Raw genomic sequence first — 72,089 nt, forward strand, 5'->3', positions numbered from 1 at the left:
GAGGGGTGGGGGGGAGATCGGCGATAGACTGCCGCTGCAGCTGGAGGCTCGAAGAAAGGGCCGGGCAAGGGAGCGGCCGAAGACGGCTCGCGGAGCCCTGAGTCGCAAGAGTGGGGAGGGAGATCGGGCCGGGCCGGCCGGTCTCGGGGAAGCCAAGGGGGCGTGATTCATACTTCGGGATAGACTGCTGCTGAAGCTGGAGGCTCGAAGGAAGAGCCGGGCAGGGGGCGGTCGAGGACAGCTCGCCCAAGCGACGCCAGCCCATCGCCCCCCCCCCCCCATCCCACTAGAGCAGTGTTTCTCAACCTTGTCAACTTGAAGATGTCTGGACTTCAACTCCCAGAATTCCCCAGCCAGCGAATGCTGGCTGGGGAATTCTGGGAGTTGAAGTCCAGACATCTTCAAGTTGACAAGGTTGAGAAACACTGCGCTAGAGACCTGCCCCCAGTGTCGTAGAGCGGGGAGGGAGATCGGTTTGGCCAGCCCAGCCTCGGGGAAGACAAGCGGGCAATCTTCGTACTCCGGGATAGACTGCTGCTGGAGCTGGAGGCTCGAAGCAGGAAGGAAGGCTCAACCAAGCTTCGGCAGCCCCCCCCCCCCCCAATCCCTGAGCCGCTAGAGAGGGGAGGGAGACCGGCTCGCTCAGCCCAGCCTCGGCGGGGAGAAGGGTCCTCCATCCTCCATTTCTAGCTTCCCTGATAGACTGCAGCTGCACCTGGAGGCTCTTAAGGATGGGCCGGGCAGGGCTCGCCCAAACCACCCTTACCCCCATTAGAGAGGGAGGGAAATCGGCCAGGGTAAGCCTCGGGGAAGGCAAGCGGCCGTTTCTCCACCCTCCGTCTACTTCGAGAGCTTCTCCGATAGACTGCTGGTGCAGCTGGAGGCTCGACGAACGCAGGACGCCGCGCACTCGCCTCTCCAGCCCTGCCATAATGCCCAGCCTTGCCCTGCTTAGAGGGGCGGGGGGGGGGGAGATCGGCTGGGAAGGCATGATGCGAGCGATCTTTACACTCTTTTTACGCTTGCGGGGTAGACTCCTGCTGGAGCTGGAGGCTTAAAGGAAGGGCTCCCCCCCAAGCCTCTCCAGCAAAACAGGTATCTGGGAGTCATTTGTTTGAGGGGGGGATGCAGCGGGGTGGGTGGGTGGAAGGAATCCTAATTGAAGGCAGCCTGGATAAGGGAGGGGGGAAAGGGAGCAAGTTTCCCCTCTACCTCCCTTCTCCCCATCACTTCTGGGCATCCGATAAAAGCCGAAGCGGAGGCCACAGAGAGATGCACATTCACACATAATCCCAAAAAACCACAAACATTATTCTCTTATTTGTTCCTATAAATCAGGGTGGGGGTCTCCCGACTTGGCAGCTTTAAGACTGGTGGACTTCAACTCCCAGAATTAGTATGGCTGGCGGGGGAATTCTGGGGAAAGTCCTCCAGTCTTCAAGTTGAAAAGCTGTTACAATTAGAATCAGAATAACTGAGATGGAAGGGACCTTGGAGGTCTTCTAGTCCAACCCCCTGCTTAGGCAGGAGACCCTACACCAGACAAATGGTTATCCAACATCTTCTTGAAAACGTCCAGTGTTGGAGCATTCACAACTTCTGGAGGCAACTTCTGTTCCACGGATCAATTGTTCTCACGCAAGAATGCTTTAAGGTGGGTGGGCTTCCTCTCCCAGAATCCCCCAGTGAGCAGGCTTTAAGATGGGCGAGCTTCCACTCCCAGAATCCCCCAGCCAGAATGCTTTAAGATGGGTGGATGTCACCTCTGTCAATAAAGGTTGTAAAACAGGGCAAGCCTCCCTTAACAAAAACGTGCGGCTCAATTGTGGTCATAAGTCAAGGACTAACCGTAATTACTCCAAGTGTGGGTTGCTCGGAGATTTGCAGTGGGACCGATGATAACAGACATCTGGATTTTATTTGAATTTCAGCCCACTCAGCAGGCAGAGAAGTTGGGTCAGCATAGTTTATGAATAAAGTCCTGGACCAAGTCTGGGGATTCGGATTCAAATCTCACCATGAGAATTTTCCTTGGGGTGACAACAGATAGTCCTCAACATCAACTTCTTTTAATGATCCCATAATCCCTTTGGGGAGAGGAATCTGGGCAATTGAAGGGAGCTGAGTATTTACTGGCCGGATGCTCCTCCTGTTGCCAATACGGAGTTTTGTTCGCCAGATATATTCTCATCGTGCCCAGAGAGAGAGAGAAATATCTGCCTCTACCTGGGACTGAACTCACAGCCTCCTGATTGTAAGGCCAGAACTCCACCTCTAGACCACTGTATCACTACAGAGTCCTCGACGTACGACCATAATTGAGCCCAAAATATATGTTACTCAGGGAGACATTTGTGAAACTGATTTTGCCCCATTTTTCGATCTCTCTTGCCACGGTTGTTAAATGAATCTCTACAGTTGTTAAGTTAATCTCACGGTTGTTCAGTGAATCCAGCTCCCCCCCCCCTTGACTTTGTGCGTCAGAAGGTCGCAAAAAGAGAATCGCGTGACCCGGGGACACTGCCACCGTCATAAATATGGAGTGTCCAAATTTTGTTCAGGTAATTGTGATAAGACCATGGCTTGTAAGCATGAAAAATGGCTGTAAGTTGATTTTATTTTTAGTGCGATTGTAACTTTGAGCGGTTGTTAAGCGAATGAGACGGGAGTGGTTTAAGATGCCAAGATTTGCAGAGCTGGCAAAATTAACTCGCCGGATTGGAGGAAAAACAACTTGGCACCTTTTGGCCCTGACGGAAAAAACGGTTACCGACGTTTTGCTGAAATGGAGGAAAAATGAATGTGTGATTGACGGCTTTGGCGATGAGAAAGGCTGAAATATGGAAAGCAGGGAACTAAACTGGCATTAAAGAAAAGGATAAAAAATATAAATGCATTTATAAGCGCGGCTGAGAAAAAGTCGGGAGCCGTTTGTTTATATCTTCCCCAACGGGGAAGCCAGATTCACTTAAGAGCCGAGGTGGCACAGTGGTTAAATGCAGCACTGCAGGCTACTTCAGCTGACTGCAGTTCAGCAGTTCGGCGGTTCAAATCTCACCGGCTCAGGGTTGACTCAGCCTTCCGTCCTTCCGAGGTGGGTAAAATGAGGACCCGGATTGTTGGGGGCGATATGCTGACTCTGTAAACCGCTTAGAGAGGGCTGAAAGCCCTATGAAGCGGTATATAAGTCTAACTGCTATTGCTATTGCTATTAACGACCGTTTTAACAGCTGCAGTGATTCACTTAACCAACACAGAGAGAAAAGTCGTACAAAACGGGGCAATTAACAACTGTGTGACAGGCTTAACCACTGCAGGACTTCATTTGACCACAGTGGCAAGACAGGTCGTTAAAATGGAGCAAAACTCACTTAAGGACTGCCTCGCTTATCAACAGTGATTTTGGGCTACATTATGGTCGTAAGTCGAGGATTACCCATAGTACAACTCCTAGGCTGAGTTTTAGAGTTTAAGGCTGGGAAGAGGTGTCAAGTTCTGCGTTTTTTGTCAGCTTCTCATCTTTTGAGTACGTGTCAAAATTCTGTACTTTTTTTCCCAGTTCGGCAAATCTGTCAAGTCCTGTTTGCTGAACTTGAGAGTTTATTTCATTTAAAGCAAAGTTTGCCATACGCATAAGGGTGTCTTTTCGTGTTCCTTTCTCCCAACGTACATCTTTTTGTCGTCGGTGCGTGTACCGTTTTTTTTTTAAAATCCCGGTGTACTTTATCATTATCGGCACATCGTTATTCGTGAACGTGTGAGTTTTCGGTACCAAGCCTTTGTCGCCAAGATGCATTTTTTTGTGTTGACAACATTGCGAAAAGAACTGTGAACGCGGAATGAGAACTCGGTTCTATTTATGTTGCTGGTTTGAAAATCTGGAATTTGGGCTGACGCTGCATTCATATGCAAACGAGTATTATTATTATTATTTTTGGTCCGATTGCTATTCTGCGTTTGTGTTGCAAACCGTTCCTGCCTCTGCGTTTCCTTTGTTGCTTGAGGTTCAAATTAATCCTTCCCTATGCGCATTTATCTATTTATTTCTCTCTCTATTTATTCCTCTTGCAGGCGAGGTATGTTTGTAAGTTTTTCTCGTACTGTTCGATAAAAAAAACCTCAAGAAAATTATGTTATTAACTGCAAGAAAACAACCCAGCTCAGAGAGCAGCAATAACCACTCAGTTCTTCTCTTTTCCTTTTTCCTTCCTTCCTTTCTTTCTCTTTCTCCTTCTCTTTCTCCTCTTTCTTCTCCTTCTCCTCCTCCTTTCATTCCACAACCTCCACTCCTTTGCAGACTTGATGATGTTACCTAGTTGGGTGCTGAAATGTCTGGAAGAAAACAATCCAGCTCAGAGAGCACCAAGGACCTCCAATCCTCCTCTTTCCCTTTCTCCTTCCTTCCTTCCTTCCTTTCTATAAGAGCCGAGGTGGCGCAGTGGTTAAATGCAGCACTGCAGGCTACTTCAGCTGACTGCAGTTCTGCAGTTCTGCTGTTCAAATCTCACCGGCTCAGGGTTGACTCAGCCTTCCATCCTTCCGAGGTGGGTAAAATGAGGACCCGGATTGTTGTTGGGGGCAATATGCTGACTCTGTAAACCGCTTAGAGAGGGCTGAAAGCCCTATGAAGCGGTATATAAGTCTAACTGCTATTGCTATTGCTATTTTTCTTTCTTTCTTCCTGCCTTTCTTCCTTCTTTCCTTCATCCTCCTCTTCCTTCTCTTCCTTCTCCCCCCATTCTCTTTCATTCCACAAGCTCCACTCCTTTCCAGACTTGATGACGTTACCAAGTTGGGTACTGAAATGTCTGCAAGGAAACAACCCAATTCAGAGAGCACCAAAGACCTCCCTCTATCCTCCTCTTTCTCTTTCCCTTCTTTTTCTTTCTTTCTTTCTTTCCTTTCTTTCTTCCTTCCTACCTTCTCTTTGTTTCTCTCTTTCTCTTTCTTCCTTCTTTCCTTTCTTCCCTTCCTTTCTCTTTCTTCCTTCCTTTCCTCTTTCCTTCCTTTCTCTCTTCCTTCCTCCCCTTCCTTCCTTTATTTATTTATTTCTGTCTGTCTTTCTTTCTTTTTCTCTTTCTTTCGTTCTTCCAGTCCTCCTACTTCCCTTTCATTCCACAAACTCCATTCCTTTCCAGCCTTGATGACATTACGTAGTAGGGTTCTGAAACGTCTGGAAGAAAACTGCCATGCTCAGAGCACCCAGGACCCCACAGTTCAACCCTGAGCTACAAATATTCTCTTCTATTAGCTATATTTATTTATTTTTAAATTGATCCATCCTTACGACCGAAACTGAGCCCGAAATCTCTGTTGCGAAGGGAAACATTTCTGAAGTGAGTTTTGCTTCATTTTGCAACCTTCCTTGCCACCGTTGTTAAGTAAATCACTGCAGTTGTTCACTTAGTAACACAGCTGTTAAGGGAATCTGGTTTCCCCATTGACTTTGTTTGTCAGAAGTGTCGTCGTAACTTCGAACGGTCACTAAACGAACTGTTGTTAAGTAGAGGACTATCTCTAATGCAGGGAATTTTATTTTATTTTTTTAAAAAGAAAGAGGCGATGAAGAAAGGCTTGAGAGAAAAGAGTCTGTAGCTGCCTTTCTGCAGCTCAAATGCAAAACTCGATTAAGGCGTGTTCTGTGCAGGAAATCAGGGGTGGCTGGGGAGGGACTGGCTTCCATCAACCCTTATTAGATCAGTTCCATCTAATTGTGATGCATCACCCAGCAGTAACTGTCCTTTGGGGAGATTATTGTGAGTGTCTTGTTTTTTTCAGAAACACAAGGATAGAATGGGATGGGATGGGATAAGATAAATAGAATAGAATATTTAGAATAGAATAGAATTCAGAATAGAATAGAATATTTAGAGTACAATAGAGTAGATTAGAGCAGTGTTTTTCAACCTTTTTTGTGCAAAGGCACACTTTTTTCATGAAAAAAATCACGAGGCACACCACCATTAGAAAATGTTTAAAAAATTTAACTCTGTGCCTATATTGACTATATATAAAGTAATTCTCCCACGGCACACCTTACACTATGTCACGGCACACTAGTGTGCCACGGCACAGTGGTTGAAAAACACTGGATTAGAGGATAGGATGGGATATTTAGAATAGAATATTTAGAATAGAATATTTAGAATGGAATATTTAGAATGGAATATTTAGAATAGAATATTTAGAATAGAATATTTAGAATAGAATAGAATGGAATAGAATAGAATTCAAAAGAATAGAATATTTAGAATAGAATAGAATATTTAGAATAGATTAGAATAATAGAATAGAATATTTAGAATAGAATAGAGTTCAGAATTGAATATTTAGAATAGAATATTTAGAATAGAATAGAATATTTAGAATAGAATAGAAAAAATAAAATAATAGAATAGAGTTCAGAATATTTATAATAGAGTTCAGAATAGAATAGAACAGAATGCAGAATAGAATATAGAATATTTAGAATAGAATTCAGAATAGAATAGAATATTTAGAATAGAATAATAGAATAATAGAATAGAATAGAATATTTACAATAGAATAGAATAGAGTTCAGAATAGAATATTTACAATAGAATATTTAGAATAGAATAGAATAGAATAATAGAATTGTTCAGAATAGAATAGAGTTCAGAATAGAATAGAACAGTATTTGGAATAGAATAGAATATTTAGAATAGAATAATAGAATAGAATAGTTCTGAATACAATAGAGTTCAGTATATTTAGAATAGAATATTTAGAATAGAATAGAAAAAATAGAATAGAATAGAGTTCAGAATTGAATAGAATAGAATGCAGAATAGAATATAGAATTCAGAATAGAATATTTAGAATAGAATAATAGAATAGCATAGAATAGAGTTCAGAATAGAATAGAGTTCAGAATAGAATAGAATAGAATAGAATAGAAGCTGGAAGGGACCTTGGAGGTCTTCTAGTCAAGAAAAAGACCAGTGGTGGGTTATGACCAGTACATCCACCCTCCCGCCTGAGTTCCTTACCGCTATTTGAGCTCTTCGGCACTTCCGTGCACACGCATGGAGCGTATGGCCCCTGCGTGACACTCACCCAAGCTGCTTGAGCGTCACAGACCATCACAGGAAGTAAGGAGGCATGCACGCGCTATGCGTGTGTGCTGCGCGCGTTCATGTGGTGGAACGCCGGGCCCCGCTGCACCGTGTCAGTTGCAGTGGGATACGGTACCTGCCACTGGAAGAGATCCTACATCATTCCAGACAAGTGGCTGTCCAGTCTCTTCTTAAAAACCTCCAACATTGGGACATCCATAACTTCTTGAGGCAAGTCGTTCCACTTATTGTTCTCACTTGTCAGGAAATTTCTCCTTAGTTTAGGAATTCTGGGAGCTGAAGTCCACTCATCTAAAAGCATTGAATTCTGGCTGAGGAATTCTGGGAGTGGAAGTCCACCCCTCCTAAATCATGGCTGGCTGGGGAATTCTGGGAGTGGAAGTCCACCCTTCTCAAAGCCGGCTGGCTGGGGAGTTCTGGGAATAATTTCTACACACCTTAAAGTTGCCAAGTGGGAGAAAACAGTGTGTTAAGGAACTGACAAGAAATATTTTGCCCACAACAGCAAGGAAAGGGAATTAATTCTACCTTCCCATCTTTTTTCAGGGTGTGTGTGTGTGTGTCCGTTTTCCTTCACTCCATCGCATTTCTTGGGAGTTTATTCTCCTCCTCAACACAACGGCATTAAGTGAGATTTCAGCCAGTCTCTGACAACTCCAAAACGTCCATCCCAAACCCACATGAGAATTCATAGTTGGGATGGAGACGTTCAAAGCAAAAAAAAAAAAGAGATATTTAAATGTATTTTCTTTCTCGCGTTGAGAGATGGAGCGAAAATGTGACTCAACATGTGAGAACGAGAGGGAATTAGAGAGGAGGTGTTGGGGGGCGGGAAAGGAATAAACGAGGGTGTCAGACATGAGATATCAAAGAAGAAGGGGAAGAAAATAAGGTTCTGAAAAGAAATAGAAAAAAAGAAGTGAGGATAGTAAGAGTCTGATTGGCAGAATTTTCCCCCCTAAGCTTTTCCTATAAAAGCAGAATCTACATATATAAAAATGGCTGTGTGTGTGTGCGTGTGTGTGTTCCAGCATAACTCTGGAACGCCTCAAGCAATTTCAACCAAACTTGGTACACAGATGACTTACTGTCTGGAAACAAATACTGTGGGGGTAAGACACCCTTAATAACCCTTGGCGTGTGTGTTCCGCTATGATACAGCCTGTTGTGCCTTCAAATGACTTCTACTGTACTGCTGTAAAATGGATTCTACTGTGCCGCACAGTGGAGAAATTACATTTGATCTGGACATTTCCCCCCTACAAATATATACCTGGGCAACGGCAGGTTATCGGCACATTAAAAAGGGAATCGGGATGGCCCTTGGCTTACGACCAGAATTTCCACTGCTAAGCAAAGCAGTCGCTCAGTGAGTCGCACCCAATGACTTTCTTTGCCACAGTCGTTAAGCGAAACATTGGAGGTGAATCAAATCCAACTTTGCTGGTCAGAAGGGAAAATCACAAAAGGCTTGACCCCGGGACTCTGCAAGTACCATAAAACACCCGGATTTTGATCACAAGACCATGGGGGCCTGTTGCAACCGTCTTAAGTGCGGGGACCGGTCAAGAATCCCTTTTTTTTTCAGTGCCAGTGCAACTCAAAGCGGTCGCTAGATGAACAATGCTAAGTCAAGAACTACATGCAATTTTCAATTGCATGGTTTTGGCTGTCGTCTTGCTTTTTTTTCATTTTCCACCCCCCAAAAAACATGCTTGTTCCTGACTCCCCCAATCTATTCCCTTCCCAGCCCACCTTCCCCAAAAAATAACCCAAAAAAGTAGATTGGATATTCTTGCCACCAAAATGTGGAGATTAGCAAAACTTCTCTCCGTTCTGCAACCAAGATGATGAGGGGACTGGAGGCTCAAACATACAATGAACGGTTGCAGGAACTGGGCATGGCTGGTCTAGGGAAGAGAAGGAGCAGGGGAGACAGGATAGCAGCCTTCCAATATTTATGGGGCTGCCCCAGAGAGGAGGAAGGGGGTCAAGCTATTCTCCAAGGCACCCAAAGACCAGAGAAGGAATAATGGATGGAAACTGATCAAGGAGAGATTCAACCTGTAAATAAGGAGACATTTTCTCATAAGGAGAACAATCAACCCATGGAACAGAAGTTGCCTTCGGAAGTTGTGGGAGCTTCATCACTGGAGGCTTTCAAAGAGAGACTGGACTCCCATCTCTCAGAAATGGTGTAGGGTCTTCTGCTTGGGCTGGGGGTTGGACTAGATGACCTAAACGGTCCCTTTCAACTCTGTTCATCTGAATCTATCTAAGATGATCAAAAGCCTGGAGACTAAAACATGAAGAACAGTTGCAGGAACTGGGCATGGCTAGTCTAGTGAAGAGAAGGACCAGGGGAGACATGATAGCAGCCTTCCAATATTTGAGGGGCTGCCACAGAGAGGAGAAAGGGGTCAAGCTATTTTCCAAAGCACCTTTGAAGGCCAGACAAGGAATAATGGATGGAAACTAACCAAGGAGAGATTCAACCTGGAAATAAGGAGGAATTTCCTGACAGTGAGAACAATCAACCCAAGGAACAGAAGTTGCCTTCAGACGTTGTGGGAGCTTCATCCCTGGAGGCTTTCAAGAAGAGACTGGATTGCCATCAGTCAGAAATGGTGTAATAGGGTATTCTGCTTGGGCTGGGGGTTGGACTAGATGACCTGTCCTAAACGGTCCCTTCCAAAACTGTTCATCTGTTAAGTCTTGTCCATCACATAAGCTATGAAACAGGGATGGGATGAGATTGAAAATAGAATATGGAATGGAATGGAACAAAATTGACCTCTGATGGCGAACCTGTAACACGCGTGCCGTATCAGCTCCAGCGCTTATGCGTGTATCGGCTGGCTGATTTTCGGCCTTCCAGAGGGTCAGGGGAAGCTGTTTTCACCTTCCCCAGGTTTCAGGAAACTCTCCAGAGCTGGGGGAAGGCGAAAAACAGACACAACAGGCCTACCGAACATCTGGAGGCCCTCCAAAAGTCAGAAATGCATCGTTTCTAAACTTACGGTAAGCCTATTGAGCCCGGAGGCTTTCCTGGAGTTGGAAGGGAGACCTTAGAGGTCTTCTAGTCCAACCCCCTGCTTTAGGCAGGAAACCCTACACCGCTTCAGACAAATGGTTATCCAACATCTTCTTTAAAACTCCCAGTGTTGGGAGTGTCCCGTCTTATATAAAATAATGATATAATATAAAATAATGAAGAATATCAAATACAGCTAGCCCTCAACTTACAAAAGCAATTTTATAAAGTATGGGACTTGTTTTACCAATGGTTAGATAAAAAAACCGGGGAATGAAACTACTTATGTAGTAATAAAAAGTTATAGTTATTGTTATGAAAGTTTTTCTTGTTATGATATAGAGCACTATTCACACGATATATAAAGGACAATAATTGATTTGATTTGATTTAATGAATTTATAGGCCGCCCAATCCTGAAAGACTCCGGGCGGCTTAATAATGATCCAAATGTATAAGAGTGGGATGATTTGAATATTTTGGTATAATTGTATGTAGTGACCATTTTATATTAGAAAGATCTCTCTATATTAAATGGATCAATGATGATGTAATGAACAATTGATACATATATGAATTGAAATACTTAATCACTATATGGATTAATAATTAATAATGGAAAATTATTCTTGGAGCTCTGGATGATTGGTGACATTATGGTCAATTGAAAATATGATTGCATATCATAAATTAATGCGAATTTTTTGTTCCAATCTCTGCTTTTCCTCTTTAGAGATAGGCGGTATTATATTACTTTAAAGACTTATTGTTACTTGATAGATAATTGTTGGATTCAAGGAAATAAGGGTTGTTACAAATGAAGGAATATTAATGGTAATTTGAACACATAATGCTCAACCACAGTGAAATATTTAGTTATGTTTAATGGATAACCAGTGATGTTATTTTTAATCTTAAGAATTGATGCATGAAAACTTGTAACCAAACAACACGCTTGATGAAATGGAGGAAAGTTGTTGTTGTTTTTTCTTCTTGCTTTTGTTTTGTATGTGTTGTTTTGTTTTCTTTCAAGAAAAAGAATATATATGTTGTATTTGTGCTGATAAATAAATAAAGGGAGACTAGCATAGATCTATTTCAAGCTATTTAGCTCTCATCAGCTAGCCACACCCTTACTGGGATTCGAACCTGTGCTGTATTACATCTTAGACAGATATGTTAACCACTAAGCCACAAGGTTCTCCTCCTTTATCAGCTGAGCCAGGGAAATAGGTATGTATTTAGTGTCACAACCGCTGGTATGCCCAAATAAGCAGTAGGCTTCCTCCCATATTTGGGCATACCAGGGGTTGTGACACTAAATACATACATACACACACACACACACACACACACACACACACACACTCTTTTGCACTTGTGTCTTCGAACGGTCACTGAATGAATGGCTTGTAAGCTGAGAGCTACCTGTAGTTTATTCAGATGTGATGCAGAAGACTGAATAGGAATGGATAAGAAGGGAAAGCGAGGACCTGTTTGAAACCTTTATCAGATTAACAGAGTTGGAAGGGACCTTGTAGGTCATCTAGTCCAACCCCCTGCTTAGGCAGGAAACCCTACACCACTTCAGAAAAAGAGTTATCCAACCTCTTCCTAAAAACTTCCAGCGTGGGAGCAATTCACAACTTCTGGAGGCAATTTCTGTTCCACTGGTTAATTTTTCTACATTTCTCCTTAGTTCTAGATTGCTTCTCTCCTTGAGTAGTTTCCACCCATTGCTTCTTGTCCTACATAGACATTGTTTACATCTATGTGCCTGTCGATGGCAGATGTTTGCCACAAACACGGTTGGCGATTCCCGAGCGAAAACCAATTGCAAATGTAATTTTTGCACAGAGCTTTTTAAGAAGACGATACGTACGCTTGCGGGCGGGTGAAAGGGGGAAGCGGAAAGCCAATTATTTAAAAAACCTTGAATGCAGATCAAAAGGTGCAGATATATATAGAGAGACAGAGCTTGCCGGATGAGGCGTACAAACAATGCCGAGATATTTCTTCGCCGGCGCAGTGAAGAAGCGGGCTTTCAATACCAGACACCAATGACAAGCTACAAGCCACAAAAGACAACTTTGCGGGCGTGATTAAGTACCGCATTATCCTGGATGGGTTTTTCTACCCAACAGTGGGAAGGGGTGGAGAGAAACACTTAACAAAAGCAGCATTGACGGAGAAGTGGAAGAAGGATGAGACATTTAACGCCGGTGGCATTGAAGTGGAAGGAGACGAGAGGCAAAGAGAGGGGGAAAGGGACCTTGAAATCCATCATCCTGGCCGGGTGGGCTCCTCAGCAGCTTCTCCAAGTTCTGGTGGAGGGGTTCCAGCCTCGTCTTCCTTTGTGTGACGAGATCAACCTTTGTGCGAAGAATAACAATCGAGTGGGAAGATGGCAACTGGAGAAACACGGGCACCTTTCTCAGACTGTGACTCACTCACTCACTCACTCAATCCATCCATCAATTAGAATAGAGCTGGAAGGGAGCTTGGAGGTCTTCTAGTCCAGCCCCCTGCTCAAGCAGGAGACCCTAGACCATTTCAACCAATCAGTCAATCAATCAATCAGAATAGAACTGGAAGGGGCCTTGGAGGTCTTCTAGTCCAGCCCCCTGCTCAAGCAGGAGACCCTAGACCATTTCAATCAATCACTCAACCAATCAATCAGAATAGAGCTGGAAGGGACCTTGGAGGTCTTCTAGTCCAGTCCCCTGCTCAAGCAGGAGACCCTAGACCATTTCAATCAATCAGTCAACCAATCAATCAGAATAGAGAATAGAGCTGGAAGGGACCTTGGAGGTCTTCTAGTCCAGCCCCCTGCTCAATGGACCCTTGACCATTTCAGGTAGGTGGTCGGTTCATCTTCTCTGAAAAACTTCCAGGATTGAAGCATCTACATCTTCCTGAGGCAAGGTGTTCCACTGGCTAATTGTGCTCACTGCTAGGAAGTTTCTCTTTAGTTCTAAGTCAGATGTAGGCTAGCGTGGTCGCTCAACAGCGAGACCCTGGTAAGCAGGTACAGCCGCACCTGCATTTTCTATGTTTGCATGAGGAAAGTACCGTATTTTTCGGAGTATAAGGCCCACCTTTTTCCCTCAAAAAAAGAGGCTGAAAACCTGGGTGCGTCTTATACACTGAATACAGCATTTTTTTGCCTCCAGAAACCCCGCCCTTTCACCAAAGTGGCTGTGCATATCCTTTAGGAGGCTTTCAGAGTGCTCCTGGGGGATGAAGAGGGCAGAAATGAGCAAAAAACGGGCTGTTTTTTGCTCATTTTTGCCAGTCCCCCAGCTCCCAAGAGCACTCTATAAGCCTCCTAAAGGCTATTTATTTTATTTATTAAATCGATTTATAGGCTGCCCAATCCCGGAGGATTCCGGGCGGCTTACATCGAAAGAAAGAATAATAATAAAAAATGACAATAAAAACATGTTAAAAACAACACACATACATTCGTTCTGATCGGGGCTGGACCTCAACAGTGAGGTCAACAGCCCCAGGCCTGCCGGAATAGCCAGGTTTTAACAGCTTTTCTGAAGGCCATGAGAGTGGGCAAGGTCCGGATTTCTGGGGGTACTTCGTTCCAAAGGAGCAGCCACAGAGAAGGCTCTCCTCCGGGGAGCCGCCAGCCAGCATTGTCTGGCTGACGGCATCTGAAGGAGGCCCACCCTGTGGGATCTCACCTGATGTTGGGAGGAATGTGGCAGTAGGCGGTCTCGGAGGTCTGCTGGCCCTAAGCCATGTAGGGCTTTAAAGGTAATAACCAACACCTTGAATTGCATCCGGAGACCAATGGGTAGCCAGTGCAGCTCGCGGAGGATCGGTGTGACGTGGGTGTACCTAGGTACACCCAATATCGCTCGCGCGGCTGCATTCTGGACTAGTTGCAGTCTCCGAATGCTTTTCAAGTGTAGCCCCATGTAGAGCCCATGCCATTTTGGGGGGGGGGGAGGGGGAACAGGCCCACATTTGCGAAAAATGGGCCGGTTTTTGCTCCCCCAGGAGCACTCTACAAGCCTCCTAAAGATTATTCATACCTTTTGGGGGGGAAAGGGGGGGGCGTTTTTGGGAGGTCTGCAGAGTGCAAAAATTTTTTAACAAAAATTTGCCTCTTCAAAATCTTGGTGCATCTTATACTCCGAAAAATACGGCTGCGTCTTACTTCCCCTGTCCTCACCACTTTCTGTAGAGCAGGGATGTCACACTCAATTTTATTGAGGGCCGCATCAGGGTTGTGTTTGACCTTGGGGGGGAGGGTGCATGGCCAGCTCAACATCACTCGTGTCAGGGGTGCCTGTGGTGGCCCCAGCGCTCTGCCAGCAGAAACGGGCTCCCGAGCTCCGTTTTCGCCTGTGACGGCCTCTTGCAACCCTCTGCCAGTGAAAATGGAGTTCCCTGTAGCTATTCATTCCTCCCTCCCTCCCTCCTGAAGCAATCACACTTATATACCACTTCCCAGTGCTTTTACAGCCCTCTCTAAGCGGTTTACAGAGTCAGCCTCTTGCCCCCAATCTGGCTCCTCATTTTACCAACTTTGGCAGGACAGAAGGCTGAATCAACCATGAACCAATCAGGATCAAACTGCTGGCAGTGGGCAGAGTTAACCTGCAATAGCAAAAGCACTTAGACTTATATACCGCTTTGCAGTGCTTTTACAGCCCCCTCTAAGCGGTTTACAGAATCAACCTCTTGCCCACAACAATCTGGTTCCTCATTTTACCCACCTCGGAAGGATGGGAGGCTGAGTCAACCTTGAGCCGGTCAGGATCGAACTCCTGGCTGTGGGCAGAGTCAGCTTACAATACTGCCTTCTAACCACTGCCCGCCACTGTTCTGGTTGCTAGCCGGATGCCCTCGTGAAAGAGGTCTTGGCAAGTAAAAGGATATACCCATTTTTTTCCGCATCCGGTGCAATTGTAGCCAATCTCGGCTATTAAAATAAGAATATTCCTGAGAGCAAGCTCCATGTATAATAAAAATACTTTATATGAAACCGACAAGATACAACATAAGATATGCCGAAAGATGCTTAAGAAATCTCTGTTGCAACAACAGGTTTTGTTTTTTTTAAAAAGGTCGTACTCCGGAATCCATATTAATTAGAACAGGGGTTCTCACCCTGAACTATTTTAAAAGGGGTGGATTTCAATTCCCAGAATTCCTAGCCAGTATGAGGAATTCTGGGAGTTGGATGTATGGCTAACTCCAGGATCATTATCATCATTCAACGACCTCATAATCCCTTGCGGGGTGGAGTCTGGGCAACTGAATGAAGCTAAGTGTTTTATTGGCCGGATGCCCTTCATGTCGCCAGTTCGGAGTTTTGTTTCACCTGATACATTCTCATTGTGCCCAGAAAGATATATCTACCCCTACCTAGGATCGAACTCACAGAAGCCTCCTGATTGTGAGCCAAGAGCTCCAACTCTAGGCCACCGCCACACCACCTCCTGTGTTTTATGCTCACTCCAGTATGGCTTCCCATAATTCCACCAGCCATAATTCCACCAGCCATAATGGGAATTCTGGGAGTTGAAGTCCACCCCTCTTAAAGGAAAATCCAACTTCTACCTTTATGACCTAAAAGAAGCTAATTTATATAAATCGGATGTAATCCAGCGGCTGAATTGTTTCTGAAATCCAACTCCAGCCCCTAACGGACCACCACCACCCCGGTCTCTCTCTCTCTCTCTCTTCCTGCCAGATGTTCTCGATCCCACCCATCTCCTAATGAGGAACATCTGCCTTTTCTTCATCCTCCCAGCTGCAGGTTGTGATTGTGGGGACACCTTCAACCCTCCCTCCCTGCATTACGGAGGAACCCACAAGGCAAGAAAAATCCACCCGGGACGAAAACCAGCGTGGTGTTTCGTGGTGTGCAGATGTGAGACGATATTGTGGAAGGACCCGAATTCCAAGTCTCTCTTCCCTGTGCAGTTTAAATATTTTGGGGGAACATGCAGGAATCTCCTCCTCTGTGGTCTAAATCCACGTTTCCCCCCCACACACACACACACAACACCGCACAACACAACACCACCCTAGTTGGAAAACCCAATTGCAAGAATTTTTAAGGCTCCTTTTTTTTTGGCTATTCCTGGGTGTCCAAAAGACCGATCAGCTGGCAACCAATGAAGGCAGAGGAGTGACCGAAGTGGCAGGGTAGTTGTCGGCCACGTGGGCAACGGTCTGTGTTCTTCCTCCGATTCCTCGGTGGAGCAACGCGGGAAGTGAGTAAGGATAAAGGCGGCAAGCTCTGGAGATCCGTCATCGCCAGCGGCATTTCAAGACACGTCTTCTCGCTTTTTAAGAGGAGGAAAACAGGAAACTGTCAAGAGTATCAATATTCATAGACTGGAATAGACATGGCAACAGGTCAGCCAATGGGGATGGTTTGGGTAGACATGGCAACAGGACAGCCAAGGAGGGCTGTTTGGAAACGGAAACAGTGTTTGCTGGAGACAGCAAGGAGCCTGGGCGTGGCTTAACTCTGTAGCCCTGAGTCTGTGCTGAGCTCTAAACTAACCTGCTACTCTGAAAGTGAAACTAAAACTCCCCTCTTCTGCTTGTGTTTTGCTTGCCGCATTGGAAAAACCTGTTTTGGTGTTTTATATTTACTTCATGTGTTATATTATATTATATATAAAGAGAGGTTAATGAATCCTGCTGAATTAGTTACCCGCGTGTGCTTTCTGGATGTGATTGAAACCATATCAGGGCACAGAAAAAGTTTGGGAAGGACAGAGACCGTGTTTGGGTATTGGACGGCGGGAAGAGGTTTTAGCTGGGATCTTGCCCTGCAAATCCCTTGCAAACATTGATCGGCCCAAAATGTTATGAGCTGTTTTTTCAGCTGGCAATTGCATACAAAACTTTTGCTCCAAGCCCTGATGCCTTCTGATGAGCTTCCAGAACACGTTTGGTCCAGTGATGAAGGCACCAGACTAGAAAATTGGGTGACTGTGAGTTATAGTGCTGCTTTTTAGGTATGGAAGCTGGCTGGGTGACTTTGGGCCAATCACTAGGAGACAGTGAGTTCTAGTCTCTCCACAAGCATGAAAGCTGGCTGAGAGACTCTGAGCTAATTACTGGGAGACTGTGAGTTCTAGTCCTGCCTTAGGTATGAAAGCCGGCTAGATGACTTTGGGCCAATTACTAGGAGACTGTGAGTTCTAGTCCTGCCTTGGGCATGGAAACCGGCAAGGTGACTTTGGGCCAATTACTAGGAGATGGAGAGTTCTAGTGCTGCCTTAGGCATGAAAGCCGAATGGGTGACTTTGAGCCAATCACCAGAAGACGGTGAGTTCTAGTCTCTCCTTGGGCATGAAATCTGGCTGGGTGACTTTGGGCCAATTACTAGGAGATGGTGAGTTCTAGTCCTGCCTTAGGTATGAAAGCCAGCTAAATGACTTTGGGCCAATCACCAGGAGATGGTGAGTTCTAGTCTCTCCTTGGGCATGAAATCTGGGAGACTGAGAGCTCTAGTCCTGCCTTCGGTATGAAAGCCGGCTAGATGACTTTGGGCCAATTACTAGGAGACGGTGAGTTCTAGTCCTGCCTTGGGCATGGAAACTGGCTGGGTGACTTTGGGCCAATTACTAGGAGATGCTGAGTTCTAATCCTGCCTTAGGCATGAAAGGGTGACTTTGGGCCAATCACCAGGAGATGGTGAGTTCTAGTCCCCTCCTCAGGCACAAAAAGCTAGCCATAATACGGCCGCAAAGTCCTTCTAACAAGCTTGGTTAAAAACCTTTACGTTGTGTTCCTTGCGTGGATCAACTGCAGAGAATCTAGCACTAGGTGCTGGGGGGGAAAAGTCACCCTGTGAATATCTCTGCTGTTCGTTATCCTCTCGCCCCCGAGACTTTTTATCTCCTGCTTTTTATCTCTGTTTGCTTGAGGTCACAATAAAGCTTAAAATCCTTTTAATTGATCAGAAGGCTCGCAGTCTCTGGACCTAGAGAATTAGTTGCCTGGGCGCCCGGTCACTGCCCCGACACTTGACAAAGCAGTATGTTTGTGTATGCAATTTCACAGGTCAAAGCACCCATATGCTCACACCCCAGCAAGAGGGCTCGATGATTTCCAAGAACGGATGAAGCCTGGCAGGATTTTATTCCAGCCTGTCTTCAATGCAGCTGCTGTGTTTTCCCCAAAAATAAGACCGGGTCTTATATTAACTTTTGCTCCAAAAGATGCGTTAGGGCAGCGAATTCACTGGCTGGGGAATTCTGGGAGTTGAAGTCCAGTCATCTTCAAGTTGCCAAGGTTGAGAAACACTGCGTTAGGGCTTATATTCTGGTTACCATTACTTTTTCGGAGTATAAGACGCACTGGAGAATAAGACGCACCAAGGTTTCATGAAAACGCCTCCCCCCTTTTTTTTTCTCTCAAAAAAACAGCATGAATAGCCTTTAGGAGGCTTGTAGTGTGCTCCTAGGAGGTGCCCCACCCAAAAAAACGATAAAAAACCTGGCATGGATAGGTTTAGAGTGCTCCTGCGGGCTGGGAGGGCAAAATTGAACAAAAAATGGGCTGTTTTTCGCTAATTTCTGCCGTCCCCAGCCCCCAGGAGCTCTCTGGAAGCCTTCTAAAGGCTCTGTATGGCCATTTTGGTGAAGGGGGTGGGGTTTCAGGAGGAAAAAAAGGCTGTATTCAGTGTATAACACGCACCCAGAGTTTCAGCCTGTTTTTTGAGGGGAAAAGGTGCATCTTATACAAAAGAAAATACGGTAGGTCTTATTTTGGGGGAAATACGGTACTGGATGCCTCCATCTGGCTGATAATCTTAACTGGGGCTTATTTGGGGGGGGGTAGTTGAGCTCATATTACAAGCATCCTGGAAAATCACACTAGGGCTTATTTTACGGTTGGGCTTTATGTTCCGGGAAATACAGTAGCCCTCAACTTACGACCACTCATTTAATGACAGTTTGAAGTTACAACGGCATTCAAAAAAATGAGTTATGTCCGTTTTTCACACTTTTTGCAACATCCCCAGAGTCATAAGATCAAACTTCCCAGCCGGCTTCTGACAAGCCAAGTCAACAGGGGAAGCCAAACTCGGTTTATGACCAAATCATTCTTTCGACACCACCTTTCAGACCTCAGGGACCACTAAATTAATAATTTTAAATCCCGCGGACCACTGGTATGGTCTGCCTAATGACTGGCGGGGTGGGCGTGGCTAGGCGGTCATGTGACTGGGTGGGCGTGGCCAACTAAGTGTCACTCATGTTCTGGGGGCTTGTAGTTTGAAGACCCCTGATTTAGTGCAATGTAAAAAATGCAAATCATTCTCCTGCGGACCACCAAAATTTTCTCTGGGACCACCAATGGTCCACGGACCACCAGTTGGTGACGGTTCCACCACAAATCCGCGAAGCCCTTATCCGCGGAGACATAAGCGCGAAGACTAATTCGCGCCGTTCGAAGCGCTAAGGAAAAACGCGACCCTACCGCGATGACATAATCGCGGAGGGCAAAATCGCGCATTCCCAAGCACTCAGTACCCTAAACCTAACCCTAAACCTAACCCTAAACCTAACGCTAAACCTAACCCTAAACCTAACCCTAAACCTAACCCTAAACCTAACCCTAAACCTAACCCTAAACCTAACCCTAAAACAAACCCCTAAACCTAATCCTAACGCTTACCTTAAATGAAGTCGGCTTTCTGCCGCGGCGCCGTTTTAAAGCGCCCTTCTGTTGCCGTGCTGTTGTCGCGGCGGTGATGACGTTGCGGCTTTAGCGCCACGATTTTATCGCCGCGATTTTGACCAGCGCGGTTTAGTCGTGCCACGGTTGGTGACCGCTGATTTAACGTGTGCCGTGGATTGACTTAGAAAGCACATAAAATGGGTCAAAACTCAGTCAATTGGGCTCAATTGTGGTCGTAAGTCAAGGACAACCTCTAATAACCGACTTTTCTCCCAAACAAATCTCGTCCGTTTTTCTCCTGTCCCTAGCCAGGAAAAAAAAAGGTGATTTTCTTTGCCCTACTTACCAGGAGCGCTTCGGACGGTATCGCTATCCCCATCTTCGCGGTCACTCTGGTAGCCTTCTGGGGCACTGTATCGCTCGCTGCCCAAACTGCTTTGGCTTTCCGATTTGGCGCTTCCCAGAGTCCGCCCGGTGCTCCCGCTTGGCGATCGGGCAGCCTCGCCGCTGGAAACTGGAGGAAGCAGAAATGAATTTTAAACACTTTTAAACGTGATCTCGAGCATGAAAACCAGCCTTATCGCTGGACAGGAAGCTGGTAGTGCAAAAATCCCAGCGAATAACAACATTAAATTGAATACCACTAGCGCTTAAGACTTATATTCCACTTCATGGAGCTTTACCGCCCTCTCTAAGCGGTTTACAGAGTCAGCCTCTTGCCCCCAACAATCTGGGTCCTCATTTTACACATCTCGGAAGGATGGAAGGCTGAGTTGATTTTGAGACGGTCAGGATCGAACTCCTGGCAGTGAGCAGAATTATCCTGCAATGCTGCATTCTAACCACTGTGCTACCGTCCACGATGAATGAATGAATGAATGAATGAATGAATGAACAAACCAACCAACCAAAATCCATCTCCACATTCAAAGCAAACAACAACAACAACCAGAGGTTTTGGGCTCAATTGCGGTGATAAGTAAAGAAAATGTATATTTGATTATCTGTTGTGACTCAGCAGATGTCTGCTGTGAGTCTTTTCGGGATACAAGATTCATTATGCAGCTGGGGCTTGTTAGAGGCAGGTTTGGAGATAAAAGGACGGATGCTGGTCGCAGGAGTCAACGTTCCTTCGTGTGTACAACATTGCTCGATACACTTGGATAAGTGCTTTGGTGTTTCCTGTAACCCTGATTCAAGGCTACACTTGGAGAAGTGCATTGCTTGTAAGAGTTGTGCTGTTTTTCATTCCGTTATCAAGAGACTGTATTTATGTTATTTTGGGGCTAGAAGCCAGTCTGAGCCGAGAACTGATAAAAAGACTTCCTTTTAAGTTTGTCTGCTTGCCGTTTGTTAAGAGCCATGAAGGGGGGGACAGAACAATCATCCATGTAATAACAGCAACCAGGGATTTATATTTGCCCAAGAATGGAAAAGTGAAGAGATTCCTATGGAGGAGAATGTGATCAGGAAAATATTAGAATGTGCAGAGATGAATAGATTAACACTTGCAAAAAAAAGAAGAAGAAGAATATGGGAATTATTCTATGGATGGTTAGAGAACAAATATGAAAGTTAGAAATGAAAGATTTGTGAAATATAGAAAATATATTAATAGAATTAAATAATTTAAGAAGAGGATTGTTATAGTATCAGATATGTTACGTACATCAGAACGTAACATGAGCAGATAAATAATGAGTATGGTTGTACGTTGTAATTGTTATTGCACAAGATATTTGTACCCAGTGGACAAACTGTTTAATGGAAGATGGTCATAGTCTTCTGTAAACTCGCCCAATGGATTAATTCAGAAACCGCAAGAAGTGTGGGGTCACAATTACGCATATTTGCACATTCTCTAACAGTGCGTTCACTCACCGGAGTCTGCTGGGTGCTTCCTGATCTGGTAACCCTTTGATCCCATGGACAAGGACCGATCGTCAAAACTGGAGGAGCTGATCTCAGAATCGGAGTCGCTGTCGCTGGAGACCACTGCGGGAAAACAAACAAAATGGCGGGAAGGGAAGGCCGTCATTCGTCTCACTTAATTGCACCTCTTAGTGACAAAATTGTGGACTTATGTTAGTGTTAATAGTAGTAGTGTCAACTTGTGAAGCTTCTCCAGGTCTCTTATCAAGTTGACATTGGAGGAGAGGGGGGGAAGAGAATTCCACACATATCTTCGGCAAGAGTCGGATCACAGATTACTACAGCGGACTTGTGAGGGTGAAATGTTACAACCTGCTGTAGCACCTTGTTGGTGAATGTGATTTATGACCCAGACTGAAGGGAGGGGAGAAACAGGGGTAAAGTTTAGCCATAATTTAACTGAGGTTAGATCTGGCTCCACACGGTCGGAAATGTTGTTTCTAATAAATGACTGGATTTCTTTTCAAACTTGGCTCGAGGCTTCTTAAGTTAATTAGGGCATTCTTTCGGGAACCTGATCAGTAGTTAATAGTACAGCCAGTCGTCCCTTTCAAACCACAGTTTCCATTGCTAAGCGAGACAGTTATTACGTGAGTTTTGCCCCATTTTACAACCTGGCTTGGTTAAGTGGAATCTCTGCGGTTAAGCTAGTCGCACGGTCGTTAAGTGAATCCAGCTTCCTCGTTGATCCTGTTTGTCAGGCGATCGCAAAAGAGGGTCGCTCGCCCTCAGGACATTGCAACCGTCATAAATATGAGTCAGCTGCCAAGCATTTGAATTTTGATCTCGTGACCACGGGGGTGCTGCAAGGGCCGTGTGAAAAATGGTTATGAGTCACTTTTTGGGGGGTTGTGGTAACTTCAAATGGTCACTAAACAAATTAAGTCATGGATTACCTGTATTAGAACTAGAGGGACGTGACTTGAAATTTGGATAGCACAGCTATTTATTCTATATATCTAAAAATGGCTCTGTGTGTGAGTATATTTCTGTGTGTGAGTGTGTGTGTGTTTGTATTTGTGTTGGTGTATGTTCCAGCATAACTCTGGAACACCTTGAGCAATTTCAACCAAACTTGGTACACAGATGACTGACTCTCTGGAAAGAAATATTGTTTCCAAAGTATTTTTATATACAAAGTATACAAAGACACCCCTAACACCCCTCCGGGGGGGGGTGTTCTGTTAAGATACAGCCTGTTGTGCCTTAAAGTGGCTTCTACTGTACAGCACAGTGGAGTTGCCATGGTAACAGCTTCACAGTACTCCACAAGGGAGCTCCCTCTGGTAAGTGGAAAAATCCAACATTAGAAATTACGTTTGGTCCGGACATTTTCCCCCTATAAATAAATATCCGAGCAATCCCAGGTTTATCAACTAGTGGTATAATAAAGTTAAGATGAATGTAAAATTTAAGTAGTGCTTTTTGAGAATTTGGAATAGACATAAACCCAAACCACAGAAGTTTTCTTCTCTTCAGGAGAAAAATGATAATTAGACCAATTTGGTTGACTTATGCCAAGCGATTAACATTCCTTCAAAGAGAAACTGTCTGAAAAAACAAGGGAAAATCTCACAAAGGAAGGTTTTACTTGTCAATTTTTTTATGTATGCTCAATTGTTTGGAAGATTTTAAAATAGATTTAAAAAAGAATTCTGTTTTGACAGATGAATGGCACAGATTTTGAAAAAGACGTACGCGCTGTTGATGAACATCTTATTGCTAAGGTATATACAGTAAATTGACGATAAGAAGATGAATATGTGTCCAGATTTTATGCTTAAATGGGAAAGAGGTTTTGGATATAAAGGCACAATAGTCCTCCACTTACAATGACAATTGAGCCCAGTATTCCTGTTGCGAGACAGTTGTTAAGTGAGCTTGGCTCAATTTTACAACCTTTCTCGCTACACTTGTTAAGTGAATCAGTTCAGTTGTTAAATTAGTCACACGGTTGTTAAGTGAATCTCGCTTCCCCATGTCAGAAGTTCACAAAAGGAGATCTCGTTTCCCTGGGACACTGCAAGCGTCATGAATATGAGTCGGTTGCCAAGTGTCTGAATTTTGGTCGTAAGTGTGAAAAATGCTCATGAGTCGGGTTTTTTTCAGTCATTTTTGATGGTCACTGAATGAACTGTTGTAGGGGGAAGAATATTCCACTATGGAATATTCAAGCAGAATGTTTCAAGCAATATTCTGCTTGAAAATTGGGGAAATGGGTGGAGAAATAGACAGAAATTTACACCGAATTATAATTCAAACGGAAATGTTTATAAAATGATGTACAGATAGTCTCCACTTGCAACCAATTGTTTAGTGACTTGTTCTGGCCCCTCTCCGTCCGGTAATGAACGCAGACGCAGGCTTAGCTGTTTGCCACTCTTTATTGACAGCAGTTATAATCCTGTTGGCTGAAAGCCCAGACACGACTCACTGGCAAGACGTTGGCAGCAACCCAGACTCCAACAGACATGGGAACACAAGGCAGACCAGACAAGGAATTCTCCAGATTACTACAAACGGTTGTGTCCTCCTCCCAGAGTCTCTTCTTGACCTTGAATGAAGCGGATTATCTGGATTCCTTTCAGTCTGGTTTCAGGCCTGGGTACAGCACTGAAACCGCTTTGGTCGCACTGATCGATGATCTCTGGCGGGCCAGGGATAGAGGGCATTCCTCTATCCTGGTGCTTCTTGACCTCTCAGCGGCTTTCGATACCATCGACCATGGTATCCTTCTGCGACATCTGGAGGAGGTGGGAGTGAGAGGCACCGTTCTACGGTGGTTCTCCTCTTACCTCTCCGGTAGGTCGCAGTCGGTGTTGGTCGGGGGACAGAGGTCGACCTCCAGGCCCCTCAAATGTGGGATGCCTCAGGGTTCGGTCCTGTCCCCCCTCCTATTCAACATCTACATGAAGCCGCTGGGTGAGATCATACGACGGCACGGGATAAAGTATTATCAATATGCAGATGATACTCAATTGTATCTATCTGCCCCGTGCGACCTCAGTGTAGCGGCGGACGTGATGTGCCGATGCCTGGAAGCTGTCAGGATCTGGATGGGGATGAACAAATTGGTACTCAATCCCGACAAGACCGAGTGGCTTTGGATGTTGCCCCCGAGGGACAGTTCAGACAGTCCGTCCTTGATCCTGGGGGGGTGAAAATTTACACCCCTCAGAGAAGGCTCGCAATTTGGGGGTCCTCCTGGATTCGCAGCTGACACTTGAACACCATCTGTCGGCTGTGACCAGGGGGGCCTTTGCCCAGGTTCGCCTGGTACACCAATTGCGGCCCTACTTGGACAGGGGGGCACTTCAGACGGTCACTCAGGCCCTTGTCACCACAAGGCTCGATTATTGCAATGCGCTCTACATGGGGCTACCCCTGAAAAGCGTTCAGAGACTACAGCTAGTCCAGAATGCAGCCGCGTGAGCGATATTGGGTGTACCGAGATACACCCATATTACACCTGTCCTCCACGAGCTGCACTGGCTGCCAATTGGTCTCCGGACGCAATTCAAGGTGTTGGTTATTACCTTTAAAGCCCTACATGGCTTAGGACCAGCCTATCTGCGAGACCGCCTACTGCCATATACCTCCCAACGGCCGATAAGATCCCACAGGGTGGGCCTCCTTCGGATACTGTCAGACGGACAGTGTCGGCTGGCGGGCCCCCGGAGGAGAGCCTTCTCTGTGGCTGCTCCGACCCTGTGGAATCAGCTACCCCCAGAGGTCCGGACCTTACCCACTCTCATGGCCTTCAGGAAAGCCGTTAAAACCTGGCTGTTCCGGCAGGCCTGGGGCTGTTGACCTTAGTGTTAAGGTCCAGCCCCGATTAGAATGTATGTGTGTTGTGAATTTTAAACTATTTTTTACTTATTTTGCTTTTCTTTTTTCTTTTTTTTTCTTCTTTCGTTGTAAGCCGCCCGGAGTCCTCCGGGATTGGGCGGCCTATAAATTTAATAAATGAAATGAAATGAAATATACTCTCTTGGGAGGGGCCAAGCCACAACCACCTGGGCTTGATTATCTCTTATGAGTCCGTCTCCATAACTGCTGCCCCCGTTTCTCCACCCCTCATCAGAGTTGGGTCAGGACAAACTCCCTTTGATCTTCCCCACTGCTCCATGCCTCAGCGCCTCCTGGTGGCCAACCAGCCTCTCTGGTCCCTGCTCTGAATCTGAACCCTGCCCAGGGTCCTCCACATCTTCCATAGCCGACTCATAGGGGTCCTCGCTATCGGAGTCTATCGGCAGCTCCAACGGCTCTGCTGGGCCACAACAGCGACTGTTTGAAGTTACAACGGCACTGAAAAATGCGACTTATGACCGTTTTTCATACGTACGACTTTTGCAACATCCCCATGGCCACATGTTCAAAATTCAGGCTCTTGGCAACTGTCTCATATTTATGACGGTCACAGGGCCCCAGGTGATCCCTTTTGACACGTGGGGAAGGCAGATTCACTTAACAGCCATGTTACTACCTTAACAACTGCAGTGATTCACTTAGCAACTGTGGGCAGAAAGGTCGTAAAATGGGCCCAAACTCACTTAACAATGGTGTTGCTTAGCAATGGAAATTTTTTGCTTCATTATGGTCATAAGATGAGGACAAACTGCACTGTTGGCCTTTAACCCCATTTTTATTCCTTTTTATCCTCCCTTAATTTTGAGTTTTGACTTTTTTTTTTTTTAATTTTGGAAACTTCATCGAATCCTTTAAAAAAAAAACCTAGAAATTTGCAAGGACTGTGTATTTTAACTACTGGGAGGTTTTTTTTTGTTTTTTTTCCGGAAACTTCATTAAAATCCTTTTTTTTAAAAAAAAAGCAAAACCCAAAAACCTGCAGAGATTTCGCAGCTGTCACAAGCTGAGCGTGACTCAAACATGCATATGGTGCCTGTTAAATCAATTCCGATGTTCTTTTTTTTTTTAAGGAAGGGGGGGAGAAAAAAAAAGGAAACCACCCCTCTCCATCCACCCCCAAATCTAGGAGGGTGTATTAGCACCAAACCTCATTACCAGGCTTCCCACCCACCCCCCATCTGGCATTTCTGCTTTTTTTTCCCCCCTTGCAAACTCAATTGAAAGGAGACCAGCAAAAGGTACTAAGCCTCAATTTAACTGACAAAAGACACAGGGTGGCTATTTGAATTGGGAAATTGTTCCCACTTTACAGCGGGAGGGGGGGAATCCACACCCCCTTCTGCTCTTTTAAGCAGCCCGCAGGGAAGGAAATCTGCAGAAGGCAGCTGTTGGATGGGGAGATGAGATTACGGGAGAGGGAGAATTAAGGCCCCCCTTGCCAATCAAACTGCCTTCCTATCATCTAATTTTTGAGCTAAATTTAGTAGGCAGGCTGGCCCCAGGAAAAAGGACCTCTGGCTGGGAATGTGTAAAAAAAAAAAGGAAATTGCTTAGAACATAGTATATCACCGCTGGAAGGGCCCTTGGAGGTCTTCTAGTCCATCCCCCTGCTCAAGCATGAAAACTAATGCCATTCCAGTCATTCCAAATTCCCCATCCAGCAGGCTTTAAGAGGGGTGGACTTCCACTCCAGGAAATCCCCAGCCAGCATGCTTTAAAAGACAGTTTGACTTCAACTCCCAGAATTCCCCAGCCAGCATGCTTTAAAAGACGGTTGGACTTCAACTCCCAGAATCCCCCAGCCAGCCTGCTTTAAAAGACGGTTGGACTTCAACTCCCAGAATTCCCCAGCCAGCATGCTTTAAAAGATGGTTGGACTTCAACTCCCAGAATTCCCCAGCCAGCACGCTGGTTGGGGAATTCTGGGAGTTGAAGTCCACCCACTTTAATATTGTGAAGTCGAGCTTCTGTTTCTCATTCCCAAGATCCCCCATGTCTTTCTTGGTGGTGGGGAGGAGAGCTAACCTTTTCCCCTGGCCCAGGTATAGGTGTGATCCATCTTGCTGCCCCGGAGCTCCAGCGATGACGGTTCCGGGCGAGGAGGAGGTGGCCGAAGGTGGATTTCCTTGGGTTTTCTGCCGCTGGTTTCTTTTAATGGCAAGATGCATTTGGGGAGGCCTTTAAAAAACCAGGCTCCGGATCGCTTCCAGACCTAAGGAAGACATTTAAAAAAAGAGAGAGAGAGAAGGGAGTTCAGTGTTGAGGAATGCTCCTTTGTTTTTATTTATTTTTCACTTTATTTAATATTCATTTCATAGTCATCCAGGCTTGCAAAATTAATGTCAGCCTTCCCACATTGGAGCACACGTAACAAGTTGAGATCATTCTACTTCACTGTTAAAGCTACGTTTGCAGAATCTTGCAAAACTGTTGTGTATAGGTTAATCGGGATTAAAATTAGGGAAAGTCAACTTTTTTTGTTAGCCGCATCCCTGAAGCATTTTGTAATGATGATTAGAATAGAATAGAATAGCAATTAGAATGGAACAGAAAGGAATGGAAATGGGAATGGGAATGGGGATGGAAATAGAAGAGAAGAGAAGAGAAGGGAAGGGAAGGGAAGAGAAGAGAAGGGAAGGGAAGGGAGGGGAAGGGAGGGGAAGGGAATAGAAGGGAAGGGATGGGAATAGAAGAGAAGGGATGGGAATAGAAGAGAAGAGAAGGGATGGGAAGAGAAGGGAAGGTATGGGAAGAGAAGAGAAGAGAAGGGATGGGAATAGAAGAGAAGAGAAGAGAAGGGAAGGGAGGGGAAGGGAATAGAAGGGAAGGGATGGGAATAGAAGAGAAGAGAAGGGAAGGGATGGGAATAGAAGAGAAGAGAAGGGATGGGAAGAGAAGGGAAGGGAAGAGAAGGGAAGGGATGGGAATAGAAGAGAAGAGAAGAGAAGGGAAGGGATGGGAAGAGAAGGGAAGGGATGGGAAGAGAAGGGAAGGGAAGGGAATAGAAGAGAAGGGAAGGGATGGGAATAAAAGAGAAGGGAAGGGATGGGAATAGAAGAGAAGGGAAGGGATGGGAATAGAAGAGAAGAGAAGGGAAGGGATGAGAAGAGAAGAGAAGGGAAGGGAAGGGAAGAGAAGGGAAGGGAAGGGAAGGGAGGGGAAGGGAAGAGAAGGGAAGGAATGGGAATAGAAGGGAAGGGAAGGGATGGGAATAGAAGGGAAGGGAAGGGATGGGAATAGAAGGGAAGGGAAGGGATGGGAATAGAAGAGAAGAGAAGAGAAGGGAAGGGAAGGGAAGGGATGGGAATTGAAGAGAAGGGAAGGGATGGGAAGAGAAGAGAAGGGAAGGGAAGGAAGAGAAGAGAGCCATTAAAAATGGAACATAAAGGAATAGGAATGGGAATAGAATAGAATAGAATAGAATAGAATAACAGAGTTGGAAGGGACCTGGGAGGTCTCCTAGTCCAGCTCCCTGCCTAGGCAGGAAACCCTATACCATTTCAGACAAAGGGCTATCCAACATCATTAATTAATAATGTTATTATTTAATGTTGTTCCTTAACAACTTAATATTGTTCCGTAACGACTGCGGCAAGAAAGGTCATTGAACGGGGCAAAGATCACTTCACATCTGTCTCGCTTAGCCACAGAGATGTCGGGCTCCATTGTGGTCATAAGTCGAGGACTAGCCGTAAATGCATTTTGTAGCAAGCCAAGGGAGAAATGTTCTGGACATGCGGCTGAAAAGACATCCAAGCCAAGAGAAAAGTAATTTTCAGTTAAAACGAGGGTCAAAACCTGGCGGATGATAAGAGGACACGAGAACTGGGCCTCATCTTCACCCCGTCCACTTCTGGCGAGCACGCACTTTTCCTTCCAATTTAGATTTTAATACAGAGATTGGGGGGGAGGAAGGGAACTTATTAAAAACATATTTTTAATCTATACAGCCTGGCAGAAAGGGAAGAGCAGTTGTCGCAGAAAGGAAGGCGAAACCCTGGAACTCAATTTAATTTCTGCCCGCCGGCAAAAGCTCATCAAAAACTCAACGAGATCCTCGGAGGGCACACTTTAAACACATGCACGCACACAAAATGCCTTACACCTATGGAAACCTTGCCAGATAAGACATTTTTCTCCCCCATGCGAGAAACTTATTTTGCCATCCTGGAAAAATAAAATAAAATGTGAGTTGGTGCTCAACGGATTAGAACAAGCTGAATTCCTTCGCGGAGATATTTTTACTTTAAAAATTGGACAAGAAAAGAGAGCATGGAGAAATATAGCTGATATCATGGTAAGAAACCACGATTGGAGGCAGATCATTTTTATTAGTATTCAATCCTCAAAGGATCCGAGACCAGGGTGTGTTGTACACACTTTGGGGACTCCAAACGTGGCAAATTTAAGACTTGTGGACATCAACTCCCAGAAATCCTCAGCCAGCTATGGGATTAGCTTCTGGGAGTAGAAATCCACACATATATGGCTGCCTGAGGGATTCTGGGAGTAGAAGTCCATTCAGAGCTGGCTGAGGGATTCTGGGAGTAGAAGTCCACTCATAGCTGCCTGAGGAATTCTGGGAGTAGAAGTCCACACATATATGGCTGGCTGAGGGATTCTGGGAATTGAAGTCCACTCATATATGGCTGGCTGAGGGATTCTGGGAGTAGAAGTCCACTCATATATGGCTGTCTGAGGGATTCTGGGAGTAGAGGTCCACTCATATATGGCTGGCTGAGGGATTCTGGGAATAGAAGTCCACTCATATATGGCTGTCTGAGGGATTCTGGGAATAGAAGTCCACACATATATGGCTGGCTGAGGGATTCTGGGAATAGAAGTCCACTCATATATGGCTGGCTGAGGGATTCTGGGAGTTGAAGTCCACTCATATATGGCTGGCTGAGGGATTCTGGGAGTAGAAGTCCACTTATATATGGCTCGCTGAGGGATTCTGGGAGTAGAAGTCCACTTACATATGGCTGGCTGAGGGATTCTGGGAGTAGAGTTCCACTCACAGATTATGTTGTCCCACAATTCTGGGAGTGGAATTCTGCCCATCTTTAAAGAGCCAAGGTTGAAAAACTGATCAAAATAATCTCCACCGACACACAGCAAACGAAGATAATCCCCCACCAGCAACAATTATCAGCAGAACTGTGGTCCCATCGCACCACTCACCTCTCTCTGCTCGCTGCAGATCTTACAGAACCAAATGGGCCGTTTGTGGGCACCCGGCGTTTCTATGCCACACTTCGTGCAAACTTTCTGCAGAGAAAGAGAGAAAAATCAACCAATCCAAAACCTGATGACACCAGTGGGTGGGTGGGCGGGACGTGGGGTAGGAGACATCAATCTCTAAAATTGACGCAAAGGAAGAAGTTGAAAGCTATAAATATGAATTCCCCCCAAAAAAAATATTCCCCCCCCCCAAGTTTCCAGGTGGTCCTCGACTTACGACCACGATCCAGCCCAAAATGTCCGTTGCTAAGCAAGGCAGTGGTGGAGTGAGTTTTCCCCCGTTTTAACAAGCCATCTTGACGCCGTTGTTAAGCGAATCCCTGCACTTGTTAAGTGAATCGCGTGGTCCTTAAGCAAATCTGGATTCTCCGGCAGAAGCCTGCAGGGAACGTTGCGAAAGGAGATCAGGTGACTTCCCCCCCCACCTCCCAGGATGCTACAGCCGTCATAAATATGAACCAGCTGCCAAGTGTCTGAGTTTTGATCACGTGACCATTTGGATGCTGCCGTGGTCGTAAGTCTGAAACGCAGCCATACGTTTTTTTTGTTTTTTTTTTACAGGGATGCTGTAAGTTTGAATGGTCATTAAACTTTCCAAGCTGCCTTGGTTAACAGCGGAAAATTGGCGTTCAATCGTTGTCGTATTTCGAGGACTACTGTATTGCTTTCTTAACTTCAGATCTGAAGTTTCCTTCTACATATTGGAACATAGACCCCAAAACATTTTCCCACAATGCACCTGAGGTACCCTCTAGCGAAGGATTTAACTTCTTTTTACCACTGGTTTGCACCCCGCGTGCACGCAGCTTCCGCACATGCTCCTGGCCTTCCATGCATTTGCTTTGCTTGCGCGCGTGTTCTGACCCCCCTCGTTCCACACCAAAGCACACTCCGAGCCAAAGATAAGTTACGGCATTTAATTAACAGACAGACAGGTCCTTGGCAGCAAACTGGCACAGACAAGCTTGGGCAGCAATAAACACAGATAAGGCTTGGCAGCAATCCAGCCTGCCAAGCTTCTAACAAGGTTCTCTGACATTCGATCCTGTGTTGACTTCTGCAAAGAGGGACGCATGCACAAGTAGTCTTTTTTATAGTCTGGAGAGGAGCCTAATGACCACCAGCTGAGTGCAATTACCTCCTGTAACTGCGCAACTGTTCCTGACGCCTATTAGCTCTTCGATGCCGTGCATCCAGGAACAACTCACTGCTGGCTTCCAGCTCACTCTCCCTTGTCTCCTCCCCACTGGTCCAAGGCTCAGGTGCCTCCTGGTGGCCAACCAGCCTCTCTGCGCCCTGCTCAGAGTCGGAACCCTGTCCAAGGTCCTCCACATTCTCCAGAGTCGACTCATAGGGCCCCTCGCTGTCGGAGTCTGGTGGCAGCTCCAACGGCTCCTGCTGGGCCACAACACGCGTGTGACTTCCACACATGCACCCAGCCTCAAAGGCATGGCTATATAGGACGGCATAGCACCAGGGTGGTTGGGAAGACCTTCCTCAAATCTCTGCTACCAGCTGAAAAAGGGGTTGGGGTTTGGGATCCTGCTCCAACCGGTACGATTGGAACGGGCCCAGCGGCATCCACATGGACATGCACAGCACGCGGATGCGTCTTAGCGCCTCTGCGAGCCTCCGCGACGCTCCAGCTGCTCAGCGGAGCATCGCGCAGGTGCTGTACCCGCTGTGCGCGGAGGCATTGAAGACTTAAACAACCGGTAAGGAGCTCGGGCAGCTGGGTGGGCCCTGCGAAGCACCATACCAGAACTGTATCCGATGCTGCAGGCAGGGTCCGGTACACTAGTACCGGGGCGTACCACCTGCAACCCATCACTGGACTGAATGCCACCTCTGGTATTCTCTCTCAAGACCTTTGTGAGATATTCAAAAATAGGCAGTCCTCAACTTACAATTGTTCATTTAGTGACAACTACACGGCAATTTAAAAAAGTGATTTACGGTCGTTTTTCACACTTACGACCATTGCAGCATTCCCCATGATCAGGTGATTTACATTCGGATGCTTGGAAACCAACTCACATTTATGACCGTTGTAGTGTCCTGGGGGGGGGGGGTCACATGATTCCCCCGTTGTGATCTTCTGACGAGCAAAGCCAATGGGGCAGCCGGATTCATTTTAGCAACCGGGTTACTCACTGAACGACTGCAGTGATTCACTTAACAACAAACACGGTGAGAAAAGCGGTGAAATGGGGCAAAACTGACTTAACAAATTTTTCGCTTAGCAACGTAACATCAATCTTGGGCTCAATTGGGGTCATACGTGGAGGGCTACCCGTATAGGATTCACAGTCACAGACCTCATCTGGCTTGGAGAGCTGCCAGGCTGAGATCTGCAAAACTTGGCAAGGAGTCTCGGAGAGTCACGAACGAATTAAGCGAACTAATGTTCTCCTGCAAACTCCACTCCCCTTTCGCTCCTCTTTTATTCCCTCTGGGAGGGGCCATTCACCGTCCACCTGTGGTCTTACTCCCAAGTCGACCCCTGTTGTTTAGCTCTTCCCTTCATCTGGCAGCTGTGCGTATGCGCACCCTGGGAACAGGCTCCAGCTGTTCTTCTGCCTCACTGATGTCTGACTCTGAAGGCAGATGATAACTGGCATACGACCCTGGCCCCCTTTCTGCCTCCGATACAGAGCCCTCGTCCGAGCCTTCCCCAGACTCCAGGACTGGCCCAGGTTCCTCCCCAACCCTCCTCACTGTCAGACTCTGCTGCCAGCTCTGAACCCAGAAAGTCCAGGAAAAACTACTTTTGGGACAAACATGACCCGGATGATTGAGAATCTCCCATAGACACACACATTAAAATATAAATTTCAATCACGCGCAATCGGATTATGGCCAGAACGAACCACCGAGGCAATGTTAGCCTTAGCGGGCCCGTCTCTTCCCCTCTTCGGATTTCAAGACCAGCCAGCAAAAAAATAAAATAAAATAAAATAAAATAAAGACAGCCGTTGTTTTTCCCAGCCATCTGGAGAAGGCGAACCAGCCCGCAGGGGCAAAGCAATCCATAAAGATTTCAAAAGAGCTGCGAGGCCCCGAACAGAAGGAATCAAATCAAATGGAGGGCTCCATCAAAAGAGAATGTTTTTTAAAAAAATCAATTCCACATGGCCATCTCCTTTCCACGGCCCCGGTAAATTAATGCCGGCAGCCGTATCCGCGGCAGGCACAGAGAGAGGATGCTGAACCAGCCACAGGAGGTTGAAAAGAGTCAGCCTATAGAGTTGAATAGAGTTGAAGCCGGAACTGTTTCTCCTGGGTATTTTTGATGGGAAAATGGGGGGTAAAATTACAATACCTAACATTACATATATTAATACAATACAATAGCAGAGTTGGAAGGGACCTTGGAGGTCTTCTAGTCCAACCCCCTGCCTAGGCAGGAAACCCTATACCGTTCCAGACAAATGGCTAGCCAACATCTTCTTAAAGACTTCCAGTGTTGGGGCATTCACAACTTCTGGGGGCAACTTCTGTTCCACTATTTTATTCTATTTTGTTATTGTTATTATATTTTCTATCTTCTATTCCATATTTATTCTATGCTACTATTCTATTCTTATTCTATTTAATTATTCTATTCAATTTTCTATTCAATGTTCTATTCTATTCTATTCTATACAATAACAGAGTTGGAAGGGACCTTGGAGGTCTTCTAGTCCAACCCCCTGCCTAGGCAGGAAACCCTATACTGTTCCAGACAAATGGGAGGAAGGTCACACTTCCATTGGGTATGGCTAGCTGATGAGAGCTAAATAGCTTGAAATAGATCTATACTAGTCTCCCTTTATTTATTTATCAGCACAAACATAACATACATACATACATACATACATACATACATATATATATACACACATACATACACACACACACACACACACACACACACACACACACACATGTGTGTGTGTCCTCTTCTTCGGCACCCAAATTCCAGTTTTCTAAGTTTTCTAATTTTGCTCATTATCTCGGTGAAAAATACGATCGGGCTAAATTGCATTTGACACCAAGCCTTTCCCCTTGTGGAGCTTATAAAATTGGCAAATCCATTAACGTGCTTTTCCTTTTGTCATTACTTATAAACACACAAACACACACACACACACACACACACAGAGTATTTTTTTTAAAAAAAAACCTTGCCATATCACCCAGGAAACAGGTTTTTTTTTGCCTTCCCATTCAGAAAGGCCGAGACAGAGAAGAATAAATAAATATAAACTGATAAATAACATTTCAGCCGAGATTATTGACGGTTAATTAAAATACCAATTTTTTTTTAAATAGAAAGCCTGGGGAATTTCTCAAAAATGTTAATTTTAACAGTTCAAAGGGAGGGCCAAGAATAATTAGAAGGCCGTTAATCTATAGCCTAAATTAACTGCAGAAGGCTTTGATTGATATCGTTTGTCAGAAGGTGGGAGGGGAGGAGCAGGAAGAGGCATAGGAGAACAGCCAGACGACCAGCTCATCCACCTGTTGGGACTACAAATCCCATCCCTCCACAACTGCAGGGAACTACAGGTAGCCTTCGACTTGCAAGCCATTTGTTTAGGGACAATTTAATGTTACGACGGCACTTCGAAAAAGTGACTTATTGCTGTTTTTTTCACACTTAACGACCCCTGCAGCACCTCCATGGAGCAAAATTCAGAGGCTTGGCAACTGACTCATATTTATGACGGTCGCAGTGCACGTGATCCCCTTTTTGCGACCTTCTGACAATAAACGTCTATGGGGAAGCCGGATTTACTTTAACAGCCGGGATTGCCAACTTATCAACTGATTCTCTTAACAGCTGTGGCAAGGATGGTCGCAAAATGGGGCAAAAGTCCCTTAACAGCTGTCTGCCTCAGCAACCGAAATTATGGTCGCAAAGTTGAGGACTACCTGTACTGCAACAGTTAAGTGCAAAAAAAATCACGTCGCCTTTCTTGTTGCCGTTGCAAGTTCAGTCACTAAACGAAAGGTTGTAAGCCAAGGACTTACCTGTGTTAAGTGTCGTGGCCCGCCAGTGGCCAGCGGAACTACCAGTAAATTCGGCCAGAGAGGAGGTTGGGGAGGAACCTGGGCCAGTTCTGGAATCTGGGGAAGGCTCGGAGGAGGGCTCTGTGTCAGAGGCAGAGAGGGGGCCAGAGCCATATGCCAGTTATCAGCTGCCTTCGGAGTCAGACATTGGTGAGGCAGAAGAACAGCTGGAGCCTGTTCCCAGTGTGTGCATGCACAGAGTTGCCAGACGAAGGGAACAGCTAAAGAAGAGGGGTCGACTAGGGAGTAAGGCCACAGGTGGACGGTGAATGGCCCCTCCCAGAGGAAATAAAAGAGGAGCGAAAGGGGAGTGGAGTTTGCAGGAGGCAATTAGTTCACTTCATTGGTTCCTGACTCTCTGAGGCTCCTTGCCAAGTTCTGCAGAGATCGGCCTGGCAGCTCTCCAAGTCAGATGAGGTCTGTGACTGTAAATCCTCCCTCGAAAGACTTTTCTTGATGTGAATGAGCAGAATTCACAATTAATAAAAGGGGTTTTTCTCGGGACCAGGAGTTTGCTTCAGGCTCCTGATCAGAACATTAAGATAAGAAGAAGCAGATCGGTATCAATTGCAAAAAATAAAAATAAAAAATTCCCGAAGCACATTTCCAAAGTCGCCCAAGCAAAAAGTTTCCAAAAAACACCTCAAATATTTTTCTAGGTGATACCTGAAGCCAGTGAGTGGGGTGGGTGGGGGGGAGGGTTTTTTTGTTTTTTTTACCTTTTTGCAGTCTTGGCAAAATACCGCCGTGCTCCCCCAAAACCCCAGGCCTTCCCCGCAGAGCAGGCACTGGGACGATCCGTTCCCCAGGACATTTTTCTGCATGTTCTCCAGCCGTTCCACCAGGCGCCTGCAAGGCAGAGAGACTTCGTCAAAACAGGCGCCGAACGCGGCCGCCAAATCGAAACGAAGGGCCCGAAATTCCTCGGCATTCCCCCGCTGGGATTCTAAGAGAGGACTTTCGTTCAGATTAGAGATTGTTAACAGAGTTGGAAGGGACCTTGTAGGTCATCTAGTCCAACCCCACGCCCAAGCAGAGACCCTACAGCATTTCTGACAGAGGGCAGTCCAGTCTATTCTTGAAAGCTCCCAGTGGTGTGTGGAAATACCATCCCCAAGAAAACATGAACTGGGATCTGAAAGAGACACCTATAACAATAGAAAAAGGAAGGGAAGAAGGAAGGAAAGGAGGGGAGGAAGGAAGTAGAGAATGGAGGGACGAAGGAAAGGAAAGGAGTGGAGGGTAGAAGAGAGAGGAAGAGAAGGAGAGAAAGTAGGAGAGGAAGAAGAAGTGTGGAGGAGAGGTAAGGGAAGAAGAAAGAGGTAAGGGAAGGTGGGTAGAAGGGAGAGGAAAAGAAGAAGAGGAGGGAGGAAGAGAAAGAAAGAGAAGGAGAGAAGGTAGGAAGGAGAAGAAAAAGGGTAGGAGTAGGGAAGAGGTAAGGGAAGGAAGAAAGGGATGGAGACGAGGAAGGAAGGAAGTAGAGAAGGAAGGGAGGGAGAAAAGGAAAGAAAGAGAAACTTCTGTATTGTTCTTACTGTCAGAAAGTTCCTCCTTGTTACTAGGTTGAATCTCTCCTTGATCAGTTTCCATCCATTCATCCTTGTCTGGCCTTCGGATGCTTTGGAGAATAGCTGGACCCCTTTCTCTCTGTGATAGCCCTTCAAATTTTGGAAGGCTGTTATCCTGTCTCCCCTGGTCCTTCTCTTCCCTAGACTGGCCAGGCCCAGTTCCTGCAACCGTTCATCGTATGTTTGAGCCTCCAGTCCCCTCATCATCCTGGTTGCTCTTCTCTGCACTCTTTCTAGAGTCTCAACATATTTTTTATAGTGTGGCGACCAAAACTGGATGCAGTTTTTCTAGGTGTGATCTTACTAAGGCTTCATAGAGTGGTGTTAGTACCTCCCTTGATCTTGATTGTATCCCTCTGTTAATGCAGTCTCGGATTGCATTGGTGGTGTTTTTTTTCTATGGCTGTTCGGTAAGCCCTGCGAGGTCGTCCACTCAAAACTGCACACCCAGGATTGCTAACACTATCCTGATTGTGAGATTGCGTGGACAGAGTCTCATAGATCTGAATATACAAGGTAATCCTTGACTTACGACCACAATTGTGGCCAAAATATCTACAGGTGGTCCTCAACTAACTTACAATCTTGCTCAGCAAAGCCAATCGATCCAGGGATGGGGGACCACAAAGAAATCCCAGAGATATAGTCATTACTCGAAAATTAAAAGAAGGAAAAAAAGGGGAAATCTCAGGAAACAATAGTTACTCCTCGACTTACAACCGTTCTTTTAATGACGGTTCAAAGTTACAACGGCACTAAAAAAAGTGACTGAGGGCCGTTTTTTACACTTACGACCATTGCAGTTTCCCCATGGTCATGTGATTGAAATTCAGATGCTTGGCCACCCACTCACATTTCTGCCGATTGCAGTATCCCAGAATAACCCTGTTATTCTGTTAATTATTTATTTAAACTGTCTATCGTACTTTCTTTTGTGCTGTGTTACATTCACTCACTTTTTTTTTAAAGCATTTTTCCATGAGTGTTTTTTCTTCCTTGTCTTTGACAACGTATATCTTTTTATCCTAATTATCTTTGTTTTGTTTTCTTTGACAATCTTTATCCCAATTATCCCGGCTTTGTTTTCCCTTTTTTGTCATTGTTTTAAAAGCAATTATAGAAGGGGGTAGGAAAGAGGGAGGGAAGGAGGGAGGGAAGCAAGGAGGGAGGGAAGGAGGGAAGGAAGGAGAGAAGGAGAGAAGAAAGGAGGGAAGGAAGGAGGGAAGGAAGGAGGGAACGTAGGAGAGAAGGAAGGGGGGAAGGAAGGAGGAAAGGAAGGGGGAAAGGAAGGAGAGAAGGAGAAAAGAAAGGAGGGAAGGAAGGAAGGAGAGAAGGAGGGAAGGGGAAGGAGGGAGGGAAGGAAGGGGAGTAGGAGAGAAGAAACGAGGGAAGGAAAGAGGGAGGGAGGGAAGAAGAAGTAGGACCGTTGTAAGATAAGATGGATCTATGGGATGATAAAAAAGCAATCTTCAAGTATATTGTCAACAGTAGGGAAAAATTGTTATAAATACATATTATTAATAACAGTTATGAGATCATATAATTGTGAATGTATATATGAAATTGATAAAATAAAATAAAAAAAATAATTTTTTTAAAAACCACAGTCCTTCCTGTTGTGGCCTGGCAGGAGCCGTTGGGAGCTGCCACCAGACTCCGACAGCGAGGGGCCCTATGAGTCGGCTCTGGAGGATGTGGAGGACCCTGGACAGGGTTCCGACTCCGAGCAGGGCGCAGAGAGACTGGTTGGGCACCAGGAGGCGCCTGAGCCTTGGACCAGTGGGGAGGAGACAAGGGAGAGTGATCCAGGCAACCAACAGTGAGTTGTTCCTGGATGTACGCCATCGAAGAGCTACTAGGCGTCAGGAACAATTATGCAATTACAGGAGGTGATTGTACTCAGCTAGTGGTCATTAGGCTCCTCTCCAGACTATAAAAGGGGCTGCTTATGCCACGCCCTTCTTGCAGAAGTCAACGCTTGGACTAAAGAGAAACGAACTTGGCAGGCTGAATTGCTGCCATGGTTTGTCGGCCTTGCTGCCAAGGTCCTTATCTGTTTGTTTACTTGGCTTTCAGCCACCGAGATTCTGGTCTTGTTATTAAAGGACATTCCATTTTACGCTTGTCTCGGCTTTCGTTACTGGACGGAGGAGGGGGTCAGAACACCTTCCTAACCCAGGCAAAGTAAGGCTGCAGCAAATAAGCATCTGTCTTCCTTCTCCAAGTCACACAGGCGTGTGCAACCTTACAACGGCTTTAAGCACCATCGGTGAATGTGCAACGCTTTACGGCTTACTTCTCTCCCAGGTCACAGCTAATAATCTCTGCTACTTTCCTCAAATCCCTTCTGCCCGATTTAATGCCACCGACCTTGAAAGTTAAAAGGTTTGCAAATCCTTTAGCAGACAGATAAAAGAGATAAATAGCTTTCATCCAAAGACCCAGACAATGACAAAAGTTATGAGTGACTGGATTTTTTTTAAAAAAAAAAAGGTGTTTTTTTTTTCAATTCCAGCTAGGAAAACAGTGGCAATGGACTCGGCCCACCACGAAATTCAAAGTCACTTTATCCTCGGACCAAAACACAATTTCTCAGGAACTTAAGAAAGGAGAGAAGAGGTTGTAATTCTTTTTTGGAACTGCCATCCCAGCTGCAATTTTTTTTTAAAGGTTCAAAGAATGCAGAGCATTAACCCAGCTGAACACTGCGGGATTATTATCTCAATTATTTCCAGAAGGTGGAAAACCGGCTTACAAAATCGACCCTAGCCATTTATCTTTCAACCAGACAAGCTGATGACCTGTTGGCTCATCCATTAAAAGGATGATGTGACTAGAATGAACAGTTAGAGTTCTAGCTGGTTTGTGTGTGTGGGTGTGGGTGTGCGTGTATCTATGTATAAGTTTGTGCATCTATGTACATACATTTTGTGTGTGTGTGTGTGTGTGTGTGTGTGTGTGTGTATGTATATGTATATATTGTGTCACAACCCCTGGTATGCCCAAATATGGGAGGGAGCATACTGCTTCCCTTTTCTGTCTATCGACTCACTCTGGGAGCCATCCAGGCAGAAAGCCCTTTTTTTTAATGTTGCCTTTGTTACATTTGTGTTGCAATTGTGCTGATAAATTTATTTGTGCCTTTATTTATTTATCAGCACAATTGCAACACTATATATATATATATATATATATATATATATATATATATATATATATATATATATATATATATATATATATATATATAGCTGATAAAGGAGGAGAACCTTGTGGCTTAATGGCTAACACAACTGCCTAATATGTAATACAGCACAGGTTCAAATCCCAGTAAGGGTATGGCTAGCTGATGAGAGCTAAATAGCTTGAAATAGATCTATGCTAGTCTCCCTTTATTTATTTATCAGCACAAAAGCCACACACACACACACACACAAACACACACACACAGTATGCAGATAGATAGATAGAAAGATAGATAGATAAATAGATAGATATGTATGTAAAGGTAAAGGTTTCCCTCGCACATGACTCTAGCGGGCGGTGCTCATCTCCGTTTCAAAGCCGAAGAAGCCAGCGCTGTCCAAAGACGTCTCCGTGGTCATGTGGCCGGTATGACTAAATGCCGAAGGCGCACGGAACGCTGTTACCTTCCCACCAAAGGTGGTTCCTATTTTTCTACTTGCATTTTTAACGTGCTTTCGAACTGCTAGGTTAGCAGAAGCTGGGACAAGTCATGGGAGCTCCCTCCGTTACGCAGGATTCAAGCTGCCCAACTGCCGACCTTTCTGATCAACAAGCTCACCGTCTTAGTCACTGAACCACCACGTCCCTTTTAGATAGATAGATAGATCGATTGATCAATCAATCGATCGATCCATAGCTGGATAGCTAGTTAGCTAAGATCTGTTTGTATTTGTATATAGGAGTGGCTTGCGGTGCTTCTGCCAGCGCACTTGGGCCGGCACAGGTGCCTCCGAAATGAGTGACATTGAGATGGCCACGCCCAGCCCGGACCCCGGCGGTCAAACAGAACCCCAGGGGTGGGTTGCTAATCCCGTTCCAACTGGTTCGGTTGGTACGGGGCCGGCGGCGTCCTCGTGCACGCGCGCAGTTCACGTATGCATCTTAGCGCCTGCGCGATGCTCCAGCTGCTCGCGGAGACTCGCGCAGGCACTTTATGTGCCATCCAGCTGCTCGCGGAGAATCGCGCAGGCGCTGTATGTGCCATGCGCCTGCGTGGAAGCGCAGAAGCCTTCAAAGACCGGTAAGGAGTGCGGGCGGGTGGGTGGGCCCTTCGCCGTTCCCGGAAGTTACTTACTTCCGGGTTCGCCGATCAACCGGTTCGCGGGGACCGCCACGAACCGGTTGAAACCCACCCCTGCAGAACCCCGATGTGGCCCTCAATTAAATCGAGTTTGACACCCCTGATATAGATGATAGATAGATGGATGGATGGATGAATAGGCAGAGATAGAGGAAGAGACAGAGACAGACAGGCGTCAGTAAGTAGATAGTGATAGGTAGGTAGGTAGGTAGGTAGGTAGGTAGGTAGGTAGGCAGGCAGGCAGGCAGGCAAGCAGGCAGGGATAGAGAGATGAGATGAACAGCTAGATAGATGGATAGATGACGATGCAGGAATGGATGAATGAGAGATGGAAGGAATAGTAGATAGATAGATAGATAGATAGATAGATAGATAGATAGATAGATAGATAGATAGATAGATAGATAGATGGAAAGATAAATGGAAAGATAATGATAAATGATAGAGATATAGAAAGATATAGGGGATGGATGGATGGATGGATGGATGGATGGATGAACAGGCAGAGATAGAGAGAGGGAGGAAGAGAGGGAGAGAAAAAGAGAGTTAGAAAGAGAGAGAGAAAAAGAGAGAGTTAGAAAGAGAGAGGGAGGAAGGGAGAGAGAGAGAGAGAGGAGATAGACAGACAGACAAATACCCAATTCTCTTCTGCTCAATGATGTCCAGCTTCTCGGCTCTTCGGATGACCGCCAGAATGACCTCCATTTCTTTCGAATCCAGAGCTTGCATCTTCCTCTGACGGTCCGTTTGGTAAGTGTGCACCGACCAGCCGGTGTGAAGCCTGCAAAGGAAGCAAACCAGTTTTGATTATATATATTTTTCCAGCCAATCGGTGGTTTCTGATCAGAGGTGGGTTCCTACCAGTTCGCACCTATTCGGTAGAACCGGTTCGTCAAATCTACCGAACCGGTTAGAAGAGATTCCACCAGTGGACCCGGAAAACAGGCCACACCTACAGAAGAAGTTCCAAAATGTTTTGAAACCCACCACTGGTCCTTGGATATGATTATTCTACACTCTCATGCTCATATTTATAAAACTCAGTTCTCTGTGAAAGGTAAGGATGACTTCTGCGTTTGTGGTGCAATCAGAACATTGCGTGTGTTGAAGTTGTATCAACGCAAACCAAAGATGCCTTTTAAAAAACAAGTTTACATCATATTCTTATGCATGCCAGTGCTGCGTGTGATGCAATTTAAGGTGGTTCTGACAAGTGTCGTCAGCATCTTCATATCCGGTCACATGGGCAGCAAGCCACTCCCATCCGGTCACATGGGCGGCAAGCCACTCCCACAAAGGAGGCCACACCCACAGAGTAGGTTCGAACAATTTTTGAAATCCACCACTGTTTCTGATTCTTTAAAAGCAGCGTTTGCATACCTAAACGCTTGCTTGCGTGGAATTTTATTTTTATGACCATTTTTAGGGTTCTCAAGAAGAGTTTGGACAGCCATTTGTCTAGAATGGGATGGTGTCTCCTGCTTGAGCAGGGGGTTGGACTAGAAGACCTCCAAGGTCCCCTCCAACTCTGCTATTCTATTAAAACCACTGCAGCATTCCCAATTATGGTTACATCATCAAAATTCAGACGGTGGACAACTGGCATGTACTTATGATAGTTGCGGGGTGGCCCGCCAGTGGCCAGCGGAGTTGGTGGCAGATTCGGACAGTGAGGAGGTTGGGGAGGAACACGGGCCAGTCCTGGAGTCTGGGGAAGGCTCTGATGAGGGATCTGTGTCAGAGGCAGAGAGGGGGCTGAAGCCGTCTGGCAGTGATTAGGTGCCTAAAGAACCAGACACCAGTGAGGCAGAAGAACAGCTGGAGCCTGTTCCCAGGGTGCGCATGCGCAGAGCTGCCAGAAGAAAAGAACAACTCAGAAATCAGGGTCGACTTGGGAGTAAAGCCTCAGGTGGACGGTGAATGGCCCCTCCCAGAGGAAATAAAAGGGGAGCGAAAGGGCAGTGGAGTTTGCAGGAGACAATTAGTTCGCTTAATTGGTTCGTGACTCTCTGAGGCTCCTTGCCAAGTTTTGCAGAGATCGGCCTGGCAGCTCTCCAAGCCAGATAAGGTCTGTGACCGTAAATCCTCCCTTGAAAGACTTTGCTGGATGTGAAGGAGCAGAATTCACAGTCAATTTTTGCAGCAAACAATTCCTTCGTTCGGTCGTTAGATTCATTTCAGGAGTGTGAAGATCTGTCCGTGAATCTCAGAGACTCTGTGCCCAGCCTTTCCTGGCACAGCACCTCCTTTGGAAAATATTTACATGGCAGCTTTCCAAGATAGATAAGGTCTGTGGTCCTAAATATTCCTCTGAAAGACTGTTTGCCAGGCCTTGGCTGAATGTGAATGAGAGGGATTCACATTCGTTGAATAAAAGGGGTTTTATAGGGAACAGGAATCTGTCTCGTGCTTTTTGGGGAAGCCTCAGTCAGAATAAGTTGCAATGCCTGGAATCATGTGATCCCCTTTTGCGACCTTCTGACAAGCAAAGCCAGATTCACTTAATGACTGTGGCAAAAAGGTCATAAAATGGGGCGAAACTCACTTTAAAAACTCACTTAGCAGGGGATATTTTGGGCTCAATTGTTGTCATAACTCGAGGACTCCCCACCAGACCGTCTCCATCATCACATCTTATAATTATCTAGGTGCTACAAGCAAGATTGAGCACGATTCCATAAAGGAATAAGAAAAATTCCCAATTATGATCATGATTGATTAAAAGGATGGGGGGAAAAAATTACGTATCCACCTACTTGGCACGGAGGGCCAGGTGTCGGTCATTGGGGCATACCCACTGGTCATTCCCATTGCCAAAAATGGTTTCCGCCATGGATCGGTCAGCCCTGGGCCTGCAGAAAGTAGTCAAACCTGCAGAGAGAGAGAGAGAAAGAGAGAAAGGAACTATTTTGGAGAAAAAGTGAATGAACTTCCTTCCGGGTTGTGTGTTGGGCTATTTTTCGCCCTCCGGAGGCTTCAGGAGGCTTCCCTGAAGCCTCCAGAGAGCCAAAAACAGCCCGACACACAAACCGGAAGTTCATTCTCTACTAAGCAAGACAGTAGTTGAGTTTTGACCCCTTTTTCGACCTTTCTGCTACAGTTGCTAAGTGAATCGTTGCAATGGTTAAGTTAGTAACATGGTTGTTAAGCTGTTAAGATACAGCCTTTTGTGCCTTAAAATGACTTCTACTGTACAGGACAGTGGAGTTGCCATGGTAATGGCTTCACAATACTCCACAAGGGGGCTCTCTCTGGTAAGGGTTAGGGTTAGGGTTCCAACATTAATCTAACTAATGTTTCTAATTTCTAATCCAACATTAGAAATTACGTTTGGTCCGGAGTTCGGACATTTTCCTCCTATAAATAAATACCCGGGGAACGCCAGGTTATCGGCTAGTTTTTGATAAAGAAAAAGGCAAACATGATTCAAAAGCCAGTTTTCCTGCCTCTTCCAAATGGTCAAGGCCGGTTTCTGCCCAACTGCCTCACCTGAGCAGTAATCGGAAAATACAAATCGCTTGTCCTTGGCCCCTTTTGCAGACAGGAAATAGCATATTTTCCAGTCGATTCTGTTCCCAGGGTGAAAAAGGCTCCATTCTGGCCGTCGGAAGGAGGGGAGGGGATCTCAGCCTATGATTCCCAGCACCAATTGTGCACCCCTCCATCACACAGGACCAAAACAGGGGGACTGAGCTACTTACAAAATTTAGAATTTAAAACAAATCTGGCAACTTTAAGATGGGTGGTCTTCCACTCCCAGAATCCCCCAGCCATCATGCTTTAAAATTGGTGGACTTCCACTCCCAGAATTCCCCAGCCAGAATGCTTTAAGAGGGGAGGACTTCCACTGCCAGAATCCCCCAGCCAGAATGCTTCAAGATGGATGGACTTCCACTCCCAGAATCCCCCAGCCATCATGCTTTAAGAGGGGTGGACTTCCACTCCCAGAATCCCCCAGCCATCATGCTTTAAGAGGGGTGGACTTCCACTCCCAGAATCCCCCAGCCATCATGCTTTAAGAGGGGTGGACTTCCACTCCCAGAATCCCCCAGCCATCATGCTTTAAGAGGGGAGGACTTCCACTCCCAGAATCCCCCAGCCATCATGCTTTAAGAGGGGAGGACTTCCACTCCCAGAATCCCCCAGCCATCATGCTTTAAGAGGGGAGGACTTCCACTCCCAGAATCCCCCAGCCATCATGCTTTAAGAGGGGAGGACTTCCACTCCCAGAATCCCCCAGCCAGAATGCTTTAAGGTGGGTGGACTTCCACTCCCAGAATTCCCCAGCCAGCATGCTTTAAGGTGGGTGGACTTCCACTCCCAGAATTCCCCAGCCAGCATGCTTTAAGAGGGGAGGACTTCAACTCCCAGAATCCCCCAGCAATCATGCTTTAAGAGGGGAGGACTTCCACTCCCAGAATCCCCCAGCCATCATGCTTTAAGATGGACTTCCACTCCCAGAATCCCCCGGCCATCATGCTTTAAGAGGGGAGGACTTCCACTCCCAAAATCCCCCAGCCAGCATGCTTTGAATCTCAGAATTCCCTAGGCCGCATACGTTAGGAAACACTGGCCAAAACCTACAAGAGTAAGGACAGACTAACTTCCCAACTCATCTTAGCTGTCGTAGCAAGGGACAATGGAGGGGAGGAAGCCTTCCATTTCGAATTCAGTGCCCAGCTTATTTCCCTTAAAAAGCCCTCTGCCCGTGGAAAACAAAATTGCACAAAGATGTAGTCCTCATGAGAGTGCAGTGCAGGCTTTAGAGGGTTAGATGGTTTCATCTTGAGGGAGAAACTGGCAGAATTCTTCACAGCTTCTTATTACTGTCATTATTTTACCACCAATTTTACCACTGTAAGCTGCCCAGTGTGGTTGAGATAGGTGGCATATAAATATGTGTGTGTGTGTGTGTGTGTGTGTGTGTGTGTGTACGTGTTTGTGTGTTCCAGCATAACTCTGGAACGCCTCGAGCACTTTCAACCAAAACTTGGTACACAGATGACTTACTCTCTGCAAACAAATACTGTGGAGGTAAGATACCCGTAACACCCCTCGGATGTGTGTGTGTCCGTTTGTGTGTGTGCGCGCTTGTGGGTTCCAGCTTACTCTGGAACCGCCTGAGCCACTGAAATGAAAAGGGACTGAATTATATCTGTAGTGTCAAGTCACCGTACTTTTGACAGTGATCGTGTGTATTTTGGATTCAGGTTCTGACAAGATACAGCCTTTTGTGCCCTAAAATGGCTTCTACTGTACAGCACAGTGGAGTTGCCATGGTAACGGCTTCGCAGTACTCCACAAGGGGGCTCCCCCTAATACAGGGTTGGGATAAATACATGCCCGGCCTACACCGGATTATCAGCTAGTTTAATAAACCAATGTGTGTTGTGGCCTGCTTGGTCACCAACGTCCCATGGGGCTCATCTTTCTCAGCAAATATCCCTCCTCCTAAACATGACCACTCCTCAAAATGGCTTCTTTTTTCATGGGAGCCTTTCAAGGCCTTCTCACCCTGCCATTGCCCTTTTATTCCCAAAGGATGCGTAGGCAGAGACCTTCTTGGAAATAAACAGGATGCCGAGGGATGGAATTTAGCAAGCCAACTTCCTTTGGCGTTTAAACTCAAAGGGAAGTTAGTAGAAAGGGAGGTCAGAATAAAGGAGCCGTTGACCTTTATTTTTGGAATAAAAGCAAGAGAGGCTTGCAAAGGAGACACGCCAGCCAGAAAATCAAGAAGCTTTAGTCGCGCAGCAGAGAATGGGGACCATCAAATTAATTTTGCATGGTTCGTTTCTGTCCCGCATTGGTGCAGAATGTATTGGTTTTGTGATATTAAACCTCCGGTCTTTGACTGGGGAGACCTTATAATTCTCATTGTTGGAATATCTTTTGCTCTTTGCAGCCGGTGACAAAAGGGAGGGAGGGAGGGAGGGAAAAGGAAAAGAGGAGGACAGGAAGGAAGGAAGGAAAAATATAGAAAAAGAAAAGAAAGAAGGAAGGAAGTAGGAAAGAAAGAATATAAAAAGAAGGAAAAGAAAAGAAAGAAAAAAGAAAAGAAAGAAAAGAAAAAGGATGAAAGAAAAAAGAAAGAATGGAGGAACCAAAAAAAGAAAGAAAAGAAAAAGGAGGGAGGGAGAGAAAGAAAGAAAGCAGGAATGGAAGGAAGGGAGAAAGGAAGAAAGAAGGAAAGAAAGAATAAAAAGGGAGGGAGGTAGGGAGAGAAAGAAAGAGAAACAAAAGAAAAGGGAGGGAGGGAAAGAAAGAAGGGGAAAGCAGGAATGGAAGGAAGGGAGAAAGAAAGAAAGAAGGAAAGAAAGAAAGAATAAAAAGGGAGGGAGGGAGAGAAAGAAAGAAAGAAAGAGAAACAAAAGAAAAGGGAGGGAGGGAGAGAAAGTAGGAAAGGAAGGGAGAAAGAAAAAAGGAAAGAAAAAAGGGAGGAAGAGAGAGAAAGAAAGAAAGAAAGAAAGAAAGAAAGAAAGAAGGGAAGGAAGGGCAAGAATGTAAGGAAGAAATGAAAAAAGAAAGGAACGGGGAGGGAGGGATTTGAAATAGGGAGAAGGAAAGAAGGAAAGGAAGAGAGGGAGGTCAGAAAGAAAGAAGAGTAAATATGGAGAAAGGAGGGAGGGAGTCAGGTAAGCTGATATAAAATGGAAAACTTGAATCCATCCAAGGTAAAGTCCAGGCCTGGTTTTGCACCTACCCACCCCAGCTTCCTTGCCAATACCTGGGTAACTATGATTATGCCAGGAAGTAACCATGGCAACCTGGACAAACAAGCCCTGGTTGCTAGGAAGAGGCCAGGGCAATAAGCAGCCAGGAGATTAGGGGTGAAGGACCAGACATTTCTCTCCCCCTCTACCCCTCACCCACAAGAAATGGCACCTCCTGGTGCTTGGACTGCGATTCCCAGAATTCCCATGGGATGGAAAGCTAGGGATTCTGGGAGTTGCAGTCCCAAAGGCTCACTTTCAGAAGTATAGCTCTATGGAAAACAACATGCTCACTGGAACAAAACCCGGCACCGGCATTTTTATTCCTTCTCTCCACTGGCTTTACATGACAACAGCCTCCCCCCCCCCCCCCCCCCCGCCACCTAGTCCTGAACGCATTTGATTTTATAATTTACTAGCTGATAACCTGGCATAGCCCAAGTATGTATTTATCCCAATCCTGTATTAGAGGGAGCCCCCTGGTGGAGTACTCGAAGCCATTGCAACTCCACTGTGCTGTACAGTAGAAGCCATTTTAAGGCGCAACAGGCTGTATCTTGAAAGAACTTGAATCCAAAATGCACACTATCACTCTCAAAAGTACGGTGACGTGACACTATAGATATACTGCATTTTTCGGAGTATAAGAGGCACCTTTTTTCCTCAAAAAAAAAAAAAAAAGGCTGAAAATCTGTCATACATCGAATACAGCATTTTTTTGCCTCCCAAAGCCCCCCCCCCCCTTTCACCAAAATGGCCGTGCATACCCTTATGGAGGCTTTCAGAGAGATCCTGGGGGCTGGGGAGGACAGAAATGAGCAAAAAACGGGCCATTTTTTGCTCGTTTTGGGGGGGGGGGCAGGAGCATTCAGCAAGCCCCCCCAAGGCTATTTAAGCCTTTTTAAAATAAAACAAAAGGGCCCGCTTTTGCGAAAAACGGGCTGTTTTTGGGAGGTTTGCAGAGTGCAAAAACTTTTTTTTCCACTTTTGGAAAGTTCTTTAACTGATTGGTGAAAATTAGATTGATCAAGTGCTGTGCCAGCAGAAACGAAGTCTTAAGTGCTGCAGATTGTCAGCGATTTCTTCTCCAGCACATGGATAAATACACCTGGAAACATCTACTTACCTACCTACACACTCTCTCCCTACTGTATTTCTCTCTCTCCATCCATCTAGCAACCTACCTACTCTCTCCCTGCCTACCTATCTACTGTATTTCTCTCCCTCTCTATATATTTCTCTCTCTCTATCCCTCTACCTACCAACTTACCTACTCTCTCTCCCCCTACCTATCTACTGTATTTCTCTCTTTCTATTTCTCTATCCCTCTACCTACCTACACACTCTCCCTCCCTCCCTATTGTATTTCTCTATCTCTCTAACTCTCTCTTTCTCTCTATTTATCTACCTACCTACCCACTCTCTCCCTCTCTCCCTCCCTCCCTACTATATTTCTCTCTCTCTCTATCCTATCTACCTACTTACCCACTCTCTCTCCCTACCTACCTACTGTATTTCTCTCTCTCTCTTCCTTCTACCTACCCACTTTCACTCCCTCCCTCCCTACCTACTGCATTTCTCTCTCTCTCTATCCCTTTATCTACCTGCCTACCTACCTAACTACTTTCTCTCCCTCCCTACCTACTGTATTTCTCTCTCTTTTTCTCCCACTCTATCCCTCTATCTACCTACCTACTTTTTTTTTTTAATTTGCCTCTTCAAAACCTTGGTGCGTCTTATATTCCGGTGCGTCTTATACTCCGAAAAATATGGTAATTCTGTCCTTTTCATTTCAGCGGCCCAGGCGCTCCAGAGTTATGCTGGAACACACAGATTCGGGGACACACATGCACACACGCCGAGGGGTGTTAGGAGTGTCTTATCCCCACGGTATTTGTCTCGAGAGAGTAAGTCATCTGTGTACCAAGTTTGGTTGAAATTACACACTATATTCACTTGCAGTGTCCCTGAGATCATGTAATCCCATTTTGCGACATTCTGAAATAGTCCATGGGGACTATTCATTTAATAACCATGTGACTAACTTAACAACTGCAGTGATTTGCTTAACAACTGTGGCCAGGACGATCATAAAATGAGGCACAACTCACTTAGCAACCATGATTTGCTTAACAACTGTGAATTGCTTAATCACTGTGACAAGAAAGGTCGTAAAATGGGGCACAACTCACTGAGCAAGTGTCTTCCTTAGCAGTCTATGGGGAAGCCCGATTCACTTAACAACCGTGGGTCTAAATTAATGACTGTCGTGATTCACTTAACAACCCTGACAAAAAAACTCATCAAATGGAACAAAATTCGGCATCCCCATGGCCCCGGGATCAAAATTCAGACGCAACTGGCATGTATTTATGACCATCGCAATGTCCCAGGGTCGCTAGTTTCCCTTTCGCCATGAGAAGAAAGGTCGTAAAACAGGGCACAACTCTCTTAGCAAGTGTCTTCCTTAAGAAAGTCCCCGGGGAAGCCCGATTCGCTTAACAACCGAGGATGCTGAATTTTGTTCCCATTGGACGATTATTCTTGCCACGGCTGTTTAAGTGAGCCACGTCAGTCGTTAAATTAGTCCCACGGTTCCCCGTGGACTTTCTTAAGGAAGACACTTGGCTCAGTGATTTGTGCCCCACTTTACGACCTTTGTCGGGAATCGCGCGACCCCGGGACATTGCGATGGTCATAAATACAGGTCAGTTGTCGGGCTGCCCGGCCCGGTCACGTGATCAAAATTCACGAATTCGCAATTGGCCTGTATTTACGACCGTTGCAATTTCCGGGGGGGGGGGGGGGGGCGTGATCCGCTTTTGCAACCTTCCAACAAGCATCCATGGCAGAGGGGGTATTCAGCCAGTTTGGACCGGTTCAGGCCAACCAGTAGTGAGGACCACCCGCCCCCCCCACCCCAACTCTATGCCACCCTTCTTAGCCACGTTTTTGAAGCCACACACGTGTGCAAGCCGCGTGCAAGCCCAGCACATACACGGAAGGGCACGCACACTCACGAAGCGTGTACGTGTGGGGGGAACCGGTGGTAGGCTTCTGTGAAACCCACTTCTGATCCCTGGGGAAGCCCGATCCGCTTAACAACCTTGTGACCAACTGCAGTGATTCACTTAATAACCGTGACAAGAAATGTCATCGAAGGGGGCAAAGCTTGCTTCGCAAATGTGCTCACTTAGCCATGGATATCTTGGACTTCCTCCTGGTCGTAAACCAAGGACGCCTGTCCCCATCAGCTGCGTAATCTTTACAAGCTGAACTTTGATCGGCTCTTCTAAGCTCCTCGCTGTTTTCGCTCTGTCGAGTGGCAGCAACAGGTTTACAAAGGCACAGAAAGAGAGAGATACAGAGAGAGAGAGAGAGAGAGAGAGAGAGAGAGAGAGAGAGAAAAGAAAGAAAGAAAGAAAGAGAGAAAGACACACAGAGAAAAAGAGAGAAAGACAGAGAGAGGCAGAGACAGAGACACAGAGAGAAAGAGTGATACACATACAGGGAGGGAGAGAGACAGAGAGACAGACAAAGAGAGAGAGAGAGAAAGAGTGTGAGAGAGACAAAGAGAAAGAGAGAGACAGAGAAACAGAGAGTGAGAGAGACACAGAGAGAGACAAAGACAGAAAGAGACACAGAGAAAGAGAAAGGCAGAGAGAGAGGAACAGAGAGAGAGAGAGAGAGAGAGAGAGGGAAAGATACAGAGAAAGAGAAAGAGAGAGAGACAGAAAGAGAAGCAGAGGCAGAGAGAGAGAAAGAGGGGGGAGTGAAATATATACACACAGCGAGAAAAGAGACACTGAGAAAGAGAGGCAGAGAGAGAGGGAGGGAGGGAAAGATACACACAGAGAGAGAGAGAGAAAGAGAGGCAGAGGCTGAGAGAGACAGAAAGAGAGGGCAGAGAGAGAGAGAAAGAGAGGCAGAGGCTGAGAGAGACAGAAAGAGGGCAGAGAGAGAGAGAAAGAGAGGTAGAGAGAGAGAGACAGAAAGAGAGAGGGGGGAAAGATACACAGAGAGAGACAGAGAGAAAGAGAGAAAAAGAGAGGGAGGCAGAGAGAGAGAGAGAGAGAGACAGAAAGAAAGACACACAGAGAGAGAAAGACATAAAGACAGAGAGAGACAGAGACAGAGAGACAGAGAGACAAAGAGAGAGAAAGAGTGTGAGAGAGAGAGACAAAGAGAAAGAGAGAGACAGAGAAACAGAGAGTGAGAGAGACACAGAGAGAGACAAAGACAGAAAGAGACACAGAGAAAGAGAGAAAGGCAGAGAGAGAGGAACACAGAAAGAGAGAAAGAGGGAAAGATACAGAGAGAAAGAGAAAGAGAGAGAGACAGAAAGAGAAGCAGAGGCAGAGAGAGAGGGAGGGAAGGAAACACACACAGAGACAGACAGAGAGAGAGAGGCAGAGGCTGAGAGAAACAGAAAGAGAGAGGTAGAGAGAGAGAGACAGAAAGAGAGAGGGGGGAAATACACAGAAATAGACAGAGAGAAAGAGAGAAAAAGAGAGGGAGGCAGAGAGAGAGAGACAGAGAGAAAGAAAGACACACAGAGAGAGAAAGACATAAAGACAGAGAGAGACAGAGACAGAGAGAAAGAGAGACAGAGAGACAAAGAGAGAGAAAGAGTGTGAGAGAGAGAGACAAAGAGAAAGAGAGAGACAGAGAAACAGAGAGACAGAGAAACAGAGAGTGAGAGAGACACAGAGAGAGACAAAGACAGAAAGAGACACAGAGAAAGAGAGAAAGGCAGAGAGAGAGGAACACAGAAAGAGAGAAAGAGGGAAAGATACAGAGAGAAAGAGAAAGAGAGAGAGACAGAAAGAGAAGCAGAGGCAGAGAGAGAGGGAGGGAAGGAAACACACACAGAGACAGACAGAGAGAGAGAGGCAGAGGCTGAGAGAAACAGAAAGAGAGAGGTAGAGAGAGAGAGACAGAAAGAGAGAGGGGGGAAATACACAGAAATAGACAGAGAGAAAGAGAGAAAAAGAGAGGGAGGCAGAGAGAGAGGCAGAGGCCGAGAGAGACAGAATGAGAGAGGGCAGAGAGACAGAAAAAGAGAGAGAGGTAGAAGTAGAGACAGAAAAAGAGAGGGGGGAAGGATACACAGAGAGACAGAAAGAGAGAAAAAGAGAAAAAGAGAGGGAGGCAGAGAGAAAGGCAGAGAGAGAGAGAGAGAGAGGGAGGGAAAGATACACACAGAGGCAGAGAGGGAGAGAAAGAGAGAAAAAGAGAGGGGGGGGGAAGATACACACACAGAGAGAGAGAGACAGAAAGAGAGAAAAAGAGAAAAAGAGAGGGAGGCAGAGAGAAAGGCAGAGAGAGAGAGAGAGAGAGGGAGGGAAAGATACACACAGAGGCAGAGAGGGAGAGAAAGAGAAAAAGAGAGGGGGGGAAGATACACACAGAGAGAGAGGGAGAGAGGGAGAGAGAGAGAGAGAGAGAGAGAGACTCGCTTTCCTACAAGGAAATTTGACTTTGGAAAAACAAAACCGAGCAAATAAAAACCGACTTTTATTCCGGCCTTTCTGGAGGGGAGTGTCCCGAAAGGAAGCCAAGGAAAAGGCAAAGCTTTCTTACTTTCACTTGCTTCTTCAAATAAAAAGTTTAAAGGCAAATAGAGAAAAAAGCAAGAGGCGGGAAGGATTTTGGTGCTTTGCAAAGGGTGCAACACCCCCCCCCCCAACAACTCCCCCCCCTCCGGGCATTTAAAGGAGGGGGCGCCCCAACACATTCTGGGCGGAGGGAGAGAAAAGTGCCTTTTGGGGAGAGGGAAGAGGGGGAGCAGGGTGGGAAGGAAGAATTTTGCACGGCCCTGACACACTCAACAGTTCGCACGGCGGGGAGCCCAAGGCTGGAAAGAAGCGTGCAGGGCTGGGATTCAAACCGTTTCACAAACCAGCTCTCTGCCCTAATGATTCCTTCCAACAAACCAGTTCACCGAACTGCTCAGAAGGTGAACAACCGAGTCTCCCGAAGTGCTTCAACCGGCTGAATCCCACCGGGGGGGCATTTAGAGGAGGGGGCGTCCCGCCGCACACGTGTACAGGAGAGAAAAGTGCCTTTTGCAAAAAGAGAGAGAGGGAAAAAGTCGGAATTTTACACACTCACGCCTTGCACACTCACCTGAGGGCTGGAGAGAAGTGGGGGGGGGGTGTCCAGGAGCACACCGAGCGCGTGCAAGACCCCCGACGACAGCAACGCTTTGCAAAATAATAATAATAATAATAATCAAGGCTGCTAATCAGCCATTAAATAAATACAGGGCCAACCGTCCAAAGGCGGACAGTGGTTGTTGGGCGGGAGGCAAACTCCGGCCTGGATTCCCGGAATGGATTGCAGCTGTTAGGAAAGGCCAGGTGGGAGACTTAACTACTTTACTTACGACCAGCCGTCCACTGGATGTGTTGTGTTGTTGCGCGAGGGTGTGTGACAGCTGTGCAAAGAGGCCAAAGGGAGAAGCCAGATCCGGCCAGGCAGAAAGAAGGAAATGTGACTCAAATGGGTGGATTCCTATTTTTCTTTTTCCCCTGTTGTAAATAAGTTTATGGGGGTGTTAAATCCTTGCCTTTGCAAGGGAAGGAAATAAATATCATATTTCACACGGAGTCCTCGACCTACGACCACAGCGGAGCCCCCCAAATTTCTGTTGCTAAGCAAGCCAATTTTTAAGAACGTTTTTTTTAACCTGTTTTAGGTTTAGTTAAGTCAACCAGTGAGTAACACAATTGTTAAGTGAGTAACACAATTGTTAAGTGAGTAACACAATTGTTAAGTGAGTAACACAATTGCTAAGAGTAACACAATTGCTAAGTGGGTAACACAATTGTTAAGTGAGTAGCACAATTGTTAAGTGAGTAGCACAATTGTTAAGTGAGTAACACAATTGCTAAGTGAGTAACACTATTGTTAAGTGGGTAACACAGTTGTTAAGTGAACCTGGCTTCCGCCTGGACTTTGCTTGTCAGAAGGTCGCAAAAGGGGATCACATGATCCCGGGACACTCCAACCGTCGTAAATACGAGCCAGTTGATAAGCGGATGAATTTTGATTTCATGAGCATGGGGATTGCTGCAACGGTGAAGAATGGTAATAAGTTATTTCCTTCAGGGCCGTTGTAACTTCGAATGGTCACTAAATGGATTAGTCAAGGATTACCCTGTATTAACTGCCTACTGGATACAGTTTTTTTGTAGAGACGACCTTGGGAAAAAATCTGCAGCATAAATGAATAAATCAGATTTTAAAATATAAGGCTAACCCCGGAAAACGGGAAACGGTGAGAAAGAAAATCAAGATTGCCTCTCATTGACTTTCCTGGGTATCAGAGAGAGGGAAGGAGAAATGTTGTGAAGGATTCAATCATTCGCTTTTTGTGGACTACCAAGATTTTCTCTTCTATTGGAACTCGCAAAAAAAAATCCAGTTTTAACCTTCAAAGAAAGAAGAAGCTATTTTAAACCACGTCGTCTTCTTTAAAATAAAAAAATAAAAAAGTGAGCACATTTGCTCTGGTTTCCTAATCTCCCACGTTCAGTTAATTTACGGTTACGAAAGTAAATACAGGTAGTGCCAGGGTTCCAAATAGCATCCAAAAGTAAATCAGAGTCCGAGGCAAAGGATTCCTCAAAGTTCCAGTTGATGAAGAGAGCCATGTTGGCACATCTGAGGAAACCCTGAATCTGAAAGCTTCCCTGTTTTCCCCACCCAGTTGAAAGTTCAAGATCTTGCCCCCCACACCCACAAGCCCATCCCATGGTTCAATCTTCCACTGCCATGTTGGCAGCTTCCACCCATCCAGTTCCGGTCAGGTGCAGAGGTGCAAAGACAAAAGATGACCTTGGCTTTCTAGAAAGAATGTTGTTATGGCTACATAGCATCTAACTCCATACAACCCCCCCTCCCATTTTCCCACAATAGAAAACGCATAGTAGAATAACAGAAAGTGTGGCAGGCCAAAGATCCACAAGGAAAGATGGCCGCAGGCCTGACAGTAGTCTTTGACTTACGACCACAACTGAGCCCGACATCCCTGTTGTTAAGTGAGACTCATTTTTTGTGTGAGTTTCGCCCCATTTTGCGACCTTTCTTGCCACAGGGGTTAAGCGAATCACTGCCATTGATTCGTTAGTAAGCGGATTGAGAAACGAATCTTGCTTCCCCATGGATTTGGCTGGTCAGAAGGTCGCGAAGAGGGAACCAAGTGTCATAAATGTGAGGCAATTGGCAAGCGTCTGAATTTTGATCACATGACTCTGGCAAGGCTGCAACGGTCATAACTGTGATACACAGTCCTAACTAAGTCACATTTTTCAGTGCTGTCGTAAACGAACTATGGTAAATTGAGGACTATGTAAAGGTAAAAAGTTCCCCTTGCACATATGTGCTAGTCGTTCCCGACTCTAGGGGGCGATGCTCATCTCCGTTTCAAAGCCGAAGAGCCAGCGCTGTCCGAAGACGTCTCCGTTGTCATGTGGCTGGCATGACTCAACGCCGAAGGCGCACGGAACGCTGTTGCCTTCCCACCAAAAGTGGTCCCTATTTTTCTACTTGCATTTTTTACAAGCTTTCGAACTGCTAGGTTGGCAGAAGCTGGGACAAGTCACGGGAGCTCACTCCGTTAATGCGGCACTAGGGATTCGAACCGCCAAAGTGCTGATCTTCTGACCGACAAGCTCAGGGTCTTAGCCACTGAGCCACCGTGTCCCATTAAAATCAAGGGCAACCAGCATATCAAAGTTTAATAAAGTTTCTGGGCACGTAGCTGACTTCTTATGCATTTAACCCCACCCTCATGTCGGGGCAGCGACACCAAACCAGATTGGGTTCATTTTGTCCCCGTCGTGAGTCTTGTTGAGACAGCTGCCCTACACAGCAATTGTCAGCATTGTGTGGTTGCAAAAATATCCGCTTTCTGAATCCCGATGTTTCTGATACGCGGACGGTTTACGAATGTCTCCCTAATAGTCTGTTCCTATTGCAAAGGACCCCTGGGGAAAATTCAAAATGCACGGCTTTGCACTCCACGGAGCTCCAAGGGAGAGAAAAAAAAATCTGTTGCCATGTTTTAATTTTAAAAAAGATTTGACTTTTTAATTGGGCCATAGATCTGCCTAGCGCAGAATCCGGTTCATTAAACACATGGCACTTTCCCTGAGCATCAATCCATCAATCAGAACAGAGCTGGAAGGGACCTTGGAGGTCTTCTAGCCCAGCCGCCCCCCTCCGCTTCTCAAGCAGGAGATCCTATACCCATGATGGCAAACTTATGGCACGTGGGTGGCACGTGGAGCTGTCTCTGGGGGCACGCAAGCCATTGCCCCAGCTGAGCGCCACCGTACATGTGTACATGTCCCACCAGCGAGCTGATTTTCAGATCTCTGTCACACATGCGTGGGGGCAGATCAGGGGTGGGTTCCTACCAGTTCTAAGCTCTTCTATAGAAGAGGTTCCACAAATCCGTGACCCGACAAAAGCGCGAACGTCATAAGTGCGCCGACAAAACCGCGGTGCTAAAACCGCGATGTCAAAAGCGCGTCGACAACAGCGCGCCGACAACAGCGCGCCGACAGAAGCGCGATTTAAGTTAAGGTAAGGTTTAGGGTTAGGTTTAGGGTTAGGGTTAGGGTTAGGGTTAGGTTACAGCACGCTTCTGTCGGCGCGCTGTTGTCGGCGCGCTTCAGGGCTCATTCGTCGCTCCTTCGTCGTGCGGTTTTGTCACCGCGGTTTAGTCAGGCGCGCTTTTGTCGTTCGCGCAATTGTGGTGGAACCCCACAAATCTACAGTGCCGTTTAGAACCGGTTCCAGCTCTCTCCCCCCACCCATCCGCACATCATCAAGATAAAGAGCGAGAGGAGGAATTCTGGGAGTTGAAGTCCACAAGTCTTAAAGCTATCAAGTTTGAACACCCCTGGGGTTTTCTTTTCTAAAGGGTTAGGGGTGCGAGGGTCTTGTACCTTGACAGCTTTAAGACTTGCGTGCTTCAAATGCCAGAGTTTCTGAGCCAACATTTTGGTTGCTAAACAAGAGCGTTGTTAAGTGAGTTTCACCACATTTTACAAATTGGCCACGCCCACCCAGTCACATGGCTGCCAAGCCACTCCCACTTGGTCACATGGCTGCCAAGCCACTCCCACTCGGTCATATGGCCGGCAAGCCACTCCCACCCAGTCACATGGCCGGCAAGCCACTCCCACTCGGTCACATGGCCAGAAAGCCACTCCCACAAAAGCAGGCCACACCTACAGAAGAGGTTCTAAAAAAATTTGAAACCCACCACTGGAGCAGAGGGTCGCGTGCATGAGCAAGGGGGGGGGCAAGGGAAGCACAGGGGGGAGCATGCCCTTTCTGCCGCCTGTTTTTGGTCCCAAGAGGCTGCAGGGAGTTCTGCTAGGCCCAAAATGGAGAATGGGAGGGTTACACGTACATGCGCAGCGGGAGTGGGGGGATTGTGCGTGCTTGTGCAGGGGGGCAGGGAGCGCGGGGTGTGTGTGTCTGAATGTCCAGTCTCTTCTTAAAAGCCTCCAGTGATGGAGCACCCACAACTTCTAGTGGCAAGCTGTTCCACTGGTTAATTGTTCTCACTGTCAGGAAATTTCTCCTCAGTTCTAAGTTGCTTCTCTCCTTGATTAGTTTCCATCCGTTGCTTCTTGTCCTGCCCTCAGGTGCTTTGGAGAATAGCTTGACTCCCTCTTCATTTTTAAAGGATCTTCCACTAGGACAAGACAGAGAGAATTATCTCTCATCAGAGCCCGTTCTCCAAACTGTGGTTAGATTGGGAAAACATATTGTTGGAAAAGCAGCCCTTGACTTACGACTCTGCTCGCTTAGTGACCCAGGTTACGACATGCCCCCCCCCCAAAAAAGCTACTTTATAAGGTAGTACTCGACGTATGACTGCAAGTAAGCCCAGTGTTTCTGTTGCTAAGTGAAACAGTTTGTTAAGTGAGTTTGGCCTCACTTTATGACTTTCTTCCCGTCGTTGTTAAGTGAGTCGTTGCAGCTGTGAAGTTAGTAACACGCTGTTTAAAGGAATCTGGCTTCCCCATTTATTTGGGGAACAGCTAGGCGCAAGAACAGTTTTTCCCCGAATGCCATCACTCTGATTCCCTCCCCATTGTCAAACTATTCGCTAAGGCTGCAATATTATTATTATTAGTCTCCTCGTTGTTCCTATTCCCCATCTCCTCCCACTTAACGACTGCAGAGCTGAAGCTTTGTTGCTGTATCCGTACGATTTATATTGATATTGATTGTTTCGTGATTGCTTATTTGTACCCTATGACTATTATTAACTGTTGGACTTTATGATTCTTGATGAATGTATCTTGTCCTTTTATGTAAACTGAGAGCATCTGCACCAAAGACAAATGCCTTGTGTGTCCAATCACACTTGGCCTATAAAAAAATCTATTCTATTCTATTCTGTTCTGTTCTGTTCTGTTCTGTTCTATTCTAGTCTAGTCTAGTCTAGTCTAGTCTGTCCTGTTCTGTTCTATTCTATTCTGATTCCATTCCATTCCATTCCGGAGTCCTTCGGGATTGGGTGGCTATAAATTTTATTAATAAATAATAAATTTTATTAATAAATAATAAATTCCATTCCATTCTCTATTCTATTCTACTCCTATTCTACTCCTATTCCTGTTCTGTTCTATTCTGTTCTATTCCGATTCGATTCTATTCTAATTCTATTCTATTCCATTTCATTCCATTCAAATTGCTATTCTATATTTACTCTACTCCTATTCTATTCCTATTCCTATTCTATTCCATTCCATTCTCTATTCTACTCTACTCCTATTCCTGTTTTCTTCTGTTCTATTCTAATTCTATTCTATTCCATTCCATTCCAATTGCTATTCTATATTCTACTCTACTCATATTCTAATCCTATTCTATTCCTATTCTATTCCTATTCTATTCTATTCCATTTCATTCCATTCTCTATTCTATTCTACTCCTATTCTTGTTCTATTCTATTCTGATTCTATTCTATTCCTATTCTATTCCATTCCATTCCATTCCAATTGCTATTCTATATTCTACTCTACACTACTCCTATTCTATTCTGTCCCAAATTCTGCTCTGTTCTGTTCCGTTCTATTCCATTCTATTCTTTTCCACTCCGCTCCATTCCATTCCATTTTCCTATTCCATTCCATTCCAATTGCTATTCTGTATTCTACTCTAGTAACAACTGAGGTGATTCACTTAACAATGGTGGCGAGAAAGGTCCTAAAATGGGGGCAAGACTCACTTAACAACAGTTTTGATTCGCCATGGAAATGTTGGGCTATCAATCAAGGTCTATCTGTAATAGTAACAATAACTATGATGCATATGAAATCTAACACCTGCTATAGAACTGGCAGCTGTGATTTCATATTCTTGTGTATATAATAATAACAACAACAACAACAACAACAATTTCACAAACAATCCTGATGATACCTGCTCATACAGGACAGGAGTGAATTAGGACAAGACACAGATTTGCTAATGTGCATTTAAATCACCAAAGAACTGATGTCTGGGTTTTTATTCTGTAAAGTTTTCTAAGACTCTGTCCATTACGTGAAAAAAAAAGAAAAGGAAGAGGTCTTGGCAGAACAGGAAAAAGTGATGCACACTAATTTAGAGCACATTTTAAATATTATTCATGGCATATTGGATCCGCACGCATATTACGAAAATACGTTACGACGTCCTAGGCCCCTGGGTGGGGCCCGACTAGTAACCAATGCCAAATCCGGCGAAACAACTGGCCGCTGTGATACAATTGTATAATAATAATTAAAGAAAGAAACAGAGTCACTAATCCTGGCTGCGCAAGAACAAGCTATCCGCACAAATGCCATTAAGGCCAAAATCGAAAAATCCTCTGATGATGCCAAATGCAGACTTTGCAAAGAAGCTGATGAAACTGTTGATCATATACTCAGCTGTTGTAAAAAAATCACACAGACTGATTATAAATTGCGGCACAATTCAGTAGCACAAATGATCCATTGGAATTTGTACAAAAATTATAATATTAAAACAGCAACAAACTGGTGGGAACATCAGCCTGAAAAAGTCACCGAAAATCAGATGGTCAAGATCTTGTGGGATTTCCGTATACAAAATACTGGCGCATAATACACCAGACATCACACTGGTTGAGAAAAATAAGGTCACAATCATAGACATCGCAATACCAGGTGATAGCAGGGTCGACGAGAAGGAACATGAAAAAATCGCAAGATACCAGGACTTAAAAATCGAAATTCAACGACTATGGCACAAACCAGCAGTGATAATTCCAGTGGTAATTGGCACACTGGGTGCTATTCCAAAAGCACTGGAATTACATTTAAAACAGTTAAAAATTGACAAAATCACCATCAGTCAAATGCAAAAAGCCGCACTGCTTGGATCTGCACGCATATTAAGAAAATACGTTACGACGTCCTAGGCCCCTGGGTGGGGCCCGACTAGTAACCAATGCCAAATCCGGTGAAACAACTGGCCGCTGTGATACAATTGTATAATAATAATAAAACTCCGCCGTTGCCGGTCCCAAGCCCGGATGAGAAAGGAGGAAGGTTGGGATCAGGTTGGCATCTGGTCCCGTAAAAAAAACCCCGCCAACCCATACAATATGGTGAAAAAAATGAATAAGAATTCCATACCGCATCGGTCATCGCGCGGGTTAACAAGGGCCGCGGCGGATGTTGGGGTCCCTGGACATCCGTCGACAAGTGGGCTACAAGTGGACCAGCCAACAAAACGACAAAAATATAGTGCAGATGAAAACCGTGCCATAATGGCCTGTTACTACAACTCAGAGCCAGAAAAAAGAGGATATTTAAAGCGAATGTATGAATTATGGAAACAACAATATCCAGATTCAAATGTTAGTGAACAACGACTAGCAGATCAAAGGCGATTTATTATACGGAATAAAGTGTTTAGTGAAGTTGAACATGAGGAAATTCAGGCAAATTGCAAAACCCAAAAAACAATATCACAAGCGGAAATAACTGATATTCAAGACACAACTAAAGACACTATAGTAGAACTCCCAGAAGAAGCTCTCGGGGAGGAAATAACATCACCACCACTAGAACCAGTTATCACTGAACCAACTGATGAACTAACTCAAAAACAAAAAGAATTGAAGGATAAGATCATGGAGCATTTTCTGCTTAATGAGGAAAGGCAACGTTTACCATCACTAAAAACTGTGCCTAAGAAAATTTTGGCCCCTATCATGAAAATGGTTAATGCAGTGTTTTCAACAATTGAACCGAGATCCATCTTGGAAACAAACCAGTTAATGTACAGCGCAGCTGTAATAGTCACTAATGAACTAGGCATTAAAATTAAAGTACCTAGTCACACAACAGAAAAAGCATCAAAGCCAAAGTGGAAAATCCGTCTAGAACAAAAAATCAAAAAATTAAGGGCAGATGCTAGTAACTTAAAGAACATGCATGAGCAACGGCTTAAAAACAACAAAATCATAGATCGGCTAATCAGAAGATATAGATTGGATACAAGAAACATCAATGAAGCTGTAGAGATTGTAAAACAGCAGATAACAGCAACAGCTAGAAAAATTGAAAGATATGAGGCACGAATCATCCAATATAAACAAAATCAGCAATTTCGATTAGACCAACGGCGTTTTTATCAAAGTCTTAATGTGAATGGTGACACCAAAAGTGAAAAACCAGAAAAGCAGGCCACAGTTGAATTCTGGAAAGAATTGTGGGAAAATGCAAAGGACTACAACAAGGAAGCAAAGTGGATACATGACTTTGAGAAAAGCATTGGCAACAAACAAATGCAAGTATTAGAAATAACAACTGAGATGATCAAAAATCGAGTTAAAAAGGTAAAGAATTGGACATCACCTGGAAAGGACCAATTACATGGTTTCTGGCTCAAATATCTGACCAGTTTACATGCAATATTGGCCAGGCAACTGAATGAAATTTTACAAAAGGGCCAAATTGATGAATGGTTGACAACTGGAAAAACATACTTGATTCAGAAAGATCCAACTAAAGGAACAACACCTGAAAACTATAGACCAATAACATGCTTACCAACAACCTTCAAATTACTCATAGGCATTATTGCAGATAACATGATGGATTATTTGGAAACAAACAACATCTTGCCAGTAGAGCAAAAAGGCAACAAAAGAAGGAGCAGGGGCACAAAAGATCAGCTTCTAATTGATAAAATGATATTAGAAAATTGTAAGAACAGAAAAAACGAACTTGAATATGGTCTGGATTGATTACAAAAAGGCATTTGACTCACTGCCACATAGTTGGATCATAAAATGCTTAGAAACAACTGGCATTAGCAAAAATATTACATCCTTTACTGAAAAGGCAATGAAACAATGGAGAACTGAGTTGGCAGTAGGGAATGAGAGCTACGGAATGGTTAATATCAAGCGAGGAATTTTCCAGGGTGATTCACTTTCACCTCTTCTCTTCATCATCACAATGATCCCACTATCAGTAATCTTAAAAAAAATGAAATTAGGCTACCAAACAGCCAAAAAAGCTGAAAAAATTTCGCATTTACTATATATGGATGATTTGAAACTCTATGGAAAGTCAGAAATAGAAATCCAATCATTGACAAATACAGTCCGAGTATTCAGCACCGATATTTCAATGCAGTTTGGCATGGAAAAATGCGCCACTGTATCCATAAAAAGGGGCAAAATCACTGCATCTGAGGGAATTGAAATGCCCAATGGCCAACTAATTAAATGCAAAGAAAATGAAGCCTACAAATACTTAGGCATTCTGCAGTTGGATAACATCAAGCATGGAGAAGTAAAAACTATTGTCAGGCGAGAGTACACCAACAGAGTTAGGAAAATTTTGAAATCTAAATTGAATGGTGGAAATACAATCAAGGCCATAAATACCTGGGCAATACCAGTTATAAGATACACAGCTGGCATAGTTAACTGGACACAAGCTGATTTGGACCTTTTGGACCGAAAAACCAGGAAACTAATGACAATGCACTACAGTTTACATCCACGTGGTGATACTGATAGACTGTACCTGCCCCGAAAATCAGGTGGCAGAGGATTATTACAAGTGAAGCAAACAGTTGAAGAAGAAAAACATGCACTGGCTGATTATTTAAAAGACACTCAAGAACATCTATTAATCGAAGTAAAGAACAAAAATCTACTGAAGGCCCAACAGACAAAACAAGAATACAGAAAAGATGTGATAAAATCAAGAATGGAGAGTTGGCAGAACAAAGCACTGCATGGTCAATTTCTGGAAAAAATAAAAGATAAAGTGGACAGTGAACAAACTTGGTTATGGTTAAAAACAGGTACATTAAAGAAAGAAACAGAGTCACTAATCCTGGCTGCGCAAGAACAAGCTATCCGCACAAATGCCATTAAGGCCAAAATCGAAAAATCCTCTGATGATGCCAAATGCAGACTTTGCAAAGAAGCTGATGAAACTGTTGATCACATACTCAGCTGCTGTAAAAAAATCGCGCAGACTGATTATAAATTGCGGCACAATTCAGTAGCACAAATGATCCATTGGAATTTGTGCAAAAATTATAATATTAAAACAGCAACAAACTGGTGGGAACATCAGCCTGAAAAAGTCACCGAAAATCAGATGGTCAAGATCTTGTGGGATTTCCGTATACAAACCGACAAAATACTGGCGCATAATACACCAGACATCACACTGGTTGAGAAAAATAAGGTCACAATCATAGACATCGCAATACCAGGTGATAGCAGGGTCGCCGAGAAGGAACATGAAAAAATCGCAAGATACCAGGACTTAAAAATCGAAATTCAACGACTATGGCACAAACCAGCAGTGGTAATTCCAGTGGTAATTGGCACACTGGGTGCTATTCCAAAAGCACTGGAATTACATTTAAAACAGTTAAAAATTGACAAAATCACCATCAGTCAAATGCAAAAAGCCGCACTGCTTGGATCTGCACGCATATTACGAAAATACGTTACGACGTCCTAGGCCCCTGGGTGGGGCTCGACTAGTAACCAATGCCAAATCCGGCAAAACAACTGGCCGCTGTGATACAATTGTATAATAATAATAACAACAACAACAACAACAACAACAACAACAACAACAACAACCTGGAGATGCCAGAGTCGAAGAAAAAGAACTAGAAAAAAATCATGAAATATCGCGACCTGGCCATCGAAACTACACGGCTGTGGATGAAGCATGTAACAGTGATACCCATTGTCATTGGGGCACTTGGCACCATGTCCAAGAATTTTACAAGATCCATCCACAAATTGCAGCTTCCTGCAATAAACACCAGCGGAACTGCAAAAAACTGCTCTACTCGCAACATCTTATATTTGAAAAAGGTCCTTGGTTGATACCTAGGACGCTGGCAGCAAACCGTATCAACCATTAGCACCAGTCACTGGTATTTGCAATGCATTTTTGAATGTTCAGTTGGCTGAGTCTCATGTTTAATGAATAAAGTATATAATAATAATATTTCTGCACCGAGCAGAGGGGAGGACTTAACACCACATAATATAAATGCCCCCTTTTTTCCTTTTGAAGATGAAATATCCTCTCTGCAAACTGGCTCCTGCTTCTAAACTATCGTTATTTTATCACCAAGGCAAGGTCGAGGCTTCCGGCCTGCCGTTGTTCAACCAGGCCAAACCTGCCAGTTGCCATGGCAACCTTCATCTCTCAAGTGGTCCCCTCCTTCGGTTGCCAGCCAGAGTGATGGACGGGGAATGGACGGAGGATGCTCGGAGGATGCTCATCCTCCTCAGATAACCTCTTCAAATACCTGAGGGTGAGGTGGGGCAAGAGCTTTTTTTAATCCTCTTTGCCAACCAATTTATTTCTCTCCACCAAATTATTTTACTTCATTTACGACGCGTGGAAGAGAATTTGGCGTCTTCTACTAATAAAATCTGATCCTTGCTTTGTCTTTGAGAGTCTCCCCCGCCCTCACCTTAATTTTAATCTCACAATCGTTCATCACTGCAAATTAAGATATTTCATCAGCTTGGCTGAGCTTAAAAAGCTGGTTTTCTGCGTAGAGGGGAGACCACCTAGAGATGCAAGGATCGTAATAGCAATAGCAATAGCAGTTAGACTTATATACCGCTTCATAGGGCTTTCAGCCCTCTCTAAGCGGTTTACAGAGTCAGCATATCGCCCCCACAACAATCCGGGTCCTCATTTTACCCACCTCGGAAGGATGGAAGGCTGAGTCAACCCTGAGCCGGTGAGATTTGAACAGCCGAACTGCAGTCAGCTGAAGTAGCCTGCAGTGCTGCATTTAACCACTGCGCCACCTCCACATCCATCTGGATTATAGATCCAGAAAACGATGGGAAATTGGGGTGAAATTAATCCAGAAAATAATAGTGACATCTCTGTGAAATTCCAAAGAGCCCAGAGGATTCGCTTCCCTCGGTTTTAATTGTTTGACACCCCCCCTATAACAACCCTTCAAGGTAGGCCAGTTGAGGGAGAATGACTGGCCCAAAGTCAACCAAGGAGTTTGCATGCTGAGATGGACTTGAATATGGGTCTAACCACTCTATTACAGGTGGTCCTCAATTTAGAACGCTTCACTTAGTGGCCATTTGATGTTACAACGCACAGAAAAAGGTGATTTATGGCCGCGTTTCACACTTGCAGTATTCCCATGGCGACGTGGTCAAAATTCAGGGGCTTGGCAAATGGCATGTACATGCAGTCCTCGACTTACAACAGTTTCGCTTAGTGACCGTTCGAACTTACAACAGCACTGAAAAAAAAAGGTGATTCGCGGCTGTTTTTCACACTTACGACCGTCGCAACGACCACATGGTCACCTGATTTACATTCGGATGCTTGGCAACTGACTCACATTTATGACGGCCGCAGTGTCCCGGACTTGCGGATCCCCTTTTGTGACCTTCTGAGCAGCCAGATTCACTTAACAACAGGATGACTAATTTAACATCTGCAGCGATTTCCCTGAAAAACGTGGCAAGAAAAGTTGTAAAATGGGGAGAAACTCACTTAATACAATTCTCACTTAGCAACATAAGCTTTGGCCTCAATCGTGGTCGTAAGTGGAGGACTACCAGTATCTATGAGAGTTCCGGGGTCCTGGTGTTTTCTTTGGCAAACTTCTGACAAGTAAAGTTAACAGCCATGTGATCCGCAATGGGATTCACTTAGGTTTATCACCGGTTTGCATGTGTGAGTGCGGTTGTGAAGCTGTGAAGTTCCCAAATGATGCCCTAATTAATTTCCGAGCTCGAGACAAAGTTCAAAAGAAATCCAGTCATTTATTAGGAGCAACATTTTGGCATGTTCTTCTGCGGAGCTGAATCTGATTTCTGGTTAATGGTGTCGGAACTTTACCCCTGTGTCTCCCCTCCCTTCAGTCTGTGTCATAAATCACATCCACCAACGAGGTGCTGCAGCAGGCTATGACACGCCTGCTGTAGAAATCTGAGATCCGACCCTGGTCGAAGGTATGCATGGAATTCTCCCTCCCTTTTCCATGTCAACTTGATAATAGTCATGGAAACGTTGACACGAGCGTGGGCGCCTTCCGTGCATGCGTATTGCTCGCACGTGTGGTGTGCACGCATGCGCGCGGCGTCAAAAACGAAGCTGCATAGGATGTTTTGGAGCCCACCCACAGTTCAGCGTTACCAGTTCAAGCGAACTGGTCCAAACCAGCTGAATGCCACCTCTCCATGTGGCTAACTTAACAACTGCAGTGATTTACTTAACAACGGTGGCAAGAAAGGTCATAAAATGGGGCGAGACTCGCTTAACAACCGACTTCCTTAGCAATGTAAATTTTGGGCTCAGTTGTGGTCTTAAGTCAAGCACCACCTTTTTGGGTGACACCAATACAACACACAATTCTGGGTGTTGGTCGATTCTTAAATTGAGAAACACATCTTTGCTGCCCTCTGGTGGGCAGGTGAATAAAAGCAGGATAGGTAGAGTTTGGGTCGGCTTCTCTCCCCTGAGCTTCCTTCACCAGCTGCTCTTGCTTGCACCTGCCCCCCCCAAGTGAAATGTCATATTAGGGCACGGGGAGGTCAAAAAAGTCAAAATGGCGCCCGAGACAGTGCAATGGAAGTGCCACACATTTTCCTCAGGTGCTTGGGGAAATCTCCTTGGCTATGGGGCTTAAACAGAAGTGGAGGGAGGGAGGGAAGCGTCTGTTGGAGGTGCTGCAGTATGCCTCAGGATGGGGTTGGACTAGATGATCCCCAGGACCCCATCCATTCTGTGATTCTGGGAGCGGGAGAATGAGGAAACGCAGCAGCCTATCTCTGCAATCGGATCTGTGTCACAGATGGGTTAAAGTTCTCCAGTTGGTGTTATCTTAGCTTGCCTCCTATCCTTCCCTCGCTCCTTCTTTTCTCAATATTTGCCCTTCTTCCGTTCAAACCTCCTTCTCTTACTTTCCTTTTTTCCTCTTCCTCCCTTCATATCCTTCCCTTCCTTCCTTCCTCTTTTCTCTCTTCCTGTTTCTCACTCTTTTCCTCTTCAATTTTCCTTCCTTCCTTCTTTCCTTCCTTCCTCTCATTTCCCCATTCTCCCTCCATTTCTCTTCTTTTTACTTTTTTTCCTTCCTTCCTTCCTCCCTCTTGCTTTTCTCCATTCTTCCACCCTCCATTTCTCCCTCTTCCTTTTTCCTTCCTTCCTGTCATTTCTCCATTCTCCCTCCTTCAATTTCTTCCCTCTTCCTGCTTTCTTTCCTTCCTCTCCATTTCCTTTCCTTCCTTTCTTTTCCTTCCTCCATTCTCCCTCCCTTCATTTCTCCCTCTTCCTTTTTACTTTTTTCCCTTCCTTCCTTCCTTCCTTCCTCCCTCTCATTTCTCCATTCTCCCTCCCTCAATTTCTCCCTCTCTTCCTCTTCACCTCCTCCCTCTCTTCCTCCCTCCCTTGCTGAGGTCCACATCTGAACCCCAAAGATGCAGAGGACGGCAGCAGGGCACCCCAGAGAGCTCTCGGTCAGCATCCAGTTGATCGCCCGCAACACTTTTGCAAACCAACTCTGATAACCTGGCCTGCCAAACTGGGATTCTGGCCCGGCTCCCAACCTTTCACACGTGTCCTAAACTCACTCCAAGCTACGCTGTTTTTTTTCCCTCCGCCTCTTCGCGTGGCGAAGGTCCCAGCCTCTCCTACGCGGCGCTGCTGCCCTCTAGCGGCCGTTGCCGTTTTCCTGGCAGCGCTAGAACGCGCATTCAGACAACCCGCGTTGCGGGGGAATCTCCTCTTCGGGAACTGGAGCAGGTTCTAGAGACCTGGAAGCTGCATTCACGCGACTCGTTAGGCGTGGGAGGTGCATGCTTGTGTAAGAAGTTGGCACCCAACCCTCTCCTAGAAGAATGAAATACTCTAAGAAATATTAAAATGGGAGAATATTATAATACAATAGCAGAGTTGGAAGGGACCTTGGAGGTCTTCTAGTCCAACCCCCTGCCTAGGCAGGAAACCCTACACCGCTTCAGACAAATGGTTATCCAACATCTTCTTAAAGACTTCCAGTGTTGGAGCATTCACAACTTCTGGAGGCAACTTCTGTTCCACTGGTGAATTGTTCTCACTGTCAGGAAATTTCTCCTTAGTTCTAAGTTGCTTCTCTCCTTGATTAGTTTCCACCCATTGCTCCTTGTTCTGCCCTCAGGTGCCTTGGAGAATAGTTTTACTCCCTCTTCTTTGGGGCATCCCCTGAAATATTGGACGACTGCTATCCTGTCTCCCCTGGTCCTTCTTTTCATTAATACAATTACAATACAATACAATAGCAGAGTTGGAAGGGACCTTGGAGGTCTTCTAGATGTTTAGATGTTTAGATGTTTATTAACATTTGTAGGCCGCCCTTGTAGTCCAACCCCCTGCCTAGGGAGGAAACCCTATACCGTTCCAGACAAATGGCTATCCAGCATCTTCTTAAAGACTTCCAGTGTTGGGGCTTTCACAACTTCTGGAGGAAACTTCTTTTTTTTTTTAATTTTTATTTTAAACACATAAACACATCAACAAAAACAAACACATGACTTGAAACAACATAGGAACAAGAAATTCCATCGTATATCATACAGCAGTTCTATATCGGTTTCTTTGCAGTTAGTGTTTTCCCTTCTATACATTTCTATCTTGCATTCATGGTCCCCTTATTCGTTATCCATTTTTTATGTACAATTCTATATTTATTTATACTTAGCTATTTATAACAAAATATTGTTAACCTATATTGTGTTTTATATTCTTATTGTCATTTATTCTCTTACACACTGGAGGCAACTTCTGTTCTACTGATTAATTGTTCTCACGGTCAGGAAATTCCTCCTCAGTTCTAAGTTGCTTCTCTCCTTGATTAGTTTCCACCCATTGCTTCTTGTTCTACTCTCAGGTGCCTTGGAGAATAGCTTGACTCCTTTGAATAGCTTGAGCCAAGGTGGCGCAGTGGTTAGCGTGCAGTACTGCAGGCCACTTCAGCTGACTGTTATCTGCAGTTGGACGGTTCTAATCTCACCGGCTCAAGGTTGACTCAGCCTTCCATCCTTCCAAGGTGGGTAAAATGAGGACCCGGATTGTTGTTGGGGGCAATATATGGTGACTCTGTAAACCGCTTAGAGAGGGCTGAAAGCCCTATGAAGCGGTATATAAGTCTAACTGCTATTGCTATTGCTATTCTTTGTGGCAACCCCTGAGGTATTGGAAGATGCTATCATGTCTTCCCTAGTCCTTCTTTTCGTTAAACTAGACCTACCCAGTTCCTGCAACCGTTCTTCATATGTTTTAGTCTCCAGTCCCCTAATCCTCTTTGTTGCTCTTCTCTGCACTCTTTCTAGAGTCTCCACATCTTTTCTACATCGTGGTGACCAAAACTGAATGCAAATATTCCAAGTGTGGCCTTACCAAGGTCTTATAAAGTGGCATTAACCCTTCACGTGATCTTGATTCTCTCCCTGTTTATGCAGCTGTTGGAAGAAATGTCCTTCTGGGTTTGGCTCCAAGTGAGGAAAAAAGACACTGGAGACTTGGAGGCTGCTTGAAAAGATGGTTTAATGGTGGACAGGATCACATGGCTCGAGCTCCTGAATGGAAAAGGGGAATTAGATGCTTCCAGATGTTGGGTGAAGAAGAAAAGAGAGAGGGAGATGCTGAAAGTCCCTGGCTTTATGCCCTCTCTGGCCTTTGATCTTGATCTTGCGTTCTGATTGGTTGTCAGACTCCCATGGGCCCATGCAGGGGCAACTCTCTAGGCTGCATTTTGAATCCAGGTTTGGTTGAGTTCTCAGACGCCATGTGGCAAGTTGGGTAAAGTGCCAATATTATCATGCCTTAATCCCATCCCCCTGGAGCTGAAGGGGAGAACTCTTTATTATGTAAAGGGACTAGCTTGGCCTTCATAATGGCCCATTGACAAAAGGAGGGAGGCAGGAAGCAGCAGGAAGTTTCTCTTTAAAACATTTCTCCTTTTCACATCCAGGGAAATATAATATTCTGCCTTTTCAATATTTCATAGGATATT

At 45.4% G+C, this 72,089-nt stretch overlaps 1 protein-coding gene across 1 annotated transcript; it reads right to left on the minus strand.

Annotated features, from left to right (window-relative positions):
- Positions 1–15,107: 15,107 nt before the first annotated feature.
- On the minus strand, positions 15,108–54,939 carry RPH3AL (rabphilin 3A like (without C2 domains)). The gene is made up of 9 exons (XM_032217083.1): positions 54,642–54,939; positions 44,556–44,670; positions 42,437–42,580; positions 36,624–36,753; positions 30,790–30,876; positions 27,631–27,817; positions 21,685–21,798; positions 20,150–20,317; positions 15,108–16,445 (listed from the first exon to the last, which is right to left on the minus strand). Exons 2-9 carry the CDS (start codon positions 44,630–44,632, stop codon positions 16,411–16,413), a joined length of 942 nt encoding a protein of 313 aa, XP_032072974.1. The 5' UTR covers positions 44,633–44,670; positions 54,642–54,939; the 3' UTR covers positions 15,108–16,410.
- Positions 54,940–72,089: the final 17,150 nt, after the last annotated feature.

Source organism: Thamnophis elegans, chromosome 4, assembly GCF_009769535.1.
Source record: "Thamnophis elegans isolate rThaEle1 chromosome 4, rThaEle1.pri, whole genome shotgun sequence".
In the NCBI taxonomy this organism is placed as follows: Eukaryota; Metazoa; Chordata; class Lepidosauria; order Squamata; family Colubridae; genus Thamnophis; species Thamnophis elegans.

What these genes read in the sequence shown, in the direction of transcription:
- RPH3AL (XM_032217083.1), bottom strand. Translation starts at nt 44,632, where the DNA reads ATGGCGGAAACCATTTTTGGCAATGGGAATGACCAGTGGGTATGCCCC. An exon ending in ATTGAGCAGAAGAGAATTGG is followed by an intron (nt 36,754 to 42,436) that starts GTATTTGTCTGT and finishes TCTGCCTTGCAG; the next exon opens with GCGCCTGGTGGAACGGCTGG. An exon ending in TCTGCAGCGAGCAGAGAGAG is followed by an intron (nt 27,818 to 30,789) that starts GTGAGTGGTGCG and finishes TGTCTTCCTTAG; the next exon opens with GTCTGGAAGCGATCCGGAGC.